The following is a 66,351-nucleotide window of genomic DNA, read 5'->3' as shown; positions in this document are numbered from 1 at the left end:
CCGTGTGCAGCCATGTGCCCTCTGGGACCCCACGCATGACAGGTCAGAGCTGAGGACAAGGGGCACTCCAGAGAGGACAGGCCAGCAGGCGGCCTCCAGGGGGCTGGCCTTGCCTCTTACCAGCATCAGCCAGAGCCCCAGGAGCCCATGGGAGGACACCAGCAGCCCCATCCCCACAGGGTCTGCCATCTTGGCACCCGGCGTTAGGGGCCTCGAAGGGTTCAGAACTGACTAACACGGAGCTAAGCAGCAGGTGGGACTATGGTTGGGGCAGCGTGGAGTGGAGACTACAGACGGGCAGTTAGGTCTCTGGAGAGACGGGGTCCTGATACCCAGGGCACCCCAGGTGGGGCTGTGCAAACCCCCGATCTGTACTTCTAGCTATTGACCTTGAACAGAGTCGCATGCCCCCTGCCAGTCTCAGAGCCTGGCAATGGGGGGATGTATCTACCTCAAATGGGGGCACAATTCCCCCAACAACACCTCAACCCCTCCCCTCCCCTCCCCTCCCCTCCCCTCCCCTCCCCTCCCCTCTCCTCTCCTCTGGGGACATTTCCCTCCTAGTGCACCTCCCCTGCCTGTCACCCCAGGAATCCCCACCCACCCTGCCTTCCTAAAGCCCCCCTTAGCCTCGCCAGTGGGAGGCTGTTTGGTCCTTTGGGGTGAGTCTTCTCTTGCCCCCTTCCCTACCTACCCAGGCCCAGCCTGAGCCTGGTCAGTGGAATTGGACATTCCTACCAGAAGGGGGCAGCATTGGGCTGGACACCTGCTCCCCTCTAGTCAGAAGCGGGGGGGGGGGGGGGGGGGGGGGGGGTCCTGAGAGGTTAGTGTGGAAGCCTGGCTCCAAGGAGGCCACCTGCATCTGCGTGTCTTGAGGCAGATGGCCAGCAAGGCCCGTGGGCCTGTCCCAGGTCTCAGAGCCTTCCCACGTGGGCCCCTCTCCCCGAAGCCCTGACCAGGTCCCACAGGCAGAGGTGAGAATCATTCGCTAGTCTGCCCAGTGGCCCCGTGCTGGAGCGTGGGGTCACAGCCCAGGGCTTGCCAGCCCCGGGAGCATTCAGGAACAGTGCCGGCTGTCTCCTCTAAGCCAGCCTTCAGGATGCAGCTTCCACGGCCAGGCCCCCGGTTACCGCTCCTGCTGCCCACACCCAGGGCTGAAGGTCACCGCTTCCCTCTGAGGCCCGTCTCTGGACCCTTGGGGCCCCTGGGCCACAGGAGACAACCTCTTCCACCCTTCTGTTCCCAGCTGGGACCACAGCGCTCAGTGGGGGGGCACCCAGCCTGCCACTGGCAGCCGGTGGCGAGATGCCGTCCATCTGGCATCTCTGAAGGAAGGGGCTGCTCAGGCCCCTGCACTTCTCGCACACCATGTAGCACCTCCGGGGGAGGTGTTTTCACCCCCATTTTACAGATGGGAAAACTGAGGCTCAGAAAGAAGGGATTTGCCCAGGTCACATGGCTCATGGGAGGGCAAGCCAAGATTCAGACCAGGGCTTGGCCTCAGGAGCCCATTGACTAGCCCACCGGCCCTCCCGGATCTGACCCGCTGGCGTGGGCAGTGGGCAGTGCTTTTGCAAGTCCTCCGGGGACTCTGGTGCACACTGAATTTGGGACCACTGCTCTAGGAAGTCTATCCCAGGGGTCAGCAAGCCACAGCCCCCGGCCCACGCCTGTGCTTGTAAATAAAGCTTTATTGGCACCTGGCAATCGGAGGGCTGCTCTCGTGCTCCAAGGGCAGGCTTGAGTCCTCCCCACAGAGATGGAGCCTGTGTGGCCCGCAGAGCGAACCGTCCACTCCTCTGGGGGAAGTGCCTGCCGCCCTGCCCTGGAGCGTGAGGGAGGCCCTGGCTGCATAGCCGCTGCGCTCCTTCCTGCCACCGTCAGAGGGGAGCCGCTCGGGGAGCCAGCACCCTACGTTCAGAATGGGGAGGAGGGAGCGAGAGGCAGCCTGGAGATGACCCTGCAGTGCCCCATCCCTCCCCCCTGCCGCCCCATTCATGGCCCTGCGCCCCCAGAGGGCCCCCTCCAGCAGCCCCAGGTCACCCGGGAATCAGCCACTGGACCCATCCGTTGCCTCCTCAGCATCTGGGCTCAGCCCCAGGACTGCTCGCTCTTTCTGGAACCCCCTTCCATGTCACCTCCCTGCACGTCCATGGGTGGGACTGGGCACAGGTCATACGGAACAGCAGCTGCCACACGGCAGGTGCAGCACCAACACCTGTGCCTCGGGGCCCCGAGGGCTGATGGAGGGGGCCAAGCCCCACCCGTCCCCATGGCCACAGGTGGGTGTAGCCGGCATCTTCAGCCACTTGCTGGTGGACATGTGCCAGGAAGTACAGGCTGCTCGTGGAGGCACAGGCTCAGCACCCAGGGCAGCGGTGGCCTGCGGCCAAGGGCACTCGGATCCTGGCCCAGTGCTCATGGTGACATAGAGGCCTGCACTCCTGCGGGGTGCTGGGCCCCCAGGGCTGAGAGCAGAGCCCCAGTTACTGCTTCTCAGAGGAGACCCCACCAAGCAGGGGCGTCAGCACCTGCAGGCCCACCCGCTCACTCCGCCCTCCTGGCCCTGTGGTCGCAGGCCTGTCCTGGACTCGGTGAGACCTGAGAGCCCTCCTGGCACCGGGAGCCTGGGCTCCCAGCCCAGCCCTGCCAGCTGCCTCCCACCTGCCCCACCTGCTCACATGCGTGTTTGTGTGCCCCAGCTCACTCGAGGTGCCAGCCCCGCCGGACCCCACCTGTGGCTCCCTGTGGCTGGAGGAGATACCATCGGCCAGAGGGGCAGGCTTGGTCACGCCCTGGACCCTGCAGAGCTGCGGTAAGGGCGAGCCTCCGGACAGGCCCTGGGCTGGCTGGTTGGGTGGCCGGGGAGGCCCTTCGGGGACCCCCTCCACGGCCTGCCGCTCCGGCGAGGTCCTGCGCGTGTAGAGACCCTTTTCTAAGTGGAAAGCATCCATGTTTTAGTATTAAAGTGTTTGGAGGGTTTGGGACCCAGCCGCCTCTCTGTGCTCTGTTGTGACTGATACTGGCTTCGAGGGACAGGCAGCCGGCGTGCACCCCAGCCCCCGCCTCCCTGGGCTTGTATCAGCCACGTGTGGTGGGGGCAGGACGTGGGGTGGTGTCTGGGTGGGGCAGCGCCGCCTGGTGAGGGTGTGAGACCAGAGCCAGGAGCAGAGAGGGGCCTCCCAACACCCCCCAGGGAGGGCCGTCGGGCACTGAAAGGACAAAACGCCTGAACTGCAGACACAAATCGGGTCTGGAAGTGCGAGCGTTCGCACTGACTCATTCCCTGGAGGAATATTCCGTGGGGGGCGTGGGTGCCAGGGCGAGGACGGGCAGAGCGGGCGCGGGCAGCCCTTTCGGCAGAGCTGCCCCTCCACAGGTGCCTGCAGAGGGAAGGAGGGACCTGGGCGGAGGCTGCCCCTCCCCAGCCCACGGGGGCCTCAGGGCTCCAGGGGCCCACCCACACCTGCTGGGCCTTCCAGGGAAAGGACAGGGCAGAGCTGCCCACCTCCCTGAAAACGGCCTCCTGAGCCTCTGAGGTCTGGCCGGGGCGGGCTGAGCTGTCGCCGGGGCCCGGCAGCGTCCACAGGCTGACCTAGGCAGCCAGGTGCCAGGGCTTCTAGCACAACCAGCGCCGCTCCCTGCCCTGCCTCTCTGGGGGTGGGAGCAGTTGGGCGTGGTCTCACCCGTCTCTCCTGGAATTCTCTGCCAGGGTCTCTATCCTGGGGCCACAGGCAGCCCCAGGAGTCATTTGAAATCTGGGTGGCTCCTGCCTGAGTGGCTGAGGGCAGGGCTCAGGTAGCCAGAACCAGCGGTGAACACAACCCAGAGGCCTGCTCCGGGCTCCCGTCAGACACCTCCTCCAGGGAGCCTCCCAGATAACACTCGGCGGGTCACTCACCTGCCATTGCCTGCTCTGTGGGCGTCAAACTCCTGCTTGTGCACCTGTCTGTGTGGCTCATCTCCCACCAGCCCGTGGCAGAGCGGGTTCAGACCCAGCTCCGAGTCGGTCAGCTCCCTTATTTACCAATGGAAGCAGCGCCGTCCAACAGAACCTTCTGGACTCACAGGCCTCGGCCAGCGCTGCCCAACAGAACTTACTTTCTAACGCCTCACACGGCATCATCCGACAGAACCTTCTGGAATGAGGGAAATGGTCTAAATGGTGGGCTCTCTAGCCATTAAAGAACTTCGCACTTTATTTCCTGTGGATTTCAGTGCACACAGAGCAGCGCGGTGGCTGTGGCCGTGGCCGCCAGGAGGGACAGCACAGCCCTGGCTTCAGACACAGGGCTCTCCCAGACAGACAGGGACGGGCGTCAGCTGCTCACTGGTTGGGGGCCGACCCCCGACTCCGTACCTGAGAGCACGCCTCATCCTCGTCACCATCACCACCACCACCACCATCACTAATACCAGCGATCCTAATGGCACTTACCAAACCTCTCACTGGATCCTCAGCCTCCAGCTCCTCACCAAGCGTCTCCAGGGGACTTGGGGAGTAAGGCAGGGTCATCCTCTGCTCAGTGGGGCGACTCGGAAAGTCTCGGGGCTGCCATCTGCTTGGCCACCCAGGGCCAGGGCCAGGCCAGGCAGGGACAGCTTGCTTTCTCCCAGGTCACAGCCCCGAGCTTCCTGGGGACCGCTCAGGGACGCTGGTGTGACCAGACGTGACCAGGAACTCCTCTCCTCGGGCTGCAGGGCCAGGGCCTGGAGGAGGGTCCGCGGGAGCCCGGGCAGCGGCCAGGGTGAGGGACCGGCACCTTCTCTCACTCAGCTCTCAGGGACACAACAGAAGCCGGGGGATTTTCCTCTCGAGGAACTCTGGCTCGGAACACATGTCAAACCAGTTCCTGAAAGTGTCTTCGTTCCCAAGGAGACCGGTTCGTGCAGATAGGAGGGGGACCCTAGGCATCGCCCCAAGTGCTCCACGCACGCCAGGTGGCCAGAGCCCCGGCTTCCCGTCTAGGCTGGTGCCTCAGTTTCTCAGCTGCCGTGGAAACACCCGAACTGGATCAGCTCTTGCTCACAGCTCTCCGACCTCGTGCTCTGACCGAGAAGAGCAGAGCCGCTCCGCCCGGGAAGGAGAGGGTGGGCAAGGATGCTCCCCTCTGGGCACAAGCGCCAGCGATGACTGAGGAGCTCGACCGAGAGTCCCAGGAAGGCTCTGCCGTCCTCAGACCAGGGCCCGGGCCCCAGGGAAGCCGAGTCCTCCGTAGCCCCTGCCAGCTCTCACCAGGACCCAGGACAGGAGACAGGGGCTGGGGGAGGACGAAGCTCACAGGCTGCCCCCAGGGCCGTGTCCGCAGGGCTGGGGGGAGGAGGAGCAGCCTCCGCTGCCTCCGGGACTCCTCACCCGGGAGGCGGCGGTTTCCATGCTCGTGCTCCGGAGGAAGCCCAGCGACTGACCCAGGGACCCCTGCCGGTGGTTTGGTCCAGGAGCTGTGCCAGTGGTCTGCTCCCCAAGGAGGCTCTGGGGGGCTGGTGGTTTGGTCCAGGTCACCCACAAACCCATGACAAGTGAGCCCTGTCTGGTGGCACCATGCTGTCACCCCTGCAGGGTCAGGGTGGGGGTGGGGGTGGGGGAACGTGGCTGGGTCAGGCCAAGCGAGCCCCTGGGTGTCGAGGGGAGGCAGCAGCGTCTGTCCCCTCCTCTGGCTGCGGCCTCTCCCACCCTCCCTGGATGTGGGGGTAGGGGCTGGACTCCCTTCCCTGCAGGTCGGAGCGAGAGGCTGAGCCGGAGGTTGAGTGGACGTGGAGGCCCAGGCACTCAGCTGTCCCTCCTGTGCTTGCAGGTCAGCAGGAGCCTGGCAGGCACTTCTCAGACCTCCAGCAGAAGTCCCTGAGCTTCCTCCAGGCCCTGAAGGTGTGTCCCACCCCCGCTGTGTCCCTTCAGGCCTTTTCTGTTTGAGGTGATGGGGCGTAGCCTTTGCCCCCAGGAAGCTGAGCAGAAGAGGCTCTGAAGCGAGGAACTGCAGGGTTTACAGCTGCAGCCTTCGGGGGGAGGCTGGGAGGAAGGAAGGAGAGGCTGACAGTCAGACTGGCCCAGAACACCCAGGGCACAGGGAACTGGGGGGAGGGTCCCTGCCAAGACTGGGGTCCTTTGGGGGCCCCTCCTGTTCTCGGAGGTGGCAGCCCTTGCCCTCTTGTTAAAGTGTGGGGGGAGGGCGGGGGAGCAGGCTGGGGCCAGGGACCTGAGGCTGGGCCCTCCCTGCAGCTGGACCAGCAGAAGCAGGAGCAGGCCCTGGCCCTTCTGCGGCAGCGGGCGGAGCTGGAGGTCTGGGAGACCCAGAAGGCCCTCGATGAGCTGCTCTCTAAACACAGGCTGGCGGTGAGCCTGGCTATGCCCCATGCCTGCCCCTCTGAGCCTGCATGTTCAGCCCCAGCAGACGGGCAGCGCTGGTGGTCGAGGTGGTACAGAGAGCACCCCTGGGGCCAGCAGGGTGAGGACCAGGAGGGTGATGTCATGATCTGGTCGGACGGGACGAGCCTTCTCCGAGGTGACTCTTCTCTGTGTCTGGGGACTGTTGGTGGATATTCTTATGCAGCCATTTAGGGAGGCGTTCCCAGGAGAGCAACCAGGTGTGTCTCTGTGCATGTGTCTGTGTGCACGTGTCTGTATATATGTGCGTGTGTGTGTGCGTGCATGCATTCATGCACATGCCCTCAGACCCACAAGCACAGACACACCTAGCCCATTTCCCTTTCTCTCTCCCCCTCTTCCTGCTGGGCGACTGCCGTTCCCCAGGAGCCTTCCAAAGCCACCCTGGCTGTCCACACCCCCACCACTGTGGGAGGCCCGTCCCTGGCCTGACTGTGTCTGCTGGACACCTGCCACCCTTCCCCCATCCAGCCCCCTCCAGGCACCTGGCCAGGCCCACTGGCTGGGAGGTTGCCCTTAATCCTCCACACGCACATCTGTCCTCACAGAGGCGGATGGAGAAGCGCAAGACCCAGGCCAGGCCAGGAGCAGCACCAGAGCTGGAGGGGCTGCGGCTGTGGGCGGGCCCGGATCTGAAGCCCCCCTGGAGCGCTGTGACGGCCAGATCCAGGTGCGTCCAAGGCCAGGACGGTGGCGCCCGCCCAACGTGGAAGGTGAGGTGGGGGGTCTCGGACAGGCGAGGTACTGGTGCTGCTGGAGGGAGTCCCCAGCGCCTCCTCACCTGGCAGGTCCCAGCCGCCCCTGGGCAGAGACGCTGCTGCGCCCTCATGGGGCCCCAAGGATGGACGGGAGAGGCCGGCCGGCCAGTCAGCCTATGCGGGTGAGAGTCCTCAGAACCAGCCCTCTCCACGTGCTCAGCCATGCTCCCTGCGTGGACCCGAGGGAACTGAGTCAGGCACACCCTGGAGAGGCCCAGAGGGATGGAGGGATTGCCTGAGGCCACACAAGAAGGGTGGAGCCGGGACTTGACACTAAGTTCATCTGATGCCAGAACCACGATTGGGCCCGGGCACCACTGCTCCTGCTCGTGGGCGCAAGCTGGGCACCCATGGGCCTGGGTGACTGGGGGAAGACAGCAGGCGGGCTCGGTGGGCACCGTTATCCACTGCTCTCCATCCCTCACTGGAGAGCTGACTTCCTCTCTGGCATCATTTTCCTGCTGCTTGAAGGATCTCCTTTAACATTTTAGGGCGCTGTTCGCTGGTGACCATGTCTTTTAGCTTTTGTGTACTCTGCCCGAGACCCAGAATCGTGAGGCTCTGAGCCTGGCAGGTGGGGACGGACATGCTCCTCGGCGTCTGGTCCTCCGGTGCTTCATTCCCGGGCACCAGGGTTCCCCGCGGGCACCACCAATGGCTCCGGGACGAGGGGACAGGCCACAGTCTCCAGGCCTCTCTTCTTCCTGATGCTCAGCCCACCAGCTCTGGCTGCCTCCGTCTCTCCAGACTCGCAGCTCCTCTTCTCTACCAGGTGTCTGCTGGCTCTGCCTCAGTTTCCCCTCCCCGAGCTGCAGCAAGAACCTCTTGGGCAGGTGGCTGTGACAACCAGAGGTCTCACCTGCCTGGCTTTTGTCTCTCAGGGATGAGTGTGCAGTGTTGCCTGATGTGTCTGGAAAACTGTTCTTTCGTGTGTGTGTGGGGGGGAACATGTAAACGTGTGTGTGGGAACATGTGTGTCTGTATGTATACATCCGCATGCATACTTTTTTGTTTTTTCTCAGTGGGACATTAAATCCACATTCCAATCCCCTTGACGCTCTCCTGGCAGAGGCCAGGGCCTCGTATGACCTTCTTAGAAGCACAGGGTCCGTTTCCCATCACACCCAGCACCGAAGGCGGAGAGTGGCATCCGTGGCCACACCTGCCTCAGCTGGGAGTGTGGGCTCTGCTGTTACCCACCTGCTGGTGCTGGACCTCAAAAGGGCCATTCTTTCTCTCTGGGCCTCTGTCTCCCCGTCTGTGGAAGTGGAGCAGCTGGGCCCAGGCACCCCGAACCCCTCTACCTGGGTCTGGGTTTCTGCACGGTCAGTGGGCTCACACACCAGAACTTCATGCCAGTCAAAGTGACAGCGATTCCTTTTGGCATGGCCTCGTGGCTGGCGTGCAGCTGTGTGGATGGGGCATCACGTTGCCGACATCCCACCTTTGGGCCCTCCCGTAGAAGCAGCCCTGGAGCCCCTCGGGGCCCAGCCCTGCCGCTTTCTCTCTGCCCTCAGCGCCCCTGCAGGAACCGGAGCCAGGACACGCCCCATCCCAGTTGCCCCTGGCCAGGCTCTACCCTTGGGACCACCCTGTTCACCAGGTACAGGGAGACACCCCAGGGGGAGAGCATAGGAGAGGGGTGCAGGGGAGGCACTGGCAGCCAGTGGTAGACCCCAATCCTCCCTCAGCTGCCTCTCTGGAGCCTGCACCCAGGGTTCTCCAGGGGGGCCTTGCTTGGGGGAGGCTCTCCCTGCCATGGCATCCCCCACCCTTCCAGCTGACATCCGCCCAGGCCCCTTCCTTCCACTCAGGGTGGGGGTGAGAGCAGGCATTGCAGAGTGGGTGGCCGGGCTCTCAGACCCCCTGGAGCACAAACAGGGGCCTGGACTGGGTCAGGGCTGGGCACAGGCCACGGTGATGAGACCCCAGCTGCCCTCGGGGTTCAGTTGGGGCTCCGTCCAGGTGGGCTTCCTGGAGCTGCTGGCCTGCTCCCTTGGGCTGGGCTCCATTCCCGTTGGGAGAGGCCGGTCTGGGAGCAGCCCGGAAGCTAGGCAGGCGGCGATGAGGCCTCCGGCTCAGTCTGCCCCGCCACAGGGGAGCCAGTCCCGGAGCTCTTGCTGCTTCCTGCCCAGGTGCTGGGGCGGAGCCCGCGGGAGGAAGAGCTGCTGCGCCTGCGTGAGGAGGCCGTGCAGGCGAAGACGAGCTGGGAGCCAGCCTGGATGGAGTGGCAAAGGTGAGCATGCGCTTAGCCACCCGGCTCCAGTGTCAAAACCACCCCCAGTTCACTCTCTGAGGTGACCTCTGCCTACTTTCCCGTCTGCCTTCCCGGCTGTTGCTGAGGGAGGTGTGCACGTGGCTACTTAAGCAGCATCAGCCGTCAGCAGCACAGACTGTGGCCCGAGTGTTCACTTAAAAGTCAGGACACTTGTCCATGTCCCTTGGTAACGCTACCACGTCCAGGGCGCCCAGCGCAGAGAACTAGCCAGTTCGTTCACCAGCCCCACAACGGGCCTCCGACAGGCAGTGCTCACCCAGGACATCACTTCCTTAAAGGGAACCCCGCAGTGAGAACGCACTTCTTCAGCTTCTCGATGTTGCCACATTGGCCCCAAAGAGGTTTCCCAGCTGAGAACCTCACTGCCGTGTACGAGGGTCCGGCTGTGGGCGTCCGTGCCACACCCACCCCTTCCCCACAGGCCCTGGGCTGGGCTGGGGCTCCGGGTGCTTCATCTCAGACACAAAAGGGGTCGTGAGGGGGTGGGGAACAGTGAGTTTGGCTGGGGCCATCCCCAGGCTCCCCAGCAGCCCACCCACGGCTGCTCCTGCTTGTGACCTGCTGTGGGGAGTTGGCGGGGGGAGGGCGGGCAGGTGCACCTGGCTGGCCGGGGCTGGCCGTGCCTGGTTTTCACATCCATGTGCCAGGCTTGAGGGTGTCCTTCTTGCCATCACCCAGGTGTCCAGGCAGCCAGGGCAGCGAGGCCGCGCTGGTCTTGGCCGAGAAGCAGCCTCAGGGCCTCAGCAGCCTTGAGCAGGGGCAGGTAAGGCCGTCTGACCTGGGCGTGGGCAGTTGGTGAACACAAAGTGGTCATGTGACCACAGCTGGAGCATTCCTGAATTCCCGAGCCTTCACCACACCCCAGGCTGCCTGCCTTCTCATCTCTGCTCTCGATGGCCTGTCTGGACGGGGGAGGTGGAGGGCAGGTGCAAGGCAATTCGTGGGGGGGCGGGGGCGGAGAGGGGGAGAGACAGGAAGAGACCCAGGCAGAAAAATGCAAGACACACCATCTGTAGGGCACGGCTCGACCCGGGAACCATGGAGAGGGCTTAGAAGGGTCCAGGTATCACATGGCAATGAGGGGCCCACGGAACAGGCCTTGCCAAGGGCTGACTGCAGTCTCCCACCTGAGAGGCCTGGCTGGAGGGCCCGGGGCCGCCCCCACACCGGGATTCTTGTGCTGCAGGTGGAGATGGGGGTCAGGGGGGTCAGGGGTCATGACCCCTGGGGCACCACCTCCCAGGGTGGGGGTGCAGGACCCAAGCCTGGGCAGGGCTTCTCTGCTGAGGTGTGTGCTCTCGGAGACAGCGGGGTCCGAGGCCAATGGGGACCATGTAACCAAGGGACGAATTGAGACGTGGGTGCCATGCCCAGACCTAGAGGAAGAGCTGCACGGGGAGAACAGGGGTGCAGCCAGCCTTGGGGGGCACAGGGACAAGCACCCCCTTCCCTCCTGCTTCCTGCTGGAGCCTGATGTTGGCAAAGCCCAAGGGAGCCAGTGCACAGGAGGAGCAGGAGGGCGTGGGAGAGGCGAAGGGCGCCCCCACCAGTGCCCGAGTCCGTTTGTCGGGGGTTCCCTTTCCACGTGCGCCTTTGTGCCGGGTCGGGGTACGGCTGACTTCTCCTCCTCTGCCTGTTCAGAGGGAAACCCGACGCCCGGGCAGCAGTCGCCTGCTCTCGTGCCAGGAGAGGACCCTGCTCCTGCGGCACCACCGGCACGTCCTCTCGGTGCAGAGGGCCGTGGCCCGCCTGCGGCAGGAGCTCCTGGCCACGGCCCAGCTGCTGCAGGTGGGCACTCACCCTGGGCTGGAGGCTCCGTTGTGGGCAGGAGGTGCTTGTCGCCAGGGGCTTTGCAGGATGTGCAAGTCCCTTGTAAAAACATCCAGGGAGGACAGGAACCCTGGGGGTACAGATGGAGGGCAGGTGGGGCGGCTGCTTACTGGGGGGCCCAAGGAGGTCTCCTGGGCAAGGTGGCCCTGGCCAGGCCCTGGAAGAGGAGCCAAACCCCTGTGGTCGTGGGAGAGGACCTGAGGCCGGAGGAAGCGCGTGGCCTGGGGCTCCTTGGAGAGGAGGCCGCGGACGTGGGTGGGCGGTGGCTGTTCTCTGTAAGCTGGGAATGTTGCAGGAGGATGGAATGAGCTGGGCTCCATGACGCACCTGGTGTGGGTTAGCAGGTGCACGGTGGGCTGGCCACCAGGCAGGTGTGCTGCCTGCCCCCGGCCAGCCTGTAGGAGGGGCACCCAGGGCGGCTGACACAGACGAGGGTGTGGGCCCAGCCAGTCCTGCTCTGGCCTGGTGTCTGCACATTAGCACCGGGGCTCAAGCTCCTGTGAGGGTGGGCGCACGGGGTCAGAGGGGGGACACACGGGGTCAGAGGGGGGCGCACGGGGTCAGAGGGGGTGCACAGGGTCAGAGGGGGGACACATGGGGTCAGAGGGAGGCACATGGGGTCAGAGGGGGGCACACGGGGTCAGAGGGGGCGCACGGGGTCAGAGGGGGGACACATGGGGTCAGAGGGGGGCACATGGGGTCAGAGGGGGGCACACGGGGTCAGAGGGGGGGCACACGGGGTCAGAGGGGGGCACACGGGGTCAGAGGGGGGGCACACGGGGTCAGAGGGGGGCACACGGGGTCAGAGGGGGGCACACGGGGTCAGAGGGGGGGCACACGGGGTCAGAGGGGGCACACGGGGTCAGAGGGGGGCACACGGGGTCAGAGGGGGGGCACACGGGGTCAGAGGGGGGCACACGGGGTCAGAGGGGGGACACACGGGGTCAGAGGGGGGCACACGGGGTCAGAGGAGGGGCACACGGGGTCAGAGGGGGGCACACGGGGTCAGAGGGGGGCACACGGGGTCAGAGGGGGGGCACACGGGGTCAGAGGGGGGCACACGGGGTCAGAGGGGGGCACACGGGGTCAGAGGGGGCACACGGGGTCAGAGGGGGGCACACGGGGTCAGAGGGGGGGCACACGGGGTCAGCCAGGTGCCTACTCAGGTGAGCACGCCGTCCACTTTCCGAAGAGGAGAGGGACCAGGGGTGTGCTCGCCGGCTCACTCTCTGTGGTTTCTCCCAGGGTTCCAGCCCCGAAGCCAAGGCCACCTGGGAGTGGGGCTCTGAGACAAGCCAGCAGCCAGTGGGGCCTGCGCAGGCCTCATCATGCTCCCCGACACCACTCAGGCCCCGCAGCCCCTCCGCCCACGGCCCCTGGAGGAGCCCCGAGAGCCCGAGAGTCCCGCCGTGAGTCGTCATGGGCAGCCCTGGCCCTGTGCTCGCCCTCTCCTCCCTCCGGGAGCTCTTTCCAAATAAAACTCACTGGGACTGACCTAAACGCACGTCACCATCACGCGCCAGTCCTGGGTCCTGACTGCCCTCGTGGGCCACGGGCTTGCTTGTAGGGCTGGGCGGGCAGAGGATGGCCCAGGGACCCCAGCCCTGTCCGCACCCAATGTGAGTGTGATCCTAGGAGATGCTCAGGGGGACCTGGGGGAGGAGCAGCTGTAGCAGGTGCGTGGAAGACAGGGAGCGTAAGTAACCCCAGGCTGCCCGCAGAGAATGGCAGAATGTTCTGGAGCTGGCCTGCCGGCAGGCATTGCCCTTAAACCAGGAGTCGGGATGCCAGCCACCTCCTTGCGGCTGCGACGGGGGCCACTTGGTGCTGGCATCAGCGTGCCAAGCCTGCATGGCGTCCAGGCCTCCGACCCACGGTGCCTCCCAGAGCTCAGTGGGCCCAGCTTGGGCACACAGGGCCACGCCACATGCCAGCGGTCACTCTCCACGCAGGGGTCTTGATGGAGCACGTGCTCTGTGCCAGGGAACAGATGGGCGTCTCCCCCACCACGCCCAGCACTGTGCCCCGTGCCCTGTCACCCCCCAGCAGTGACCCCACTGGGGACAATGCTCTGTGCATGGGGGCTGCTGAGTGGGGAGGGGCCAGGGCCTATCTTTCCTTGCCTGTGCACTGGCCACTTGGCCACCGACCCCAGCTGCCCCGGACGTGCTGCGAGTTCCGCGTGTGGAGAGTTGTGGCCGGCTGGGCACCGCGGAGAGTGGGGCCTGGGCAGGCAGTCACACCCTCTGCACTGCTTTGCAGCCCTGTCCCTAAGCAGGATGGGACAGCCCCCAGAGAAACTGCAGCTTCGGACGTCCACCTGTGGCCCCCAAGGCCAGCCTGGGGAGAGGAGACGTCCACAGCCGATGGCTGGGTGGACGCCCAGGAAGGGCTGGTGGAGAGCGGCAGCCAAATGGGCCAAGGTAACCACGGGGCAGGGGGCGGGGGAGAGGGATCGCGGCAGTCAGAGGACAGACAGTCACTCTGGCCGGTGCCGGCTGGTCTCTGCTCAGGACACTGTGCCTGGGTGTCGCCCATCAGAGTCACGGTAGCCCTGGGTTCTTCTGGGTGACCCACGATGCCTCGGCCTTCACCGAGGGCCGTGACCGCAGGGCAGTGATCCTGCTGGCAGAGGTTCCAAGGCCTGGGCTTGAGCCAGATAGCTCCCTCCCTAAGGCTGGGGGCCTAGGACCTCCGTGCCTTGGTGTCCCACACCCGCCAGGCCAGGGTGGAAGGAAGGTTAGGAAGGCGATGATGGACAGACGTGAGTCCCTCCTGTGGGTCCCGTGTCCCCACTCTGTCCCCGCTCTGCTGACCTGGGCATGGCCAAGGCCTGCCCTTGCCCCGCCTTCTTCTCAAACGGTTCCTGGCACTCATATCAGCAGCTCTCCCACAACCACTTTCAGGAGCAGCAGCCATGGGTGCTGAACTCACGGGAGCCCAGATAAGCAAGGGCTGCACTATTTGGCATTCTAGGAGGTTTCACGTGGCCTCAGAGTCCCTGGACACGTGTCTCTGTCCTGTGCTCCCGCCGTCAGCACTGATGGTCTCTTTGCCTCACAGGAGACCCCCAGCCCAACCCCAGCCCCTCGTCCACAGCGGAGACCTGGGCTCTGAGGGAAAGCCATGCACGGAGCTCCCGGGGACAAGGGGGGCCCTGCAGCCCCCGGGAAGCCAGCGTGAGTGGGGCCCGGCCTTGCTTTGTCGACCCTGCCATGTGGCTTTTGGGGGGATGACCTCGTCCATCAGGTGAAGGAGTCGACAGGACAGACTTTGTCCGGTGGCCTGTCTGTTGGGTCCATTGGAGCCCACTGGGAGGAGGGTGCCTGGAGCGTGGGGTCTCCAGGGCCCTCAGTGGGCAGGTGGTCCTTGTTCCTTCCCGTGGCCACCAGAGCACAGGTGCTCCCCCCACAGCTGAGGGACGGGGACCAGTGTGGGCGGAGGCGCCACACCCTGAATGTGGCGTTTCTCCGACGTGTTTCCAGCAGGTGGCTGAAGGCAGCGCAAGCCGAGTCGGGGCAGAGCTGGAGCTGGGCTTTGCCAGCAGCCCTGGCAGGGAGGCCCCCGAAATGGAAGGCCAGTGGTCAGAGGAGCAGAGGTGTGGGGTCTGCGGGGGCTACCTGGGCCCAGGGGACCCTCGGGCAGGGGTGGGACCCGAGGTGTGGAGGTGGTTAAGCCATTGCTCCCCGGGCTCTCGCTGGGGGACCCTCACTCACTCCTGGTGCCCCACGCAACTGGCCTGGGCCCTGGGCACCCCCAGCCCACCCCATACACTCCCGATTCTGAAATAAGGATGCTACTCAGTGAATCAGCCCCAGAGCCAGTGGTGGGGGCAGCAGGAGGGGCCCCTCCAGGGAGCACGTCCCCCCCAGCTCCCTGTTGCAGTGGGGACTGAGGCCAGAACCCCCTAAAGACAGGGATCCTTGTGCTCTGGGGGCAACCTCCCCCCCTCCCATTGGGGTAGTCGAAGGCCCCCTGCAGAGACCCTGAGCCCCGAGGAGGCTGGGAGGTGCTTGGAGACTTGTCTACCATGTGTTTTCAGAACAGAGACCTGTTGGCAGGAGGACCCCCACCCCCACTCCTGGCAGGAAGCCACCCAGCTGACCACCTGTCCAGGTGATGCCCCCCGCCCGGGTCCCCTGCCTTTGCACCAGGACCATCGAGTTCCCACTTAAGGTCACCCAAGGCTACTTCTAAGTCACAGCCAGCCTCTCCTGCCACCGGGCTTGGGGGCCACCCCCTCCCCCTCCCATCGCGGTCCCGATCGGCAGGTAAAAGACGGGAGGTGGACCCCCTGTTGGAACATCCACTCTCAAAAGGCAGGACAGGCAGAGGCAGCCAGTCTGTCTCTAACGACAGCTGCGGCTTCGAGCCCCTGAGGACAGTCCGTGCCGAGGTGACTCACTTCCTGTGGGGTGGGTAAAGCTGAGCTCACCGCTAGGGTCATAGGCCCGCCCACGGGTGCCGCCGGACACTTCTTCTGCCTCTATCGGGGCTTTCCGGTTCTGACCCACTGGCTCTGAGGTCTCCTGCACTGGCTCCCACCCAGTGGGGTGTGTGCTGCTGCCGCTCCTGGTGCTGGGGGCGTGGCAGGGGAGGCAGAGTGGAGACTGTGGGTGACATCCCCACCCTCTCTTCTCTCCGTAGCTCCTGCTGAGGAGGCAAGGCCCCCCACCCAGAGCCAGGGCAGCCCCCCGCCCCAGCTCCCCGCCCCCTCGGCCCTGGACTCCCCGCCAGCGTCTGTTCCTGGGACCTGCTCGGGGTCATCAGTGGGATCCCGCACCCCCTCCTCCGTGAGCAGCCTGTCCTGTCCCTCCCTCCAGGAGTTCCAGAAAGTGTCCGCCATTCTGGTCCAGCTCTCAGATAGTTCTGCCTCCTTGTCAGACTGGGAGGCCGGGGACACCCCGGACGCAGTCCTGGGCTCATCCGGGGAGTCCTCTGTTGGAGCCTCCAGGGGGCTGCACGGGGGTGGAGGACAGGCAGCCTGTGGGGCCCGTCCCCTGCGGGGCTCCCCCACTGCGTCAGGGCCAGGCCTCCTGCGGGCGGGCCAGCCACAGCTTCGCCCCGACCTCCCCTCGCCCGGGTCCGGATCAGAGCTGTCGGAGGCGTCCAGCGAGGTCTGGGATGAGGAGAGCCCACTGGAGCCTGGCACGGGTGCCCAGCCAGCTGCAGGGCGGCCCTTCCCTGCTGGAGGCTCCTCCAACCTGGAAGTTGGAGGGGCACCCAGCATGGCACTTCTCTCCCCAGGCCCTGGTGGGGGCCAGGAAGCTTCTGGAACTGGTGGGAGCCTGACCAGTGAATTAGATGCAGGGAAGGCCAGCTGGCCATGCCCTGAGGCTGCCTGCACTGCATGCCTTCCCCGTGCCCCTTCCTGCAGCCACGCAGCCCTGTCCCTTCCCTTTCCCTCGGGGTCCTCGGGGTCCAAAGGGGCCGGTGTCAGCCAAGAAGGAGAGACGGGGCCTCTGCAGGCCTCCACCGACTGCCCAGAGGGGCCTCGGGAGGCTGACCTGAGCCCACAGATTGACAGGAATCCCCCACGGGCTCCTCCAGCAACCCCCAGGGTGCTGGCAGCCCTGAGGGCTGAGAGCCGGGCACCTGGGCACGTGGGCAGTGGAGCCCCCGCTGTCCCGGGGGAGGCCAGCCCCGCTCTGGAGGGCAGTGTCCTGCCTGAGATCCTGTCCCCGGTGGACGAGGTGCTGTCCTACGGCAGTGCCGACCTCCCGTCCTCCACACACAGGGCAGCTCCTCTGCCTCCCGCCCTCCCAGCAGGCAGTGGGGCCACCCCCAGCCCCCCCTCCGAGGACTTCCCTTCCCCACCCGAAGACGCCTCCACCAGCACCTGGGAGTTACCCTCCTTGTCTGAGGCCCCGTCCCTGGGGCCCCAGGAGGCCAGCCTCTGCCTGGCGGCAGGTGCACAGGGCAGGAGCCTCGGGGACCAACTGGGCGAATCACATTCTACTGGGAGGAACCAGGTTGTGGGGGACCAGTGGTCTGAACCTGTCGGCTGGCTCAGGTCCCCCTGGTGTGAGGGGGCGGGCAATGCCCTGGTCGGGCCCCCATGGCAGTCTGTGCAGCCCCCAACACTGTCCGGAGAGGCCTGTGAGGCTGGAGAGGGCCTGCCAGCACTGTTGACGGCTGGCCACACAGGGCTGGCTGGCCCCTGGCAGGGAGAGTCAGCTCCTGCTTTGGACGGGGGCCCCTGCGTGGGCCCCGGTGGGGGCAGGGCAGAGGTGGTGGATCTGGTCTCCACCCAGCTCAGCAGAAGGATCCTGTGCGACACGCTGGCTGTGCTCTCGGAGCTGGCCCCACCGGGCAGCCCAGGGACAGGAGAGCTGGCAGGTGCCGGCCGTGTCCCAGGCCTCATGGGGCAGCCGCTGGGCAGTCCTGGAAAGACAGGCCTCAGGAAAGAGTAGGTGGCCTACAGAGACATCCATGAATCATTGTGTGATTGTGTGTGATCATGTGTGCCTGTGCTTGCGTGTGCGTGTGCGTGTGCGTGTGCTAGAGCCTCAGGAAGCCTGGACTCCCTAGCATAAGCAGGCATGTAGATGGTCATCGGATGTGGGCCTGAGACTGGACGTTGGCTGCTTGGCCAGCTGAAACGGGGCTCTGTGTGCGTGTTTGGGCGCCAGGCCCAGCATTTCCATTGGCTCTCAAAGACGACCCAGACCAGAGAGATGGAGAGACGGGAGCTAGAAGGCTGTGGGGCGTCAGGCCGGCCACGGAAGGTCCTGGACTCTGGGGAGAACCGTCCTAAGGAGCTGAGAGGGGAAGAGGTCCAGGGCACAAACACATCGCCTGGCTGAGGTGACCACGTGCCAGGACTGCGTCATCAGCGAAGGCCGAGAGAAGAGAGGCTTTGGGGGAAGCACTGGGCTGAGGCCTCCAGCTTTGCCAGGAAATGAGTGGAGAGTTTGTGCCAGTGAGACTTCTGAGGCCAGGGCTCCTGTGGCTGAGGGGCTGCCGACGCTGTTGACGGCGGGGCAGGGCTGCCTGGCACCTGCAGGGCCCAGCTCCTGCCCGGGCCTTCACCGCGTCCAGCAGTCACTGTGGCTGGATGACTGGCGTGCGCAGCTCCTGTGCACGTTGCACAGATTAGAGGAACTGGCCACTCGAGAGTCCAAGGTCCCTTCACTGCGGCCTGGCACCCCCTGGGGAGTGGGGGTCAAGGCTTCCCTGAATGTTCCCAGGCTCCTCCTAGAAGGAAGGAGGGCCCATTTCCTGGTGTGTCCATTACCAAGGTGCTCTCCATGGCCCCAGTGGACCCTTGTCAAAGGTGTCGGCGGCTCTGTGCAGGAAATTGACCAGAGGGTCCCGTGGGGAAGAAGTCAGAGGAGATGCGCTGGGAGGAGGATCCAGACCTGCCGCGCGGAGGCCTCGGGGACGGGGCTCAGCAGTGGACACAGGAACAGCCCCAGAGCCGCTGCCTTCACGGACCTGCAGGACAGGCCACCGCAGCAGCGACCCCTCCCCATAGGAGCCACCACACAAGACCCTGCCACCCGCCCCCCACTCACCCAGAGCAGTGCTCTTGCCACAGCCCGTCCTGAGGAAGCCACGGGACCCTCGCGCCAATTCAGACGACGACGTCAGACACTTATGTCCTGTCTGCCGGTCCCAGAATCTTGCATCTGGGCCACAGGGGCCTGAGCCCCATCTTCCCCAGTACAGCCAGAACGCTGGCCAGTATTCCCTCCAGCGAGGGCACCTCTAAGCTAGTGCTCCAGGGAATTCATCTGTACCATCCATCATTTATCATCTATTATCTATCCTCTGTCATTCATCCACCTACCAGTCATCTATGTGTTATCCATCATCTATCCATCATCCATCCATCCATAGCTGGCCTGGCAAAACCCGAGGTGCTGCCTGTGCCCCCCACCTGCAGGTCTGGTGAGGGGCCCGAGACCCCTGAGAACACTGCAGGGCCTTCCCCAGGCCCCTGGGTGGCCGCTCAGGCCCAGGCTGACCTTGGTCCTGTGCCACCCCACAAACGAAGGCACCAGCTAAGACCATCCATGTTGACATGGCACCGGCTGTCCCAGGCCCACCGTGGAGCCACCACAAAGGAGACATTTGGGTCCAGGGGAGATGTGTTCCTTCTCTACGTACACAATTTCAAACCAAATTTTGAGCTACAGTTTTTGTATTGATTCCCTTCTAGTTTTCTGAACAAATTAGTTTGTAATTTTTTATTTTTTTTCTATGTGTGGCTGACCCTTTTGGATTTATGAGGCCGTGTGAGAGGAATTATGTATTTTACACACATGCATTTGGCACAGCAATAAATCTCCCACGTGGAAGGTCTGTCTCCAGTCCCCAGTCTCCCGTCCGGTGGCCGCTGTCATGGCCGTGGCCCTGCTCACTGCTGGAACCAGGGCCCCTGCGGTGACCTCCTTGTGTGGCTGGCAGCCCCGCCGTGTCTCGGCCTGTGGCCTGTGCCCTTGAAGGGGGGCTGCTCGAGGGGACTCGTGAGAACACTGGCCCCCCTCCGAGGACAGCGGGGTCCGGGGAGGCGGCTTTAACATGACTGGCTGGAGGACTGTGTTCCCGGAGGTGGGAGAAGGTTTAATCCCGGCCACGTGACACACGGGCAGAGGGCGTGGCAGCCAGATGTATTGACCCTTCACTATCAGGATTCCTCCTGTCCAGGCCTCAGCATGCTCGCCTGGCTATGCTCCCCAGGAACCTCTTGGGCCAATAAATCTTGATACCTGCCTCCAGAGAAGTCATTATCTTTCATAGAAAATGATTATTTCTCCGTTAAACCCCACATTTAATTTTCCCGTCATCTGTCTCTCTCAGCTTCTCCCCGTAATGGTCCCTCCTCCACAAAATACCTTCGGGGCTCTAAGTCCCAGGTCATGTGACCAGCTTATGAGGCGCTTTCATTTCTCACCTGCACAGCCCTCACAGCCTCTCGCATAAACCCAGTGAAGGCCACAGCCGCTTCCAGAGGGGTGTGCCACACACACTAGGCATCCACTTACCTGGTGACTTCCTGTGTCCAGGGGTCTGGCTCCCTGAGCATGCTGGCCTCCCGGAGGGAGCCGGGTCCCCGTGGGCCAGGTCCTGCAGCAGCGAGGGACAGGCTGTCTGGCAGGTGCCCAAGCAAAACCAGGCCCAGCTAGTCTGTCCTGGTCCACACTGGCTCCCAGGCAGCTCTGAGGTCCCAAACAATGCCCGCCAGTCCCACATCTGTCCACGTGGTCCTCGGCCCAACCTGCCCACACTGTACCATCGAACACCAAACTCCTTGGCATAAGTACTTTGCCCCCATCAAAGGCCCTTCCTCGTGCCCCGTGAGCACAGCTGGGAAAAGGCCAGTGGTGTTTGCAAAACTTGGATCGCAGGCTTGGGGGCAGGACAAGATCTCGATCTCTCTCAGTCTCTCTCTCATACACACACACACACACACACACCTGGCAACCTGGCCCTGCCCCGGGGCTCCCTGTGTGTGGGGACCCCAACCAGCCCAACTTACCAGTACCCTCTGAGCTCCAGACTCATAGCCAACCTGTGGCCTGGCACCTCCCTCAGATCTTGAGAAGGTGTCACAAATCCAAAACAAACTCTTGATTTCCACTCTGACCCCCAAAATTGCTCTCCCACCCTCCCCTCCCCCACCGTCTTTCATCTCAGCCAAGACCAATCGGCCAAAAGTCCTGCAGGCGGTGTAACCCTTTGTCTCTCAATCCTGACTTGATTCACCACATGTCCTATCTTCCAAACTTCCCCAAAGTCTGACCCTCCTCGCCAGCACCGAACCCCACCTCTTGGAGGGCTGTGACGGCCCTCACAGGTCTCCTGATGCCCCTCTTGTTCTCACCTGGCAGCCAGAACTACCTTCCAGCTCAACACCCTCCATGAGCACCATCACACTCAGAGTCAAGGCCCTAATCCAACCTCTGCCTAGGGAGCTTCAGGGTGGTCCTGCCTCAGCTGCTTCCCCAGTTCTCTCTCCTCCCCCTGGCTCCCTCTGCTCCAGCCACACTGGCCTCCTTGCTGCTCTTCTAATGTTCCTACTACCTCAGGGCCTTTGCACATACAGTTCCTCTGCCTGGGCTGCTGGCCTCTTTTCCTACCTCCTCTGAGAGGCCTCCCCCACAGCCCCCCTCCCCCAGCCTGCTTTACTGCTTTTTAGAGCACTTACCTCCATCTCACCTGGAACGCACACCAAGTGGCTCCACTTTGTCTCCAGGGCTCAGCAGGGAGCAGAAGCCCAGTAAATGTGAGTGAAGAAAGGCATTCTAAGAGTTAAATTCTCTATTTAAATGTCAAGGTCAGGGTGGCAGACCCTCTAAAGCCCAGATAGGACCACCAGATAAAACACAGGACGCCCAGTTCCATGTAACTTAAAGTGATGCGCTGTTTATCTAAAATCCACATAACTGGCCTGGCTAGTGTGGCTCAGTGGTTGAGTGTCAACCTATTGTGGATGAAAAAAGGCCACATGCTAGCCTGACTAGCTCAGGGGAGGCCTGCGTGGCAGTTTTGCAAACTCAAACACCTGAAGTAACCACAGAGGATGGTCTGAAATTAAAACTTTAACTAGAAGCAGTTTATAGTGGTAGTCATGTCCTAGGCCAGTATCTTCCCTGACAAAGGTCAATTTTGACCTTAACTGAGCCTATTGTTTTTTTTGCATCTAAGATAACAGGCCTGTGAAATGTCAGGGTAACTGGTAACTTCCCTTTTTCCGGACCCCTCAGGGCAAAACCAAAAGTGCCTGGGTGCCTGGATAGAGTCCATAATTCGGTCATTGTTATTGTTACCAGGTTAATTGTTGACTGTAAACTATCCTGCACCCACCAGGGTAAAAGAAATATGTGCCTATCCTTTCACTCTTTATCCAGTCCCAGAGATTTCCCCCACTTTGCTTTCTCCCACCTCCCCAATCTGTCACCAATGGATTTCATGTAACCCACTTCCTTTGATTGTAATGTATAAAACAGGGTGAAAAACTGCCATTCGCCGGAGCATTATCCCAGTACGTTGAGATTCCGCTGCCCCGCAATTGTCAACAGTTTGGCTCAAATAAACTCACAAAAACTCTTTACAGGTTTGAAGGTTTTTATGTTAACACTATGAACCAGGACGTCACAGTTCTATCCATCAAGGCACAGGCCAGGGGTGCGGCCTCAATCCCCAGTAGGGGGCATGCAGGAGGCAGCCGATCGTTGATGTTTCCATCTCTCTGTCTGAAATCAATAAAAACATATTTAAAAAAATAAAATATTTTTTAAAAATAAATATTTTTTAAAAATTTCACAAAACTGGGAGTCCTGAATTTTCGTTTGCTGAATCTCGCGAATCTCTACCCCAGCGGAGGAGGCCAGGGCGGCGGGGGGCGTGGCCTTGAGGGGCGCCTGGGAGGCGGGGCTTAAGGCGCGGCCTGGTGTTCGGAGGCGGGCCTTGCTCACGTGACGGCGGTTGCCAGGGTGAAAGGTCAGGCGCGCCGAGGCACTTCAAACATGGCGGCGGCCGGGGCGGCGGCCGGGGCACGCAGCCCGGGAGCCCCGGTGGGGACGGCGGCCCGAGCCCGGCGTCCGCCTTCGGCGCGGCCCGCGCGGCTGCCCCCGCTGCTCGTCCTGCTGGCGGCGGCGGCGGCGGGGCCGGGCTCGGGCGGCGCGGCGCTGTACCGCGCGGGCGAGGACGCCGTGTGGGTGCTGGACAGCGGCAGCGTGCGCGCGGCCACGGCCAACAGCTCGGCCGCGTGGCTGCTGCAGTTCTACTCGTCGTGGTGCGGCCACTGCATCGGCTACGCGCCCACCTGGCGGGCTCTGGCCGGGGACGTGCGAGGTGAGGCGGCCCGGCCGGCCCGGCCCCTGCGGCCGGGGTCCTCGCCCCGGGCTCGGGGGGCCGCCCAAGCCCTTCCCCGCGGGCCTGTGCGCGCGGCCCCCCGGGGGCCCGTAGGACCCTTCCTGCGAGGAAGACCGGACCTCCTCCCCAGCCCTCACCCCGCGGGTGGGGACCGGCGGCCTCCCGTGTCTCCCAGCTCCTAGCGCCTGGTTTGGGGTCCGAGCGCTTCCTCGACCCCCAGGCCTTGGTCCTCGTGTTTCCGGACTCAGACCCCCTCAGGCGCCGCCTCGCGGCCGAGGATCCCCGTTCTGGGGGCGTCCGCAGGTCGGCCCCCAGCGCTTTCCCTTTAAATGCTGCTGCATCCTCCTGGTTTGGGGGGCTGCCCACATGGATACTCAGAGTGAGCCCCCCACTTGGGCACCCAAACACTGTGGTGTAGACGCGGGAAAAGACCTTCCCAGCCTTTCTCGGGGAGGCTCCGTGTTCACAGAGCCGCAGCCTCGGGCACCTGCCGTCCAGGAACCCGCGCCGTCCCGCGTCTGTGGTTGAAGGTTCCGCTCTGTGGTCTTGATGCCCCGAGTTCCTCTGCCCCGATGGCGCGTGGTGGTGGCCGGCGGGGTGCAGCCTCCGTCCCGCAGCCGAGCTGGCCCCGCGTTGAAAGGAGTGAAAAGTGCTCGGAGGCGGGGCCGGGCCCCAGCAGGTGCCGCGCTCACCTGCGGTTCTGTTCCCCCTTAGGTTCCAGGGGCAAGACGGGCCAATGGCTGTTGTGATGTTCTCAGGTCTAAACCGATTCACCCAGAAACTTGAAAGTAGCCTCGATAGAGTCTTTGTGCATAATGTGAACGATTGTCTTCCAGGTGCTTTCTCATCTTAACTCAGGGTGCTGGGACCTTTTGATTCTAAAGGGTTTGTTCTCTGATCTAATGTTTTAAGTCCCTCGTGTTCTGCACTGGTCACAGCTGAGGCAGAGAGCTCCTTACAGGGTTTGTTTGTTTTTTGAAGTCTTTCCTTTGAGAACAAACAAGCATTTCAATAATGCAGAGAGTTTTTAGTTAAGTTCTCACTTGTTATTTGGTTACAGAAACAGATATATCAATTAAAATGCAGGTAGCTCTGGTAAGACATTTATCACCTATTTTTTGCATGTTTTTATTTTTGTTCAGTTTAGTTCCTGGAATACAAAAATTGTAAACTATGATTAAAATATTGCAAACTACTCCTTCGTTGAACCAGCAGGTAAGGAGTCTTGAAAATTGTCCCTGGAACTTGGAGGGTTACTTCTGAAAGTGAAACATCACATCCATACCGAGTGGCGTGATTAACTTAACCACTAGCCAAATAAGGCTATCTGAAAAGGGCTGGACACTGTCCAAGTCCAGGCCGGAAAAACGAGGCCTGAGACGGGAGGCAGGTACGGCTAAAAGTTACAGACAGCTGTGGCCCACAGGCCTTGGGAAGCAGGGGCAGGGCGAGAAGGGAGGGTCTGTGGGGACCTAGGCAGAGGTCCCAAGAGCCAAGCTGCCAGCTGACGGAGGGTCCCCCTGGGACTTGATAGGGATGCACATTGTCAGCACAAGCCCGAGTCAGAGGGTCACGTTCCCAGGGACGTGCGGCAAGGAAGGGCCTGTGGCCAAGGAGACGCGGAACGTGGCGGTGGCTCCCCCTCGTGAGGACACCACCCTCCAGTTCCTCAGCAGAGGAGTCGTTAACTCTAACCCTGTGTCCCCGTGCGACTGACCAGCCGCAGGCCCCTTTGCGCCTCATTTCCGCATTGGGGATGTGTTGGGAAGAAGGGTCCTCACCCTCTGCCCCCGCGCTGTGCTCCCCGGCGCCCCTCCGTCCAGTCTGTTAACACACGAAGTTCCACACAGTAACTGTGAAGATCTGATTGGCTTTATGAAGTGCCTCCGGGACCGGGAGCACCCCGTTTGGGAACCAGAAGGTCTCCCCGAGGGGCATACAGAATGAAGGACACCTTCCCTAGGGGAAGGCAGGGGCCTCTCGGGCAGTGACCCCCTGGTGTGGATCAGGAGGGGCAGACGATTAAAGCTGCGCCCTGCGAGGCTGCACTGCGCTGTTGGGTGTAAGGTTTGGTGCGTGGGCTTCCCGCACAGTGAGCCGCCTGGGGCCTGTGGTTCTCCCTCTTTTTTTAGTCTCTGCTGTTGAAAGTATTACGGGTGTCTGTGGTTTTCTCTTCAGCACGTCTAAGTGGTCCTGCTCACTGCTGGTCCCGATCAGCCAGCCTCCCAGGGCACCCACACCTTGGACTCGAGTGTCCAGCAGCTTTCCCCACCCGCCGCCCTCCTAGTGTCTGCACCAACGGGGCTCCTAAAAAGTGGGTGGTTGTAGTACAGGCTCTGCTCCCTGGTTGAGTGCCCTGGAGTGGCAGGTGGGCGCTGAGCTAGATGAGCGTCTGCTCCCGGCTGTCCTCCCACCATCGCCTCCTCACTGGCCCCTCATTTGCTTAGAGGAGCACAAGGCCCCAGAGAGGCAGGAGGGCTCCTCCCAGCTGGGCAGGGCCTCTGGGCCCAGCTAGGACCTTCATTTTCCTAGAGTGCATTGAACTTGAGCTCTTCGCTGACGTTTTCAAGATTTTGAAAATAACTGAGAAGGTGGCTTGAGCTCTCCCTCCCGGGAGCACACCCACACCTTTCTTCCCTCAGACGTGCACCTCCTAAAGTCTAAGGGACCCCATGGGACTTGTAGCCAGGGGAGCAGTGGGCAGTGGCAGCGCATTCCCCCTGACCCCCGGACCCTGTCCCCAAGGCCCCTTTTGTCTGACTTCCCAGTTTCTCTCCTAAGCACGTCCTTGCACTGCCCCTTGCTTTCATTAATGTACTCAGAAAAAAAGAAGGTGACTTGACAAACAAAAGGTCTGCTGTTGGGAGTAGCCAGTGTCACTAGGCAGTTGTGTAGATCTGTCTCAGGCTGTCACTTCTAAGGACTCGCTACACAAAGTCCCGCTGTTCCTGAAAACCCTTTAGCCTGGAGCTGTGGTTTAGCCCCGCTTGTCTGCTCCTCCCTGAAAAGTGAGACACCTGTGCCTGGGGCAGCCCACACCCAGGAGCCTCTGAAATGTCTGTGTGTCCTTGGTATCTGTTCTTGCCTCAGGGAAGCCGGGCAGGTTTCCCCGCAATGGGCCCTGGAATTGTGGAGGAGAGAGACTGGAGGCCACTGCACACACCTTGTCTTCCCTGTCCCATTGTGAGACTGAGTCGCCCACTAGTGGTCACACAGCTGGGTGACAGGCTACACTGCTCCAGAGCCAACTGGCTCACTCTCTGGGTCTGCAGAGGACAGGGCGGAGGGGGCCCTGAGCCCTGCCCCTCTCTGAGCTCTCCATCACCTGGACTTGGCTTCTGTGTGGCGAGGCTGCAGCCTTCTTGGTGATGAGCTGGGGCGCCAGTGTCTGTTCACGGGAAGAAGGAACGGGCCTGGGAGGATGGGGTGCTGGTCGCAGTGGGAATCACCTGCAGGAGTGGTGGGTGGGGAGCCCAGGAGGGCTGTGGGAACTCCCCGGGACGTGAATGGTCTCAGAGGCTGCAGGGGAGGCTAGAAGCAGGCAGTGGGGGCCTCTTCCCGTTGTGGGCCCAGGTGCCTCTGCGAGACGCAGCCTCATTACAACTGCACCTGGAGGAAGCCAGGTCGTAAGTGCTGCTGGTCCCCCCTCGGCTCTGAAGACGTGGGATTGTTCTGGAAAGCTCTTCCCATCTCACACGTTGTGATGCTTCAGGCCTGGAGTGCCTGCTGGCTGGGACCCCATACAGCCTGAGTTGAACCTCGCTGGGCCCTGGGCTCGGTGAGGCTCAGAGACATGCCTGCACTCTGCACACACAGCTTCTGGGTAACCGGGCCTGCGCTGCTCCTTGGTATGGGGCTGAATTCCCACCTGTCCGTGTGTGGCTTGAACTTGGAGTTTATCCGAAAAGACCTTTGCTCAGCCAGGAAGGGCCCTGCACCAGGTGGGAGAATTGCCTTCCCATGGCTGGACCGTGGGGTTGGGAACCCCCACGCCACCCTGACTGCATGAGGGTGGAGAAGCCAGAACTGGGTGCTGTGCCTTGGAAACAAGTCCTGTGCGTTCCTTTAAACCTCGGAGGCTCCCACGCTGTCCTGGGGTCATCCAGACCCACTGAGGCGAGGCCGGAATACACTTCCACAGACTTTTCCTTAGAATTTGACAAGTAATAATAAAAGGTTTGATCCTGGTAGGGTAAGCCGTGTGGTTATTGGGCACGTAAACGTGAGATAAGGTTTCGTCTACTGTATCTGGAGGTGTAATTGCTTCACACGCATTTTTTTAAGCCGGTGGTTCTAAAGAAAAGGCTGTGGCCACTGCTGGTGGTGCCCCTGGTGGCAGCCTCGGAGCCTCTGCCGGCACGCGTGTCGCTGGGGAAGCTGAAACCAGACGCTGTGCTTTCGGGTCACAGTGGTGTCTCCGTTGTGTGGTGGGACCCAGACAGGCAGGTGGGCAGGAGGAGGGGAGGAGCCCAGTTGAATGGGGCAGATACGCTGAAGCAGCCCTTTGAAATGGCTTGCTTTTTATTTGGGAACAGAGAGTGTCTCTTTTGTGTTCCCTGAATGCTGCCCATCTGCCCGGAGACTTGCAGGGACAGTAACTGAAATCCTCCCTGTCTGTGTTGGGTGGCCTCCCACAGACGGCCTTCTTTCAAAGACGGACAAAGGCCTGTGAGGGTCGGCGTGCCCCTCCACCGGACGGCAGCCGGCTCCAGGGGACGTGTGTATGTGGAGTGGCAGTTACAGACGGACTTGTGGATTCTCAGGGGTCCTAGAAGCCAGGCGGGCCACAGCCCCCCACCGTCCTGTCCCTGCTGGTGAGCTCCAGTGGATCGATGTCTGCTCTGCGGGCATTCACGACCGCGTCCCAAGTGCTCCCTGCACTCAGGTCTTTGCTTTCAGACACCATGCCCTGAAGCGGTGTGGGACGGGCTCTGTATGGACCCGCGTTTACCCAGGATTGCACATGTCAGGTGTGCGACTGGAGAGCCGTGGCGGCGGAATAAGCACTTGGTTACATTCCTGTGGAAAACGAGGTTTTCGTTTTTAAGCCTCCAGCCCAGTGCCTGCATCAGAGGGGGGTCTGCCTCCTGCACGCTGGGAGGCCCAGGAGCTGGAGGCTGGAAACCAGGCTGGTGCCTGTGGTCTGCGTGGCCCCCACCTTCCCTGCAGAGGGGCCTCTGCTGCCCCCACCACGGGAAGGCAGCTGGGTCCCCACTTCTGGGGGCAGGATGGGCGCAGGGTGCAGAGGCAGAGGATCAGGAGTCTCTGGGTTGCATTTTGGGAGGGATGCCTGGGACAGCCGATGGAGATGGCAAGTAGGTGGGGCACAGGGGGAGAGGGCAGGAGTTCCTATGCGAGGGTCAGCCACCCTCCAAAGCCCTGACTCCCCGGACTTGATGAGGGAGAAGGTCTCTGCGATGATCCCGCCCAGGTGCTCCAGGACCTCCGAGGCCAGAGGTGGGTACAGTGTTCATGTTAGGGAACAAATGTGGGGTGCACGCGTAGGATGTTCTGTGCCCAGAGCAGGTGGGGGGGGGGGAGGCGCTGCCTAGGCCTATGGGGGCCACTGCTGGAGCCTCCCGTTCTGGACCAGGCTCTTCTGCACCCCAGCTTCTGCATTGGGGGGACGAAGTTGTTGAACGCAGGGCTGACAGCCCGTCTACCAGGCACGTGCTGTCAGACTCAGGAGGGTTCCTGCAGCGCCGTCACCACCCGGCCGGCCATTGAAATAGAGTTCGTCTGGCGGCGTTCCCCCCAGCCTTGGGACACTCACGCATGTGGAGTCTCTGCTCTGGGAACGCTGAGAGGGTAGAAACTGGAGAACGGAGAGAGTGGGCAAATGCACACAGGCCTGGGGTATGGTCCCCACACGCACCGTGCGGGAGCAGGTTTCACATTCCTTTCTTAAGCGACACACCAAGAAATACCTGAGAATCACACTGTGCGGGTGCAGAGTGTGAACACCCGTGAGCACGAGTGTCCGCCGTCTTTCTGCTGCTGGGCCGCCTGACATTTCTTGCGGCTGTGTTGTGTGTGCAGTGTTGGGTGCTTTCCTTTCCTTACATGCTCTCTGGGCAGCAGTGAAAGCGTGTCATGGAAATTCCCAACACAGTGAGGCCCTGTGTTGTGAGCCGGGACCTCACGGACGCTTTGTGACACGAGTGGGGGGGCAGGCCTGGGCAGGCGGCATCCGAGAGGAGAGGAGGCGTGGCGTTGCTCAGCGTGGACATCTCTGCTGTCTGCGTGAGCATTACCTCCTCCTCTGGCCTGTGACCCGAGCCCCCAAGGGGTGGCCTGCGGTTCGGGAGGGCCTGGCACTCCTCTCCCACCCAGGCAACGTGGCCTCGAGACAGGAATTGGTTTCTGAGGCTTGAATGTTCCATCATTGGTTGTGGAAAACACAGCTTAGATGTTCTTGTGACTTGACCCGTTGCGTTTTATTGATGTTGGTTAATTTTTATAATTACAGAAGGAAAAGGTGTGCCTGTTTAAGCAAAAGGGGTCTATTGGGTGAGAATAGCAGTCACTACTTGGTTTATATGCAGCCTTCATACTTGTGTGGGATCTAGGGGGGCTCGGTGTTTTCTCTCCTCAGGCGTGTTTTCATGTAACCTCTGCAGTTTTAGGTCATGTCAGAGCTCAGGGAACTCACCTGCTTTTAACCACATTCCTAGTAGACGGGGGCACAGGGCAGCGTCTGCCTCTCGGTGACAGGCAGTTGTGAGACCTGCACAGAAGTCACAATTGCGGGAGAAGGCGGCGGGACTCACCAGGCGCCCACTGCGTGCCCTGCACTGGTCTCTGCAGAGGCCGCCCTGGCTCTGGTCCTGCTTCCTCAGCCGTCCACAGGCAGGGAGCCAGGGAGGTTCAGGAAGGGTCATGGGCGGTGCAGTCAGTCTTAACATCCGAGAGGCAGGGAAAGACCTCGTGCAGGGAGCACCTCACGAGTAGCCTTTGGAGGATGCGGGGACGTTCCTTTGAAACCGGCCTCAGGGCGCTGGGAGCATAGTGTCCACTGCACCGAAGCTTCCGCCTGCAAGGGAGGCGGGAGGACTGAGGCGCCCATCTGGCTGCCGCCTTGGGAAGTCCTGCGTGCAGGTGGTCAGTTCGAAGGGAGGCAGCCAGGGTCATTGCGTGCTGGTGGGAGCTCGGACGCCGTCGGGGATAGGGGGCCAACTGGCGGGAGGCTGCAGGCAGAGGACCCACATCCTTCCACGGGCAGGACAAGTGGAGACAGGAGACAGCACACGTCCGCAGTCCCAACCAACATCCTCGTTTGGACCCAATTCAAACAACAGTTTAAGCAAAGACGAGACGGTTAGGAGCTGTGCATCGCTGGGTGCTTGCTGCTGGGGGATCGTGTGACGACTCGCCATGATGACGCAGTGGCAGATGGGGGTGCAGAGCCCTGTCCTTTAGAAGTGCAGCTGCCGGGTACAGTTCTGGAAGTGGGGGCCTTTGGATGGACAAGGTTCCAGCAGCTGATCATCGTTGGCACTGACAGAGGGGCACACGTGGCTGCATTGTTCTCTCTATTTCATTCGGATGTTGGGAGTTTTCCTTAATAAAAACTTCAGCCTGGCCGGATGGCACAGTGGTTTGGAGCGTTGTCCTGTACAACAAAAGGTGGCCGGGTCAGTCCCCGTCGGCACGACAGGAGGCAGTCAGTCCATGCTTCTCTCTCACTGAAGGTCTCGCCTCTGCTTTTCAGACTGGGCTGCCACCATCCGCGTCGCTGCCCTGGACTGTGCGGAGAAAAGTAACCACGAGGTGTGCCAGGCCTACGACATCCACTTCTATCCCAGCTTCCGGGTGAGCGCCCTCCTGCCTCACGGCTCTGCTGGAGCTTCTGTCTGAGCTGGGTTCACCATGGGCAGCCCCTCCGTCTCCAGCATGGGGGGCGCTTCTGCAGATGTGGTGCCAGTGTCTGCTTGCAGAGGGTCCCTGTTTGGTCCCCCCTTAGGGTTGGGCACATTGCTGTGGGGTCTGTGTGGTGAGGGTGGGGTGGTCGGGACTGCTGCTAGAGTCTGGTCTGGGGCCTCTGCACTTCCCCACCCATGTGTGGCCCACGTGAGCTGACCCCCTTGTGCACCATGCATGCTCATCTCTCTGGGGGCCCAGCCTGGCTACCCTGAGCATGCCACGTGGGCCCCAGACAGGTGTGTTCCCATCTCCCACAAGGGCAGAGGGTTAACAACTGGAAGGCAGAGAACCATGTACACGGGGTGCGTGTGCATGCATGCACAGTCACATGCCTGCACACGAGGGAGAGCGCATCACGGTGGGAGGCACACTGAGGGAGCTTGTGCCAGAGCGCATCCTTCCCACCTTTTCACGAGCCTCACACTGGCCGTGCCCGACCCAGCCCTGCGGCCCATCCCCTGGCTCTCGTCTGAGTCTGACCCTCCCAACGTTCTCCCATTTGGGTTTGTTTGCTGCGTACTTGGCGCAGTGCTGCCTGGAAGCTTCGAGTCTCTGACTTGAGAGGACATTGCTCCACCGTCCCACCATCACTGCCACCTGGCTGTTCTGCTCCAGCTGCCGTGACGACACTTGCACGTGCCCCCTGTGTGGGCGAGAGCCTTCTGGCACAGGCCTGGGAGTGTCGCTGGGCGGGGCCACAAGCCTGCTGGACACCCCACTGTGACCCGACTGTGCATGGGTTTGCCCACTTCCTTTCGGGTCGTGTGTCTGTTTCCCACTCGTTTCCAGAGCCCCTTGTCCTTCGAGAGGCTCAGCTGTGAGGGTGGTGGTACCGCTCCGCCCGTAACTGTCGTCAGCGTGTCTTTTCAATAGAAAACGCTTCCTTCTGCTCGGAGATACCGTTTGTGCCTGTCATCCTCCCCGGAAGCCCTTTGTGACGTTAGGGTGAGACCCTTAGGGTCGGGGAAGGCGCTGTCTGTGGCTCTGCCCTGTTGGGTCAGAGCGTGTAAGTAAAGGTGCTGATGGGTGCGAGTCACCTGTACACCTGGCAGGAGGCCTCAGATCCACAGACACAGCCTCTGGCTCCTCCTCTGGGGCCTCGGAGCTTTGAGCAGACTTTCTGGGGGGAGGTGACTTTGGGGTACCTGAATGCTCATTGGTTGGCTAAAGATCTTACATTGACAAGACACCAGGTAAGGCTGTTTCTCATTTGTCTTGTGTTTTTCCTCTTAGTATTTTAGAGCATTTACAAAGGACTTTACAACTGGCGAAAACTTTAAAGGTGAGGACATAAGCCATGTGTCTTTACTGTAGGTTTGCCTCAGGCACCCATCACAGGCAAATGGTTCAGGAGCCTGTCCCAGCCCCAGCTCAGCTGCCACCAGCCTCCTGCCCACCCCGTAAGCACTCGGGCAGGTGAAGTCTCAGCAGGAGGTGTTGTTTGTTTGGCTTTTGTTACTCCTCCCCCAGGAGATTTTCAGAGAGTGGAAGGGAAGGGAGGGAGGGAGGGAGGGAGGGACAGACAGAGACATGGATGTGAGAGAGCCACATCGATTGGTTGCCTCCTGCACATGCCCCGACCAGGGCCGGGGATCAAACCTGCAACCGAGGTACATGCCTTTGACTAGGAAGCGAGCCTGACCCTTCGATCCATAGACGGACACTCTGACCACTGACCAACACCAGCCAGGATTCAGCAGGAAGTTTTTATTTTGTGCTCTGCCTTCTTTGGCAAACACAGTAGTGACAAAGTTTTTTGTTTGTTATATATATACACACACACTTAGTGGCCAGATTATTATGATCTCTGAACGCATAATAATGTGGCCACTCAGTGTAAATCCTATATAATAACAGGCTAATATGCAAATTGTCCCCTCAATCAGGAGTTCGACCAGCAGGCAGGCCGGCCAACTGCCCGTGTCCCCTCCCCCTGGCCAGGCTGGCCAGACCCCACCCATGCACGAATTCATGCACCAGGCCTCTATACACACACTGAGTGACCAGATTATTATGCGTTCAGAGATCATAATAATCTGGCCACTCAGTGTGTGTGTGTGTGTGTGTGTGTGTGTATCTTTTTTTTTTTTTTTTTAATCATTTCAGAGAGGAAGGGAGAGGTAGAGAGAGATAGAAACATCAGTGATAAAAGAGAATCATTGGTCGGCTGCCTCCTATATGCCCCACACTGGGGATCGAGCCTGCAACCCAGGCATGTGCCCTTTGACAAGAATCGAACCCAGGACCCTTCCGTCCGCAGGCCAACGCTCTATCCACTGAGCCAAACTGGCTAGGGCGTGACAAAGTTTTTATTTTTTTTAAAGTAAACTTTGTAATTGAAAAAAATATTGGAGCAGTGCACACCTGGTGATTTTTTATGAATGGGCCCACCAGGTAGCTGGCACCCAGATCAGGCCCCAGACGGTGACCAGTCAGCCCACGGTGACTGCGTTCTAATCAGAGGCCATCCTGCCTGGTGTGAACCAGGTGTAGGCGGAGTCGGCGTGCCCAGCCTGTGTCTGCACACCTGTGTGCGATACGTCCCTGTCACCTCACCGTGCAGCCTCCTGTCGCGGGACTCACCACTGTCCGTACCAAGCTCTTGGTGGCAAGGCACCCCGCTGGGGACCTGGGGTGGGGGGGCATGTGCGAAGTCCCCAAGGTGATGGTGGCTGCTTCCCCAGGGCCTGACCGAGAGCTGCAGACGGTGAGACAAGCCATGATCGACTTCCTGCAGAACCACACGGACGCAAACAGGCCTCCCGCCTGCCCGGCTTTGGACCCTATTCGGTGCGTGATTCTGTAAGAGAAAATGGCACGTTAGGCGTCTAATTGATTCTGCAAAACTCAGATGCGCACTAAGTGGGATGGGCACTATATCTGGTGGCCAGCTCACTGTTCCCAAAAGCACTAAAAGCCTTTTTTCCTCTTAAAAGGCCCAGTGACGTTCTTTCTCTCATTGGCAACCATGAGGGCTTCTATGTGGCTATTCTGTTTGAGAGCAACAGCTCGTATGTTGGACGTGAGGTACCGTGTCTTTATCCTGTCGGGTCCTGGTGTGATGTGTTCAGCACGGGGCCTGGGCCTAGATTCTGGGGGTGAGAATTGGCTGGTTTGTGGAGAAGACAGTGGGGGAGCGTCTCTGAGGGCAGGAGAAGAGGAGGGCACAGGCCGGCCTTGTCCCCGCGTGGGCGTGGGGTTCAGGGGGCGGGGACCGGGGCTGGTGGTGGTGCTGCTGTGCTCCTGTCTCTGGAGTCCAGTTTGGTTGCTGTATTCTGGGCTCCCAGCTTTTAGCCAGATGGCTGCCGGGTGGAGGCAGCTGCTCCCCAGCTCTGCTCAGAGCCGAGTCCTCTCCCCCTGCCCCCGCCTGGGCCCAAGGCAGAGGCCAGAGCCCCGTTGCTGTTGGGATGTTGGGGCTGGCCCCGGGAGCGGGAGCACTTGATGGTCAGTTTCGTGGAGGACGTGCTGGCTGGGACAGGACCCCACAGGGCCACTGGCAGGTCCCCTCGGACCGTCTGTGGTTTCTGCCGGGGTGTCCGTCACACTCAGTTGCCTTAGATGTGACCGTCTGGTTGTGGAGAAGACAGGTGCAGAGTGTTCCCGGTGACACTGCTCTGGTTCCGTGAGCAGGATCCCTCTGTGCGGCGCTCCCTGTGGACCCGCCTGGGCCGAGGGTGACCTTCCCTCCTGATGCAGGTGATCCTGGACCTGAGTCCTTACGAGAACATCGCGGTGAAGAGAGCACTGGACAGCGACCCGGCCTTTCTGGAGAAGCTTGGCATCTCTTCCGTTCCTTCCTGTTACCTGGTTTACCCAAATGGGTCCCACGGGTTAATTAACATGTAAGCATAGTTTGGCTGAAGAACTATTTGATGGTGGCATCCCAGAACCATCTGGGTGGGAGCTCACGCCAAGCCAGACGTGGTCTGGTCCGCATCTGTGTCTGGCGGGAGGGTGGGGGGAACGCCCACCTTCCCCAGTGACAGTGGGCACGGGTGGGCTCTGGACTCCATCCCCTCAGTCCTCTCTCCTTCCTGAGACCCACAGAAGCCACGAGAGCACAGTTGGCCTCTGCACTGAGCCCGAGATAAACCGAATTGGAAAGGTTGTGGGAGGGTTAGGTCACGTCCGAAACCTGGGCTGCCTGCCGGGTCTCCACCTCTCCGCCCCCGCTGAATGGTTCTCGTGCCGCCCGCTGGCCTGGGGACCTGGGGCTTTTGTGGAGCTGGGCGTCCACCTGCAGCCGAGCTCCATAGGACTGAGCACCGGCCTGCAGCAGAGGCCGGGCCAGGCTCAGCCACTGCCCTCTCCCGGCTCCCTGAGCACTACCGTTCGCCTCACAAACCAAGGATTGTTTATGTTGGAGTGTCATCTGTACGATGTAACTTAGAGTGCAGTTGATACTGTGCCCTGCGCACTTTGCATGACCTTGAGCTACTAGAAGGTCTCAGTCGGCCTTCACACACCCTGTAGCTCGAAGGGCCCGTGTGCAGCAGGCTCGGGAGGACCGAGGCCAAGACCTCCACACATCATAGAGCTGGTGCTGGGATGCTCAGCCGCTCTACAGCCCACGGGTGTCCCTGAGCAGCTGGGGCTCAGGGTAGTATGGGTTTGTCTCATGTCCTGGGGAGAGGGGAGAGGGGCCAGCTCCGAGGCCACACCCAGGGCACCTGCAGTGAAGGGTGGGAGAGGGGAGTACAGTTTCCCTCCCTCACGAAGGGGCCTGGGCAGCTCAGGGCCAGGTTTGGGCTCCAGCTCAGCCCACACCCACCCACCCCTTTCTCGCAGCGCGAAGCCTCTCCGGTCATTTTTTTCCTCTTATTTGAAGTCGTTGCCAGATGTGAGGAAAAAGTCGCTTGCGTTGCCTGGAAAGCCAAGCAAAGAAGAAACTTCTGAAGTCATGGTGTGGAGAGAGTTTGACAGGCAAGTGCTCCCTTTGGACAGGAGGGGCATGGGGTGAGCACCGGGAAGCCCGGGTGGACAGGAAGCTGCGGGCTCAGCTCGCTGGCGGCTCAGGCCTCCCTGGCGGGGGGGGGGGGGGGGGGCCGGGGGGGCGGCTCACTGGAGAGAAGGCATTCACACCTGCTTTGTGATATCTAACCTCAGGTCAAAACTGTACACGGCGGACCTGGAGTCGGGGCTGCACTACCTCCTGAGGGTGGAGCTGGCCGCCCATAGGACACTGGCCGGAGCCGAGCTGAAAACACTCAAGGACTTCGTTACTATCGTTGCCAAGGTGTGCGGGGTCTGCTCTGGGCTGGGGGCTCGGTCCATGACCCTGCGGAATGAGGCCGACCTGAGCTGGATGTGCGGTCTGCTGACCAGTGGTGCCCAGCCCGCTTTCGGCACTAGGCCTGAGGGGGCACTAAGCAGGGGTTCTGGGGGAGGGGGGCATGGGCAGGAGGGCAATCTCCAGGTGGGAACTGTGGGACTGACTCGGTGCGTGGCTGGGCCAGCAGCCCCATGACATGGGGATGGGGACAACAGGAGCAGGCAGACAGCACCTCAGGGAGGGTGCGGCGTGGCCACTGTCCTCGTCCTCTGGGGTCTGCTGGGGGGGCCGGACCAGTGCTGTGGGCGCCACCCTCCACCTTTAGTAGGAGGTGGCGCGGTGTTCATGGAAGTTTAGTTCCTGCCTTGGCGGACTGTTTTCTGGCCCAGATGATTCTGGGAGGAGGGAGGCGGGAGGCCCCCCTCAGGTTCCTGGGGCAGGTCTGAGCCCGCAGCCCTGTCTGGGCCTGGCTGTGGCTCCTCTGCTCTCTGACTCCGGGGGTAGCCTAGCCAGGGTCCTAGGGCCCCACTTATAGCACTGCGACACGATGCTTGTTTTATCTTAACAAATAAGGAGGATGAACTTAAGAGATTTTTTGCCTCACGTAAGGTCCCTAAACAGATTCCCATTCCACACTTTGGATGGTCAGAGTTTGCTCACTGAGTTTTGAGAAAATGGAGGAGGTAGAACTTACGTTTAAAGGAATAACTGGGAGGCGCTTAGTGCGTTTCCCACGAATACAGGAAAGCTGCTTGCACGGGCTTTGATCCTGTTGTGGGTTCAGAATTCTGGAACCTCCGGGATGTCCTTGCTCATGGGCCGTCGGCACCGGCTCAGCGAGCAGCGGGCCCACCTCCATGGCCAAGGTGGCCGTGCATCCTTAGCCGCCTTCCTCAGCCGACTCGGACTTGAGATTTCTGCTCGTAGTTGGTAGTGGTCCTGGGCGACCTGTCGAGAGTTTCCGAACGACATCGTCTCGTAAGACGTAGCTCGGGTGTGAGGGGCCCTCTCGGCAGCGCTGCTCTGCACGTCTCGCAGGCGCTGTGCTCGGGTGCGGGGTCGCTGGGTGAGGGCCACCGCTGACCAGCAGGTCACACTTGCGCCTGGAAACCTGAGGGGCTGCCTGCCTTTCCAGGGGCCTAAGTGTGGTGCTTCCCCCTCAGCTGTTCCCCGGCCGCCCTCCCGTCAGGAAGCTGCTGGAGATGCTGCAGGAGTGGCTGGCCAGCCTCCCCCTGGACCGGGTCCCCTACAACGCCGTCCTGGATCTGGTCAACAACAAGATGCGGGTGCGCACCTCCCGGCTCCTGCCCACGCATGGCGTCCCCGTGGCCCCTCCTCAGGCCCCTCTGCGGTGGTTTCTGTCCCCGTCCCCATGACGCCTGCACGTCTACTCCTCTGTCCCTGGTGCTGTCCGCTCCCTGCCGAGTCCTCGGGGCACGGACATTGGTGACGGCCGCCCACGCAGGCAGGGGTGGCTTCTCAAGGGGTGGCACCGGGGCTTGTTCGGAAAATGTTGAGGAGACTGGATTGTGCACCTAAAAGTGATGTGTTTAGTAAGAGTGTGGCTGAGCTGCCCTTCAGGCTGGTGCCCGTAGTGAGGGTCGCTGAGAGCCTCATCCTCGCCAGGAATAGCTGTGCCGGGCCGTGGTGTGCACACGCCTGGCGTGAGCATGTCGGAATGCTCACAGTTTGGATACGTGTCCCCGTGTGTAACGACCCCCAGTCAGAGGACACTCACCAGCTATTTCTACTTCTCTTTCTAAGAGTTCAGTTATCTGTTATTCTTTCTTTTCTCAGATTTCTGGAATATTCCTCACTAATCAGATAAAGTGGGTTGGATGTCAAGGAAGCCGCCCAGAGTTGAGGGGTTACACGTGTTCTCTCTGGAAGTTGTTCCACACTCTGACTGTTCAGGCCGGGACCCACCCAGACGCGTTGGATGACACAGGTAACGTCCCTGCACGGCCATGGTGCTGTCTGCCCCCTGACGCACACGGGATGCCGGCCGGGGCCATCGGAAGCTCAGTAGCGGGGGGGTTGGCTGTAAGGCCGTGTGTTGTCGGGGGCTCTGGGGTCCCCTGCTAAGCAGGCGGAGGGAGCGTCTTTCCAGGTCACAGACCCCACGCACCCGATGCCGAATTCTCCTCTCCCTGGGCCCAGCACGTGCAGGGGCCCTGCAGCCGCCCAGTCCCGGCCCGGGGTAGGACCTGCCGTGGGAACCTCTGCTTGTGCTTTAAATGTGTGAGACTCAGTGGGAAAAGGTGTGTTTTATCTCTCATTGTGTAACAAGTTACCCTAAAACCCAGCAGCTTGAAATAGTGCACTCTTGTCTCTCACAGTATCAGTGGGTCAGGAATCTGATGTGGCCAAGCCAGGTCCTCTGCAGGGCAGCGTGTCCGCCTGAGGGCCGGGGTCTCACCTGAAGGTCTGACTGGGAGAGGATCCCGTCCTCACGTGGTGGAGGCAGCCGTGTCCCTGCTAGCTGTTCCTCCCCGTGTCCTCCCCACAGCAGTTCCCACAGCACTGGCTCCGTCAGAGTGAATCCCTCGCTGTGCGTGGTCTGGTCATTAGAAGTCAGCCACGGCCCCACCTGCTCACGGGAGCTGGCGTCCCGGGGCCATCTCAGGGGCCGCCTGCCACAAGAGGAAAAACTACCAAAGTTTGAGTGGGTTTACTAACTTCAGTCACCAGGAAGTAGCTAACGCAGCGTCTTCATGTTCTGCATTCTCTGTAGACACTGCGAAATGTGCTGGATATTTTACCCTTTGGACTTGGTTGTGCGGACACTGCCTGGCCCCAGCAGGCCGCTGGCCACACGGAACAACTGCATTTCCCTTTATTAAAATACGGTTTTTATTTCAGAGAGGAAGAGAGAGGGGGGGAGAGAGAGATAGAAACATCAATGAGAGAGAACATCAATTGACTACCTCCTGCACGCCCCCTACTGGGGAGCAAGCCTGCAACCGGGCATGTGCCCTGACCGGGAAGCGCACCGTGACTCCAGGTTCATAGGTCGATGCTCAATCACGGAGCCACGCCATCCGGGCTCGGTTGTCATTTTCTTAGTTGGTGAGGTCCACTGATGCTCATGTTACATCCTGACTCACACAGTCCAGTGTTCTTCCCAGTAAAAGTGTAAACTCTTTCGTAGTTGCCTTCTGCTGCCTAACAAACTAACCCAGATGTGGTGGCTCTTGTGTGGGACCAGTGGGTGCTCGTGGGTCTGGACTCAGAAGGTCCAAGCCCTGCAGCCGGCCGCTCCTCACCACCCAGGAAGGCGCTCTCGGCCTCGGCGGCACAGGCATCGCTTCCCCACACCCTGTTGGTCAGATAGGGCTCACCCGCCAGGTGCTGAGGGCAGGGCCACCCTTGGGCATTTGTACAGCCACACTCTCCTCCAGGCAGCGCTGAGTTCTGGGGTCTCGTGGGGCAGAGGTGGGCTGTGAGACTGGAGATTCTGTTAAGAGTCATGCAGGACAAGAGCAGCATGGCTTCCGAGGGAAATGCGGAGCTCCCGGACGGAAGTGACGGCAGCTGGAGCCTCGAGTTCCCAGGTCCTGCCCTGGCAGCAGAGCCTCTGAAGGCAGCCTGGTAGCCGCCCGGGCCGTGTCCCCAGGAGACTGCGAAGCGGTGCAGCACTGCCTGGTGTCGGAGGGCGGCACACGGCGGAGCACACAGATCCCGCGGGGTCTCGCCTGGCGGCGGTGGCCATGTACAATGCAGCTCTGCCGGGAGCACGTCTCGTGCTGCAGAACTGGGTCAGACGGAGACGCCGGATTATGTCTTGGGAGGTTTCCCTCTCCTTATTGGACATTTAAGCCCATCGACTAAAAGCCTGCGTGGCCCCTAATCCCCTCAGGTAGAGCTTTGTGGTTCTTGTGCACTTTAAAGATTAGGGAGGTCGCAGTGAGCAGTGCTTGGCTGGGGAGAGAAAAGGAGGATTACAGTGAAGCAGAGCAGATGTCGGCCTAGGACTGCCGGCTGCCGGCGAGGGGCCACGGGCAGAGCCCAGCCGACCGCATGCACATGGCAGTCTCACTATGGGCACTGCCTCGCTGCCCTGGACACAGCCTGGGAGCAGTCGGCTCAGCTCACACCTCTGAGTGGAATGGCCGCCACAGTTAGTGACTGACCGACATGGAAAAGGCCGCTGGGGCTTCAGGGCTAGTGGGCGTGGCCATGAGGCGGAGCCACGACAGCTTCAGCCAGAGGCCACGAGGGCCTGCTGTTGGTCCTGATGGATTCCGTCTCAAAAGTGTGTCTTTTGTTTTCCTGTTAGTTTGCTGCGTGTCTTTTAACGCTGACGTTTAATGTTTTAACCTCAAGGTCTCCCTGTGTGCTTAACTCCCCTCCTCGCTGTCTGACGGGCCTGCTGGGCCCAGCCCAGGCTGCCCTGTGGTTTTCTCAGGGCCCGTTAGTGCCACGCTGGCTCTGCCCCCGTCCTGTGGCTGCTTCTCGAAACGTCAGGGTGTGTTCACTCGGGCCCCGTGCGGGGCTGTAACGGGGGGGGGGGGGGGAATGCTGGAGCGCTCCCACCAGAGGAGCAGCCTCTCCTAGGAGGGCAGGTCCTGGTGCCTGCCGTTCCCCAGGCCGCCCTGGCCACTGCCCATCCAGCCCAGGCCACCCAGGGAAGGTCAGTGCGGAGCTGGCACCACCCCCAGAGGCACGAGCTACGGCCACTGCACGGGGCTTGAGTTGTGCAGGGACTTGGGAGCGACACAGCACTTAGTCAGGAGCGCCCGGCACCAGCCTTCGGGGCTGCTTGTGAGGTGGGAGGACGTGCACAGGGTCCCACCAGAACGAGGCAGAGCCCTGCTCTGGGGGTGAGGCTGGAACCTGGTCGGAGGTCAGAGGCGCGGCTCGCCCCCTGGAGGTCCTTCCCCTGGTGCTCGTTCTGGGGCTGCACAGGCGCACGCGGTGGAGGCCGTGGGGCCAGCAGCCCTGTTGCCGTAGGTCAAGCATGTCAAACTCAGGCTAACACGGGCCAAATAAACAAGGTTTAAGTTTATGTGGCCACAAAAAAGCAACAGCTTCTATTTTCATAGAAACATACATTTATTTCGATAGAGACATGCTGAATACAAAGGCTGAAATAGATGAGTCATCGTTAACAAAATAATAGAACATTTTAATAAAAATTAATATATTTTCTTGAACATTAACTTACCAGACACTGAATAACTGCACAAATTAATAAGTGTAGCGCAAATAAACCTGTTTTTCTTGTTCTCCGAAAGCGAAATATTTCCTGTTGCGCACACCAAACAAGTCAGTCCAAGATGAAGGATGTGGCCATCGGCTGCTAAAATATTCGCTGCTGGTATTAGTGGAGAGAAATGGTGCGCCTGCGCGTAAGGCACGTAAGGGAAATGATGCAACATGATTATAGTCATCAGTCATTGGCGAACGTTGTAGTTCGATATTAATAATTATGTATAACAGGATAGTGTAAAAATTAAGTTACGAAATTTTTATTAAAAATGTTTCCTACATATCGTTATATCGGCTGGGCTGCAAAAATGTGCGTTGTGGGCCGCGAGTTTGACATGCTTGCCGTCGGTGTTTGGGAAGGTGCTGCTCCTTCCCATCCAGTGTCAGGCCCGAGCCCGTTCCTGGTTCCCGACACCACCCCAGCCCTGGGTTCCAGTGGGAACCGTCAGACACGTTCTGTGCTCGTTCTCGAGGAGCCGCGATGCTTGCTCCCTGCAGGTTTCGAAGACGACCCCCAGGCGGTGCTGCAGACCATCCGGAGGTACCTGCTCACCTTCTTCGGCTGTAAGGAGTGTGGGGAGCATTTTGAGGAAATGGCTAAAGAGTCCATGGATTCCGTGAAAACCCCAGACCAAGCAATCCTCTGGCTTTGGAAGAAACATAACCTCGTGAACAGCCGCCTGGCAGGTAAGCAGAAGCCGTGGTGGCCTGCCCATGCCCGTCAGCGTGTCCTGTGGGGGGGGCGGGGGAGCACTGCTCTCGGGGATGGCCTGACCTCAGTGCCGCTCCACCTCCCCGGGCTCACAGCCAGTGCCAGCCCTGCTCCGACATCAGTTTCAGGACCTTCCAGGGTGCCTGCTTTCCAGATTGTTCTCTCCCTCGAGCCGCGTGGGAGCTGACAGGCAGCATGCACCCCCTGAGGAGCCCACGGGGCCCAGTAAGATGGAGGGGGAGGCTTGGGTCATGATTAATTTCCAGGAAGGAATTTTAGTGTCATTAAAATCTGCTCTCAGACGATAAATCAAACTCCTCAAAATGGCTTTGTTTAAAACCTAAGTAGGGCGCATACATTTTCTCAGAATTAAGTAATTCAAACTGCTCCTAAATCAGTGGCAGATTAAAATTAGGCTTAAAAATAATTCCGCTCAGAAGTAAATCTTGATAGAGATGAATAGAAAACCCCTAAACTGCTGGTTTTTATTTAATCCACTGTCTTACAAAAACATACGACAACGCAAGCACTAAAGAAAATTGGTTGCTCTTTGCACCAGAGCTGCCTGCCGGCTCTGGTCCCGTGGCGTGGCCCTGGCCCCTCCTCTTTGCCGGCTTTGCCCTCCTGTTGGTGCAGGTGGAGGCCCCTCCGTGGAGGCCCTGCTGCAGGAGTCAGGCCTCCCCGTGCCTCTCCCTACCACCTGTGCTCCCAGCAAGTCCGAGGTTGCCCTGGCAGCACTGAGCTCCAGGAGCCCGTGCCCCTCCCCCGTCATCACCCTGCCGCAGAGATGGGCTTTCTACAGCCCGTGGGAGTGTCTCCTAGTCCCGTAGTCCCCGGCCCACCTCTAGCAAAGCAGTGGGACAGACAGGAGCAGGCAGGGGAGTGGCAGTGCAGTCTGGCCATGGCAGCCGCCCGAGGGTGCTTTAGGGACGCGGCCGCAGCTGTGCAGGAAAGGTGAGGTGGGTGCAGGCGTCATCCAGTCCCCACGGGGAGGTCTCGGAGTGTGGGTAGGCCAAGAGGGTGGGGGAGGCAGGCGCCTGACCGTGGGCGGGAGGCCTGTGGCGTGGCAGCCCTGGGGGGTGGGCGAGTTGAGGGAAGGCCTCCCCAGCTGCCTCCCTCCCGCTCCCAGGCCACCTGAGCGAGGACCCCAGGTTTCCCAAGGTCGCGTGGCCCACTCCGGACCTCTGCCCCGCCTGCCACGAGGAGCTGAGGGGCCTGGACAGCTGGGACGAAGAGCAGGTGCTCCTGTTCCTGAAGCGGCACTACGGCAGCGACAACCTCGTGCACACGTACGCCGCGGCCCTGGGTGGCGCGGGCGAGGCCGAGGAGCGGGAGGGAGGCCGAGCCAACCCAGAGAGGGCTGGAGACCACGGGGCCCAGAGCCTGCGCCAGCCCGGGGCACTGCCCCCCACACCTCGCCCCTCAGAGGGGTCACACCTGGGACCGGCCGGGCCCGAGGGCCGCAGGGAGGCGGAGGCGGCCGCGCCCTTCCTGGGGATGGGCTTCTCCAGCCTGGACATGAGCCTCTGCGTCCTGCTCTACGTGGCCTCCGCCACGTTCCTGATGGTGATGTTCTTCTTCTTCCGAGTGCGGTCCCGGCGGTGGAAAGTCCGGCACCGCCACCCGTCTGTGTAGAGCTGAGCGGCCCGCCCGCGCCTGCGGCTTTAACATTTCTGATCAGGGATGACAGGCGGGGGGCCTGCTCCCTGCCGATGGCAGCTGTGGTCCCAGAGCTGGGGCCTGTGTGCGTTCCCAGCCTACGAGGTCCGTGGACGCCTCTGACAGATCCATAGCAAAGCGACTTCTAGGTTTTTACTCTTCTAGGTCTGAAAACGGGAGTGGGGGGCAGTCTAGGCCAAAAAGAATGTTTGCACCCACTTTCAAGTTTACTGGGCTCCACGGCCATTGTGCACGGCCTCCTCTGGGGATTTGGAGAAAAACCCAGCCCTTCCCCACGGAGGATAAGGGGTGACTGAATGCAGCCAGGGATCCCCCCGACCCCTCCCCCTCCCGCCATGGGGAGTGGACTTGGTGAGGGACGGGAGGGTGGTGCTCGTCTTACTCTGCAGGGGCAGTGCCTTGGCCTGTTGGTTGTTAACTCTGGTGAGGAGAGAGTTCAGTGCGTGAGGGCCACCCAGGCTGCCTGTCCCCCTGGCAGTCGGGAGACTGTGAGCCCGAGAGCAGAGCTTCCGCCTGGGCCCCTGCCATCCAGCACCCGCAGCCCTCCTGAGCCACTGCCCAGAGCCGGAATGGGTGGTGCACAGGGTCTCGCTGGCACCTCTAAGGCCAAACTTCATTTGCCTGAAGCTGTTTTACACAGGTCCTGGCACAGGGCCTATCCCCGGGCTTTGGTGGTTAATTATTTACCATTTAATGATTTTAGCACATTATTTATAAAACCCAAAACATTCAGAGGTAAAGTGAATGCGTAAACAAACAAACTCCTGGGGGCATTTCCTTTGACACCCTTAAGCAGACAGACGCTCAGCAGTATGCACCTCCGTGTCCTTGCCCGTGTGTGTGTGTGTGTGTGTGTGTGTGCACACTCCCGTGTCCGTGTGTGTGCCCCTGTATGTGTGTGTGTGCACACGCGCGGGCTCCCGTGTGTGTGCCCATGTGAGTGCTCCCATGTGTATGTGCCCCCGTGTGTGCGTGCTTGTCACGGGATGGTGGTAAGTAGTTCTTCCCACTCTGCCTGTGGTGTCCTCACGCGCCCTCATTGCAGCTGCTAAGCACCTATGGACCACTCGCACCAGGTCCTGCCCCAGCCCAGCTCAGGGGAGCCCAAGGGTGGTGCCTGCAACGCTGCCACCAGCCTGGTGCCCACCTGCGGGCAGGCGTGGCCGGGAACAGGGAGCCTGCCCTGGGCTGAGCCTCTGTGCCACCCCTGCCAGAGGTTTCCAGTTGGTGACACGTTTCACCCCTAGAATCCTCTGGCTTAAACCTGAGGCTCATGTGCCTGGTGATTGAAGGCACCATATTGTTTCCTTTCAACTTGAAAACGGGCTGGTTTACAGAGTCCACGGGAAATACTGGGCCTCTCATTAAACTGCCTTAGGTTCATGTAAAATGTCGTTTTCTCCCCCAAAGTAAGTTTCTGTGAGCAGTGGGTACTGTCCTACATCAACCCATTTGACAGGCAATGTTGGCTTCTAAGGTTCATAGTAATATTGCGGTTTGAGGTCACGTTTGTGACGTCAGAGGGGCAAGGTTCCAGCAGATCGCCAGTACCACGCAGCCACGGTGTGAGCTACCTTGCACACCTCACGTGGTGGCCCGTTCAGAACTGGATGCTACCTGCAGGTCTGTTTTCTAAAGTTGTGAGTATTGAGACAATGAATACAATGGTTCGGTAATTTAAATGTATTTATTTTTAATGGGAGAATTTGGTTAAAAAGAAGCTAATTGACATGAAAATGTCTGAAATTTCTTACGTGCAAAGAAAGTGAACATTTTGTATTTAAGAACTGTAATGTGCACATTTTGAAATAAAAAAAACTGATGTTTGGAAAATTGTATTCTGAAACGAGCAGCAACCGTGAGGGTGCTGGGAGGGGTGCAGAGCCTCTAGTGTATGGACCACACATCTTAGCTCCAGAACGTCTAGGAGCAGAGGGTTTGGAAGACAGCCCCAGGGTCAGGTGGAAAGGGAGAGACAGGGATAATTAAATTACAGATGGTTCCTGAGACAAGACGGCAGCCTGCCTTCCACAGAGCCGGGAGAAGTGGGGGTGATGGGCAGCCGACTGCATGCGCCGGGGAACCCCCAGGCCCTGCCCACCACCACGCAGCTCTGGGTGTGGCCTTCCTAGGCCACCCTCTGCCACAGAGCCGCATGCCTGGCCTCTGCCCTGACACCAGTTTGCTGCCTCGCTTCGGATTCTGACTCCAGATTTCCCCTGCCCCCTCCTCTGTTTGGTGGGAAGAGGTCTCTAGTAGCACGTGTGTGGCTGGAGAGAGACCTGCCTGCTGCAGTGTCTGGCTTCGTTTCCCCGCCAGGCTGTGCAGTCACCCCTCCTGGCTTTCCCCAGGCCCCTCCCTCAGGACACGTGCAACCCTGGGGTGCAGCTGGGGCAGAGCACAGGGGACCAGTGGGTATGGCAGCCGGGGCCGGGGCCATGGTGCTGGTGTGGGTGCAGGCTCATCATCAGTGAACCCCGTTCAGGCCCTTGATTCCTGAGCAGTTTCTGTTGGGGACACCCCAGATGCCCCTCCTCCAGGCTGCAGTGGAGGTGGGGCTGAGGCCTGAGATCTGGGGAAGCTGTCGATGCAGAGCCGGCCTATGGGGCCTAAGCAGGGCCAGCAGGCCAGAGACGCCCTCCCAGCCAGGGCCTGGATGGCCTTCCAGGAGGCTGATGCAGGAGCAGCCGGTGGGGCACCCACTTGCCACCAATGCCCAAGCCTGTGGGTGGGGCAGGGGGGCAAGGAGGCGGGCAGGGAACAGAGGGGTGGGGGTGGGAAGGATGGCGGGTGGGGAGGGACAGTCGGCAGGAGGTTGGTGACTCGCGCCTCCTTCAGCACTGCGGACAGCGCTGGGCCCTGAGGCTCTGGGGGTGGCCATGTCGTGCCCACAGGGACGTGGGCAGCTCCGACGTGGACCAAGATCCAGGCCTCCGAGTGCTCGGAACCCACCTGAGGGTCGCGGAGGAAGAGGGCAGAGCGCCACCTGAGCCCCTCCAGCCGAGCTCCAAGCCCCGCCTGCCCCCCTGGTGGCAGCGATGCTGCTGGAGACGGAGCTTGAGCGCTACCGAAATAGGCCCGGGGCCGCCAGGGCTGCCGCCTGCACCTTCGGTGGGACCTGGGGTAAGAGAAGCCCAAGCTTAAGGCCTCACGGGAGGAATAGAGGGCAAGAGGCGTTGAGGCCAGCGGAGGCCACCTGGGCGGCAGACGGCGGAGGGCAGAGGGAAAGGGAGTCCCAGAAACCAGACCTCAGGCGACAGTAGAGATGGGAGCACAGGGGAGGGGAGGAGAGGGTCAAGGGCCTGGAGCTCTGCCATCGTTCATGGGTGGTTTAGGGGGCTTGGTCCAGGCACCCCAGAGCAGAAGGGGCCTTCCTGAAGGCGCTGCTGGCCCAAGTGGTGGTGCAGGCGGGAGGCGCCAAGTTCCTCTAGAGACCCACCCCCGAGCTCCCACAGTGCCCAGCTGGCCCTCCCCAACCAGCCCGACAGCCCAGCACTGGACCCCTAACGGGGTCTCCCCCCAAACCCTGCTCCCCAAGGGCCATTCCATCACCACAGACGCTGGGAATAACGGAGGCATTGTCGGTGGGCCAGCCAGATGCCTAGCGAGTGGGGCCATCGCCTCCTCCACGTGCTGCCTGCCTGCCCTCCACAGTCACAGCCCCTCTCAGGCAGCCTCCGCAGCAGCCGATACTCCACACTCAGCACCCCCTGGGATCCAGGGCTTGACACCCCTGCCCTGAGCTCAGGGTGACACTGCAGAGTGACATGAAGGGCTGTGTGCTGGCTGCAGGGGCCTCTGATCAAAACCGAGACTTCATAGACTGGGGACTACAGATGGAAGACGGGGCAGGGGGTGCAGGCCTTCTGTGGGACCCCAGTGCAGGGCCTGGAGGGGGCACCAACCTGCCAGTCCCTAGCACTTCCTGGGCCCAGCCACTCCCTGTCCCACCCTGCAAGGGGCTCACCCTGCTGAGTCCTGATTGTGGTGCCTGCAGGGGGCTGTGCCCCTGGGCAGGAGCGGCTGTCCTGGGTAGATCAGATCTACGTGTGGGACGAGTGGGTCCCTGCAGGCTCACCTGTTGGACTGGGGCGCGATGTTGGAAAATCGGGTGCATGGGCCAGGTCCCGTGCAGGCCGGGCGCTGAGGTGGAGAGCAGTGAAGGTGGGCACCTGCTCCCCAGCTCCGGCCCTTCTGGCCTGGAGTCTTGGCTGCCTGTCCAGGCCGAGGACGTGGGGTTCTCTTCTAGAGAATCGCCCTCCTCCCTGCGCCCACTCGGAGCGGAAGCTCCAACGGTGGAGCCAGAGCCAGGGGTCTGTCGTCGCCTCAGCTCCCGGCGGTTCTCCAGCCCTTGGGCGACGCTCAGCCCCTGAGTCTGGGTGGCGTTCGTGCAGATCCGAGGGCCTCACCAGGCCTTCCAGGTCCGGCTCTGAGTTCGAGCATCAGCGGCCGCAGGACCCAGCCCCTCCCTGGCCCTCCTCCCAGGACCCTGGCCTACGCGCCGGAGTCCAGGCCTCAGCCCCGCCCGCCCGTAGCGCAGGGCGAGGAAGCGGCGGGGAGCTGGCGGCCCTAACCCGGCTCCTCTCGGCCCGTCCCCGCCCGCCCTCCGGCCGGCACTCACTCGGGTGGCGTCTGGGAAACGCGGGTCCCTGCGAAAAGGGATGCAGAGCGGGCGGCCGAGTCTCAGCGACTCCCGGCCCCGCCCCGCGGCCCCGCCCCCAGGCGCTCCGCCCTCCCCGCGGCCGAGGCTGGGGCCCCCGGGCGGCCCGCGGGCGCAGCGCCCAGCAGCTCCGGGAGCAGCTCGGACGTCGGCCCGGGGCCACTGAGGCCGTGGCCTGGCTGGGCCCCGAGGAAGTTCGGGGCCGGGTTGCGGCGGCACCGGGCGGCGGGACCCATGGAGGCGCGCGGGGAGCTGGGCCCCAGCCGGGAGTCGGCGGGTGGCGACCTGCTGCTGGCGCTGCTGGCGCGGAGGGAGGACCTGCGCCGAGGTGGGTGCTCGGGGGTCGAGCGCCCGCGATGGATAGGGCGGACGCTCCCCCGGGAGACCCAGAGGTCCTCGCGCCTTTCCGGCCAGGCCACGGGGCCCACGGGACCGGGCGGGAGTGGGTTCGAGGGCCCCAGCACGTCCTCCCCTGAGCGCCCAGCAGCAAGTTTGCGCCGGGCCTGGGTGCTGGGCTGTTGGGCGTGTGGTCCTGGGCGGGAGAGTGCGGAAAGCCACCTGGGGTCCCGGTGACTAGGGGCAGGAGGGTTCCCGAGAGGTCAGCCCCCTCCCGACCCCCCACGCTCTCCTGGGCAGAGATGCAGGCCAGGGCGCAGCGGGACCCCAGCCGCCGATCGCCCCCAGTTGGAATCTGGCATCTGCACCCACAGGCACCTGCTCCGTTGGTCGCTCTGGCGGGTCCTCTGGATCCTCCTCCAGCTGAGCCCCCAACTTCCTGGGGCACAGCCTCGCCCCCCCTGCCCCCACCCAGCGCTTGGCTCCGAGGAGTTGAGACCTTTCTCCCGGCTTCTGCGGGCAGGACCCGAATGGAGGCGAAGGCGGCCTGGTTGGTGGGGACCGGCCGCACGGGGCAGTGGGAAAGGGGGTGACATCCAGGCTGTGGGGTCTCATCCCTCCCTACTTATTTATTTATTTCCCGGCGGATCTTGGGAGGGGTTGGCCGCAGGGCTGTGAGGAAGGGGCGGGAGGGCGGAGGGAGAGGGAGGGGGGAGGCGGGCGCGCAGGAGCCGCTCGGAGAGCTGGACGGGAGAGGCGGCGGGCGTGAGGTGGTGCCGGGCCCGCGGGAGCCGAGGGCAGGAGACCCGCCGACCGGAGCCGCCATGCAGCGTAAGGCCCGGGTCGCGGGTCCGCGGGGCGCGAGGGGCGGCGGGAGAAGCTTTTGCCGGACGCGGATCGCGGGGAAGGACCGGCCGGCGCTGTCCGGGCCGCGGGTGCTGAAACGCGCGGGGAGGGTCTGCCCAGCCGCCAGGGCTGCGCCGCGTCCTCGCTCTGCCTGCGCCGCCCACAGCGAGGCCCGGGCCCGGCGGGTCCCCAGGCTCCACACCTGGGGCGCGGTTTTGCCCGACGCGGGACCGCGTCCTTCGCGGGTTTCCGCGGCTGCGGGAGGGAGGTTGATTCGGCTCTGGCGCCCAGTGAGGTTCCGTCCTCCCTCTCTGCCCCCCTCCTGGAGCCGGAGGGGTCGGGGCAGCCAGGTGAGCCGGTGAGGGATGCAGTGTTTGTGTGGGTTCAGCTGCTGTGCGCGGCTCTCTCCTCTCCCGGAGATCTTTCCTGAAGGAGCAGGGAATCCTCACCCATGAGCACCCTGAAAAGTCCCTCGTGGACCCAGGGCTCCCCTGCCTGGTTTCTGGGGGCCTCCAGTCCCAGGGAGCAGGACCCCAGGGAACCTACTGTTGAAGTGGCTATGGTTGTGAGGGAGGGCAAGCCGCCTACTGTGTGCTGGGGCATCCAAGCTTGAGCATGGGGATATCGGATCCATTTGTCCCGTCCGCTCACAAGTACCGCAGCTGCCCAGAGATGAGAGGGCAACGGCTTTTACCTTGGTGGCTGCAGGCAGGGCCACGGGGCTGAGGGCACAGGAGTCTCTCTCTCTCTGTCAGGATGCTTAATTGTGCAGAATAATGAGGGCAACTGGGTGGTAGGTGCCCCACGACTCACACGTGCCTGGCCCCCAGGTGAGGGGACCCTTTTCCAGCCCTGCCTCCGAGTGCTCCTGGGGCAGGTTTCCCTTCGAGCGCAGTGCGCACCTCCCTCGCTCGGGGACCATTTTGTAACGAACACTCTCTGGCCTGAGGGACTAGCCTGCCCACCTGCTTGCTCATGGGCACAGGCTAAACCTATTATTTCGGTTTCATTAAGTTCTCCCTGCAGGCTGGGCTGCGGGCTCCCTGCCCTTGGGGGCGGCTGGTAAGAGAGTGTGCCTGGAACGGGGTCTTGCGTCCTTGGGCCAGGGTGGGAGCATGACCCCGACTCGCCCCTGCCTTGCAGAGATCCCGCTGTGCGCTGGCTGTGACCAGCATATCCTGGACCGCTTCATCCTCAAGGCCCTGGACCGCCACTGGCACAGCAAGTGTCTCAAGTGCAGCGACTGCCACACGCCGCTGGCTGAGCGCTGCTTCAGCCGCGGGGAGAGCGTGTACTGCAAGGACGACTTCTTCAAGTGAGCCCGCTGCCCGCTGCCCGCTGCTGCTGGGGAAGGGGACGGGGACGGGGGCTGCGGTGCCAGGACCAGGGTCTGGACTCCCAGCAACAACCACCCCAGGACACCCTGAGCCCTGTCACCCAGGCTGGGCACCCAGGCCTCTCTGAGGGCGGCTGGGCAGGGCTAGCACATCAACACGTTTTGTTTTTACATAATTTTGTAAACGTGGAGGCAGTCGTTAAAAAGGTAATCCCGGGTTTGTAGGACTCTGTGGGCTTCCTTCCTTAGTTTTGGTCTTGTTTTTGTTCTTAATACTGAGTGTGAGGGCTGCTTTTCGGCAAGGCCTCCAAGGGACGCATCTTCCCGACGCCATCCCGGGGCGCCGTACTCCCCAGGACCCGGGTGCCGTGCTCCCTGAGGTTCTGCTGGGGCTGCGGGAGGGCCCACCAGCCGCCCTCGGGGAACTGGAACCGCCCTGCGCGGCCCGCTGTGTCTCTCGCTCCCGCTCTGGGCGAAGGGTCCGCCCGCGCAGCGCTGAGCCGCGCCCTGTGCGTCCCGCAGGCGCTTCGGGACCAAGTGCGCCGCGTGCCAGCTGGGCATCCCGCCCACGCAGGTGGTGCGCCGCGCCCAGGACTTCGTGTACCACCTGCACTGCTTCGCCTGCGTGGTGTGCAAACGGCAGCTGGCCACGGGCGACGAGTTCTACCTCATGGAGGACAGCCGGCTGGTGTGCAAGGCGGACTACGAGGCGGCCAAGCAGCGAGGTCAGTGGGAGGGGCGGGGCCGGGGCCGGGTCCTGGCGCCCCTTACTCGTCTGCAAACGGGGTGAAGGCCAGTCGGTGGGGCGCGCAGGGACCCCGGCCTCCCGCACCCGCCGCAGCGAGCTCTCTCTCGGCGCCAATCCGAGTGCCTTCCCTTCGGCCGGGTAGCGAGGGCACCTGCCCAGGGCCGCGCGGGGCAGGTCGCAGACCCTCTGGGGAAGCGGGTCTGGACTCCCAGCAGCCGCCTCGCCGGGAGCGCAGCGGGGCTGGTCTGACTGCGAATCGCCACCCCTCGTCGGATTTATCCTCCTAAATCCTCGACCTGGAAATGGGCCCTACCCGCGCGCTTAGAACAAAGAGGAGTGGGGAGCGGTGTTGCCCGTGGGCGGCCGAGGCTGGAGGGGCCCGCGACCGGGCTTCGGGTCCCTCTTAGAGGCGGGAGCCGCCCCTCCGCCCTGGCGACGCCCCACCCCGTTTTCCCCTTCTCCCGCGAAACCCCGGGCCCCGCAGCCACGCGGGGTGCGCCTGCGAGGCCCCGACGTCCTCACGCGCGGAGGGGGTGGGGGCGCTCGGCGGAGCAGGCCCGGCCTCACGGCTCCCCACGGTGCAGAGGCCGAGGCCACGGCCAAGCGGCCGCGAACGACCATCACGGCCAAGCAGCTGGAGACGCTCAAGAGCGCCTACAACACGTCGCCCAAGCCGGCGCGCCACGTGCGGGAGCAGCTGTCGTCGGAGACGGGCCTGGACATGCGCGTCGTGCAGGTCAGCGCCCCGACGCCGCGCCCGAGGTCACTCACCGCTCCCTCCCCACCCGCCCGGGGCCGCTCACCGCTCCCTCCCCGCGCGCCCGGGGCCGCTCACCACTCCCTCCCCGCGCGCCCGGGGCCACTCACCGCGCCCTCCCCGCGCGCCCGGGGCCACTCACCGCGCCCTCCCCGCCCTCCCGGGGCCGCTCACGCGCCCTCCCCGCCCGCCCGGGGCCGCTCACCGCTCCCTCCCCACCCGCCCGGGGCCGCTCACCGCGCCCTCCTTGCCCGCCGCTCACCGCGCCCTCCCCGCCCTCCCGGGGCCGCTCACCGCGCCCTCCCCGCCCGCCGCTCACGCGCCCTCCCGCAGGTGTGGTTCCAGAACCGCCGGGCCAAGGAAAAGAGGCTCAAGAAAGACGCGGGCCGGCAGCGCTGGGGCCAGTATTTCCGCAGCATGAAGCGCGCCCGCGGCGCCCCCAAGTCGGACAAGGACAGCGTCCAGGAGGAGGGGCCGGACAGCGACGCCGAGGTCTCCTTCACGGGTACGCGCGCCGGGGCCCACCCGCCCGGCCACCCGCCCGGCCACCCCGCCTCGCTCCGGAACTCGCGCAGCCGGGAGAGCGCAGCCCGGGTCGGAAGAACCCGGGTTGATGGTTACAGGGAGACTAGAAACCTGAGTCTCCAAGCCAGTGGCCTCTTAGCCTAACTCCAAACATTTATTTGTAGACCTTCGCCCCCCCCCCAAGGCCTGTGGGTTGGCCGCTCAGGACCACTGCCCTCCCCTGGGGGACCCCTGACCCCGGTCCCTAGCAGGCGGTCCTATGGGGGAGGGCCCAGCGCTCTTCTCCAGCCCTGGCCTGAGTTTTAGGAAAGTGGGCAGCACAGTGGGGGGTCAGTGATTAAAAACCCTGCTGCTCGGGGTGGGGAGGGCCCCCCTCCCTCCTGGGACCCAGGATCTCATTCTCCCTCGATGTCCATCCAGACGCTTTCTTTTTGGCTGATCGTAAGCTTAGGCCTCCCGTCCAGCCTCTCTGGGCCTCAAATAACTTGTTGGCAAAGTGGGGGGGGGGGGACTCTGTGCCTCCCCTCCCAGGACAGCGTGGGGTCGTCCTGGAACCTGAGTCCAACTGCACTGTTTCCAGCACCGTCCCACCAGGGAACCCCATTCCTCAGACACCAGGCGGGACTGACAGAACAAAACAAAAAAAAAGCAGGGTGGCCGGGTGGCCGGGTGCAGGAGTGCAGGGGGGCATAAGAGCAGAAGAGACGGGTGGGGCGGGTCACCCAGCAGGCAGAGGGGCTGGGAGGGCCCGAATGCAGGAGGCGGGCACCCACCACCGCCCTCTGCTTCCGTTGCAGAAGAGCCAGCCATGGCCGAGATGGGCCCCACCAACGGCCTCTACGGCAGCCTGGGGGAGCCCACCCCAGCCTTGGGCCGGCCCTCAGGAGCCCCCGGCAGCTTCCCGCTGGAGCACAGAGGCCTGGCTGGCCCAGGCCCGGAGCAGTTCCGGGAGCTGCGCCCCGGCAGCCCCTATGGTGTCCCCCCGTCCCCTGCGGCCCTGCAGAGCCTCCCGGGCCCCCAGCCCCTCCTCTCCAGCCTGGTGTACCCCGATGCTGGCCTGGGCCTCGTACCCACGGGGGCCCCAGGGGGACCCCCGCCCATGCGAGTGCTGCCTGGGAACGGACCCAGCTCCGACCTGTCCACGGGGAGCAGCGGGGGCTACCCCGACTTCCCCGCCAGCCCCGCCTCCTGGCTGGACGAGGTGGACCACGCCCAGTTCTGACCGAGGCCCCCAGCTCCACTGAGCACTGGACTTGAAGGGGGGGGCTGGCGCTGCGCCCTCCTTTCCCAGAGCCTGGACCTCAAGTCGCGGGTGCCGCCGCGGGTGCCGCCGGGGACAGGATGAAGATGAGGAGCCACTGGAGGGGCGCCCCGCCCGCACCCCCACTCTCGGGCAGGACTGTCTGCCTCTCCTCCTCGGACCAGGGCTGGCACACTGCGGGCGCCCAGAAGCCTGTTCTGTACGCAGACTTCCCCCTTTATTGACCACTAACTGAGGGCGTGTGCTGATTCTGGACCTGAGACGGCTCCCACCAGGCCCTCCGGCCTCTCCCCGGCCCTGCCCAGCACGGCCGGCTGGGAGACGCGTTCATTCCCCAAACTGAAAAACTCTGCTGATCCTGCTTTCAATCCAGGCCCACCTCTGAGCCTCCCCTTTCCAGCTGAAGGCGGCAGTGGGGGTGGGCACCTCTGTGTCCTTTCGGCTCCCTCTGGGGAGCTCCCTGCACCAAACCCCCTTCCCCAGGAGCCCATCACCCTCTACCCTAGGGCACAGGGCTCAGGTTCCTCCGTCTCGCTGGACCCCACTCCCCTCTGGAGTTGACAACTCCCGGGGGGCCTGGTCGGCCCAGCCCTTCGCCCACTAGGAGCTCCCTCCCAGCCCGGGTTAGGTTCTCCTCCCCTCCCCCAGCCCAGCCGCCGGCCTCAGCGTCCGGCCACGCCCAGACCACCCATTTCCGTTGCCAAACAGCCCTGACCCCCTCCCCCAGCTCCTCTAACTGCCCGAGCTGGACGTCGGCTGGAGAAGCTGAGGGCGGGGGCTGCTCTGCCCCGGCCGCCTCCTCCCTCAGACCTCCTGCCACCTTCAGACACAAGGGCTGCCTCTGGGGAGGCCGTCATTCCTGTGAACTGCGTCCTGCTCCCGTTGGGTCTGTGGAAGTCCGGTCTTTTATTTATTCTCCGACCATCGGCTTTTTCCAAACGTCATTAAATTTGTCAGTTGCTGTCGTTGGAAAGTCCGCATCCTTAGTGAGGCTGGGGGAGGGTGGAGGGGTCCTTTGAAAGTGGGGCGCGGGGGGGGGGCACGTTGGAGTGCTGCTGGCTCCCTGCAGGGAGGCCCCTGGTGATTTGGGGCCCTTGGCTCCTGGTCTTGGCTGACTTTCCGAGCACTGTTAGGAGGTGTGGAACCGACTGTGCCATCCACGCGACGGGGCTGGAGCCTTGGCCTGGGTCCCTGGGAGAGGCAGGGGCTGGGGTATGAGACAGAATATGACAGCACAGCTCACGGCTTGGAGCCGGCACCATTGAGGGGTCAGCTGGTCAGGAGATGTGGGCACATGCTCATGGGGGTCTCTCCAACTTGGATTCCAATCCCCGCCATCTGCTTGCACACTTGCTGTGTGACCCTGGGCAAGTGGCCTGCCCCCTCTGAGTCCCTTTCCTCCTGTGGAGACAGTGGTGACAGCCCGGGAAGTGGGGGACATGAGAGGAGAGCCCGTGATGTGGGGCTCCTCGCCCTGCAGTGAGTGCTCCCCAGAGACCCCCGGAGAGCTGGGCACTGAGGTTGTTGGTAGAACAGGCCCCTGGTCCAGGGAGGGGAGCAGAGGACGGGGTAGCCTGGGCCCCCATTCTGGGAGGAACAGGTGCTCCCTAGTCGGCCCCTGAACCAGACAGCCCAGCGGGCTTCAGTCAAGTGGCCCCCCAGCCCCACCTACCCCCAGGCCAGCTGCTCCCCAGGACCTGGAGCACAGTGCGGGGGGGATGTCACCAGAGCCCCCAAGTCCAGGAAGACCCTTGGAATCTGGAACTGGGGCGCTCCGGGCAGCCTTGGGATGGGGTGCCTGAGGGGACCAGGGGGGGCGGGGGGAGATGGGGGGTGGGAGACGGGGTGCTGGTGGCCATTCTGGGGCACAGCATGGACATTGAGGGCAAAGGTGCCCATTGCGAGGCGAGGTGTCCAGGGCTGGCCTGGGCGTGGGCTCAGGTTCAGGGACCCAGGGGAGCAGCGGGCGGGGCGGGTCCTGAGGGGGTGACCGTGTTCTCTAAGGGGAAATCGGAGGCACCTGGGTAGGACTCAGGGTGTAGGGGGTTCAGGCGGCGGCGGGCAGCCCTGGGGGGATTATAATTCAGAGTGTCCTGCCTCCATCCACGAGGACCTGCAGATGCTGGCAGGTTAATAAAGTTCTGAGTGTCCTGCGGGCCCTGCCATTCCCCGTTCCTGCTGAGCTCACTGCACGGTGACCGACCTTCTGGGCGTTTGCACCTGGTCCCGGCACTCCCGGCGTGCAGGGCCTGCAGATGGGGCTCGCCGGCCACACCCCACCACCTGATCGCCCCCCTGCAAACTGCCAGCCTTAGTTTCCCCGTCTCAGGAAGCGGTGGCTCCCTGGGCAGACACGGAGGCTCAGCCCCGGGTCCCACACAGCCCAGGCACCTGGACCTGACAGGCCGAGTGCGGGGCGGGAGGCGCTGTGGTCCCTGAAGGTCCAGGCCCGGCGTTCCCGGCCCCTCCTGGAGGGGTCACCTGGAAAACACCCCTTCCCCCCTCCCAACGATGAGCCCCATAAGCTGGCGGAGCGTCTAGGCACCTGTGGTGTCCGAGAGTGCGAGGTTCCCGGGACCCTGCTTCCCAAGGAACCGGGCGGAGGGGAGCGCCCAGCTCGAAGCCCAGGGCATGGAGGGCTGGGCCAGGGGCTCGAGGTGGGCGGGTGCCTTTTGCTCCCACTGTTCGGGCGGGAGGGGGAGCAGAGGGGCGCTGTGGGGAGCACCTGGCGGACACAGGACACCCCCCCCCCCGCCCCCCGCTTGTTAACCTCTTTCCCTAATGCAAACAACGACTTCCACTTCCTTCCTTTTAACTCTACAAGGATCCTTTTTCTTTTAAATATAAAATTTGCACTCGGGTGAAGGCTCAAAGGACCCTCCCAAATCAGAGACACCCCTCTCTTCCTGATGCCAAGGGACACCCCCTCTCTCCCTGGACCCAGGGGTCACTCCTCCCTCAGCATCACCTCCCTCCTCACCATCTGACAGAACTGAAGGGTTTGCTGGGGACTGGCCCCCGAGAAGGGGCAGGAGGTGGGGTCTGGCCGAGCAGCAGGACCTAAGTCCCTGGGGTTCCAGAGGACTCGGCCTGGAGACTAAAGCCCAGGGGCTGTAACGATCGGTTCTTTAAGCCCATAATTGTTCGAATTACTCTGAGCAACATAAAGCATTAATTTTAAGAAATTTAATAGAAAAAAAGGCTCTTTAAACCCCCCTCTCCCCCCGAGATAAATGGCACCGCATCCCGGCCTTTTCCATACCTGGTGACATTGAAGAATCTGAAACTTATTTACATTTTCATTCTTCGTGGGAGATGTTGACAAGCTTTTGGCCGAGGTGAGGTGCTCGGGGTGGGAGCGCCCCCTCCTCCCTAATTAATGGGGAAGCAGCGACTTCATACGCAGAATTGTCATCACTCTGCCTGGCAACGGCGGGGACGGCGCCCATTCCTCCCGGAGCGAGGTTCATTTTTTACCATAAAAATATTCCCTCCTGACCAGCGAGCCCCTCCCGGCGTTCAAGGCCAGACAGGAGGCTGAGAAGCAGCCGTCAGCACCCCCACTGCCCCACCCCTCCCCGCGCAAGGATGGAGCCCAAGGCCAAGCCTGGGAGAGTCAGGGACGGGGTGGGTGTGGGAGTGGGAGTGGGCGTGAGCCTGTGTGAGTGTGTACAGCAGGCCTGGAGGTCGCCCTGCAGGGGACGGCCCCGTGCACACACAGCCTTCACCCCTCCGTGTCTCTGAGAGACCGTCCAGGTAAGTGGGCTCATGGGGTTGCTGAGTGTGACGAAGCGGATGGTCCCGGCTGGGCTGCTGGGTTCTAGAGCCTGAGATGAGGGCTGGGTGCACCCTGGGCTCCCTGCTGAGTCCTGCCATCTGTCCCTGAGGCCCTGGCTCCCTGCAGCCTGGGCCCCGGGCCAGTCGCTCACCCGCTCCAGCCTGCAAAGCGCGGGGAGCACACCTTCCTTCCAAGGTCCCCGTGAGGCTCCAGGAGGGAAAGCGGGGAGCAGGCACAGACGGGGGCGGGGGTGTGGGGGGAAGGACTTGGCGAACTCGGGGCAGCATCTGGATCACCTTCCTCGGACCTGCGTATCCTCAAGACTTGGAGCCCAGTGCTCTGTGCGGGCACGTGTGTGCATAAGGACATGCTCACACATGTGCATGCTCACCACTCCCACACGTCACGCATGCACACACAGCTCCCGCTCACATGCACTCCCCAAGGGCAAGCGTACGCGTGAACTGTGCTGGCTGGGGAGGGTCCCCATTGGGGCACCTCCTGTCATAAGCCCCTCGGCCTCCCGCCATGGGGAGGGTTAGCTCGGATGTGCCCTGAGCGGGCTGAGCCCAGGGCATCCTTCCTAACGTGTAGGGAACCCGCTCGGTGCTGAGGCCCCGGGCGCCGCTGTCCTCGTGCTTCCGCGTCTCCTCTGACCCGGGCGCCTGGTGGGGAGCCCAGCCCGAGTCCAAGCTGCTCGTGTCCCTCTGCCCTGCTCTGGCCAGTGCCTGCCCCGCGGTGGGTGGGTCAGCAGAGGCCGGGCGGGGACCAGCAGCAGGAGGTGGGGCCCAAGGTGCAGGCCTGCGGGGGGCCGTCCCGAGGGCCAGGAGGGCGCGTCATCCCCCACTCCGAGGCCCCAGCTGTGGGGCGGCCTCGGCCAGCACCTCTGGTCTCCTCATCCTGGTCAACAAGCCCGGGGGCTCCACGCACTCCAGTCGTCAGGGAAACCGAGTCAGAGCCACAGCCGAGGCCCCGTCACCCCCCCCCCCCCCCCCGTGGCTACAACAATAACAAAACCACAGGCAGGAGCAGGGCTGCTGGAGGTGTGGGACCCGGACCCTGTGCGGGCTGTGGATGCCGACGGAGTTACCACGTGGCAATCCCACTCCCAGACGTGCACCAGAGGAGGTCAAGCGGGACTCACGCCACGTTCCCCGAAGCACCGCGGGCGAGAGCCAAAGGCGGAAACAGCCCCTACGCCCACGATAAATGACTGAATTAAAAACGTGGCCGTCCACACCCAGGTTGTCGCTCAGCACGGACCCGGGGGCACACACAGCACGGAGGGACCTGGAGAACACGGGGGGAGGGAGACGCCAGCCACAAACGCCACGAAACATGACTCCCTTTATGTAAACGGTCCGGAGGTCGATGCACGGACAGAGCGGGGTGGGGAGGGGGGGGGCTGCCGTGGGTCCAGGGGTTCTTTCTGAGGCGATGGGCGTATTTCAGGACTGGCTGTGCTGTGGGCAGCGGCGGCGGGAAGAGCACCATGTGGGGTCCCACCAAACCTGGGTTCAGCAACCTCAGTGTTGAGGTCTCGCTGGGGACGAATCCAGAGCAAGACCCACGTGCTGGGTAAGCCACGGAGGCCGAGTGACGCTAGAGGAATGGGCTGAGGAAAGGAGTTGTGGAGGGAAGGGAGGGCCCTTGGAGCTTGGGAGTGAGGAAGGTTACATGGTAACCTGCGGAGGAAGCGGGGTGGGGGTGGGGAAGTGGGGGGCGCAGGGCGTGCTCCCGGGAGGGAGCACCGGGGCCTCCGTCCTCAGGGTTTGAGGGCAGAGATTGGGGGAGGTGCCAGGGACGGTCCCAGTGGGATCAGCAGCGTCCAGGTGGGTCCTTTCCGGGTCTGGCCTCAGCTGTGCCTGGTGGTGCTGCTTCTCTGGGCCTGGAGCTGAGACACACCGAGGCCTGATGTCATCTCCAGGGAGGAGCGGTCAGGGGTCCGAACGGCATGACCAGGGACATGCTGGGGCGGCGAGGTCCCCCGGGCGGCAAGGTCCCCCTTACAACGGACTGTCCTTGGCCAGGACCTGGGACTGCACCGGGGACCTGTGCCTGCCCGTCCATCACCCCGCTCTGCTCATCCCAACCGCCAGCAGCAGACAGAGGGCCGTGTACCTTGTGCACTTGAAGCGGTTAATTTCATGTTCTGTGAGTTTCACCTGAATTTTTTTTTCTTTTTTTAAAATATATTTTATTGACTTTTTACAGAGAGGAAGGGAGAGGGACAGAGAACCAGAAACATCGATGAGGGAGAAACATCGATCAGCTGCCTCCTGCACACCCCCTACCGGGGATGTGCCCGCAACCAATGTACATGCCCTTGACCGGAATCGAACCCGGGACCCCTCAGTTTGCAGACCGACGCTCTAGCCACTGAGCCAAACCGGTTTCGGCTCACCTGAATTTTTAAAGGGAGATGCCACTCACCCCTGCCCATGCAGGTCCAACAGGAAGTCATGTGACACGCAGCAGCTTCGTGGGGCTCCCCGGGAGCCGCTCTGCCTGCCTCCGCTCGCCTCCGCCCCCCCCTCCCTCCGTGTGGAGCCCACGATCCCCAGGGCCAGCTGGTCACTGATAAAGTGACTCTGTCCTGTCCCCCAGTCACAGCCCTATGAGAGGCCCCCTGCCATTGTCCCCGGACAAGCCCACTCTCACCACCGGCCTTGTTTGACCTCCAGGAAGGTCAGAGGTCGAGGCCTGTGATGTTCCAGGCTCACTGGTGACACACCCTCTTCACATGCCCCCTGCTCCCCCCCCCCCCATTTTCTTTCTTTGCTTGGGGAACAATGCCCCGCTGGGACAGCCACGGACGGGGTCTGTCCGCCCTGGAGGACCGGGTGCAGGCCAGGGGGACGTCCCACACAGCTCACGTGGCACTTACTCTTCCTGAAACCGGGAGCCAGTGTGGCCCGGCCCCTGAGGAGGGACCAGCCACCAGCCCCAGGTCCTGGCCCGCAGGGTGGGTGGCTGTGCTGGGAGAACCCCTGACCGGCTCCAGGGAGTGTCCGGGCTGCCATGGGGACCTGGGCCGAGAGCCTCTGAGCCGCTTCCAGAAGGTTCCTTTATGGCTGTACCTGCCGGAGGCCTCTCTGTAGTTCACACCGGAGACCTCCAAGCTCCCCAGCCCCTGACAAATGCTTTGTTCAGAGCCTGGCTAATCTTTAGAATGACAAGGTTTAAAATTTAATTAGCAAGTTCCTGTTATGCAAACTCTGCTCATTAAACTAAGTGTCCCATTAGTTAAAATGAAGCCCACGGGGCCGGGCTGGATGTTGGCTGGGGCAGAGGCAAGAGGAGGCGGGAAGGTTTATGGCGGCCTTGGCTGGCAGCTTGGGCCATAACTTAGGTGGGTGGAGCTTGCTCCCAGTCCCTCAGGTGACAGGGGCATCGGAGGAGGAGGAGGAAGAAGAGGAGGAGGAGGAGAAGAGGGGGAGGAGGGGGAAGGGGGAGGAGGGGGAGGAGGGGGGGGGGGAGGGGGAGGGGGAGGGGGAGGAGAGCCGCTGGCGGTGAGGCGACAGGGCTGACATAGCAGCAGGCGTGGGACACACCACAGCCCGAGAGGACGCCCGGGGCGGGTGGCGGTGGGTGGCCTCCCTGTGCAGGGCTGAGTCCAGCCCTGGGCCCTCCCCTCCGGCCCCATCTCCCAAATTCATGTGCTTGGCTTGTGTTTTTTTTTTTTTTTTTAATATATTTTATTGTTTTTTTTACAGAGAGGAAGAGAGAGGGATAGAGTTAGAAACATCGATGAGAGAGAAACATCGATCAGCTGCCTCCTGCACATCCCCCTACTGGGGATGTGCCCGCAACCAAGGTACATGCCCTTGACCGGAATCGAACCTGGGACCCTTGAGTCCGCAGGCTGACGCTCTATCCACTGAGCCACACCGGTTTCCGCTGCTTGGCTTGTTCATTGTGGAAAATTTGGAGAACATACCCACCCCCTATGCACTCAACCCCTGGATGGAAGCCATCGGGGCGTCCGTCAAGGGCCTCCGGCCACGGGCATGTCCATCTGCCACCCCCTGCTCTGTAGCCCCTCCTCCTCCACCTCAGTGTCCACTGTGACGGGTCCCTGGGTCTCAAACGTCCCTCCCGAACGCGTCCTCCTGCTGCCTTCAGAGCGCGGGCACCACCCCGTTTCTGTGGGCGCCTGGGGGTGTGGGCTCTGGGTCCAACCTTCAGGGGAGGGGCCGCTGGCCAGGCTGCCCAGACCCCAGGCTCTGCCTGCCCCTCCCTCCCTGCCCTGCATTCAGGGGTGTGGGCCCAGGACCCACAGGGAGGGCCAGCATCCTCCCTCTCCAGGGGCCTCTCCTGACCAAAGGGAACGGCCCGTGCACCTTCCTCTGCCTTTCTAGAATGTTCCACGCCACGGCCACTTCCATCCCCGTCCATCATGCCCTCGGTCTCTGTGAGGCTCTGGTGTGAGGGAGCCCACGATCACCTCGGGGCTCCACCTGTCGCTCTTTCCTCTGCCCCCGGGGTCCCTGGGGCTTGGTAATGGGGCGGTTCTCAACTTTGGCCTCGGGGCTGCTGTCCTCAGAGACCCTGTGTGTGTTTTCGAGGTGGCCTGTGACTAGCACCCGGAGAGCTGGAGAGAAAGGTCACAGCTGGCACCCACGAGCCCTCAGGTCCGAGGCCAGGATTCCCGAAGGCCAAGGCAGGCACACAGCCCGGCGCGTCCCCACCCCTGCATCTGGCTGCTGGCTCGTCCATCTGGCCCTTTGTGCGTGGCCAAAGGGGGCGGGGCGGGCCCTCCAACAGGGTCCAGGAGGGCCGAGCGCCTCCCCCAAGAGGCCTGGACAGACCCGCCTCCTGTCACCTCCTTTAACAAAACCTCTGAGGAATGTGTCAACGGAACCGCTCCTTCTGACTCCCCTGTTCGCCAGGCACCAGAGGGGTTCATAGGCCCAGGCTGAGGGGCGGGAACTCGCTGCCAGAGGGGCCCTCTGTCCCCTTCTTCCTGCTCCCTCCCTCAGCAGGTCCCCAGCACCCTGCCGGCACGGTAAAATCCTGACTATCCGAGTCCCTCGGTGCCTGTGCTTGGGGTCGGTGCCACCTCTGAGGTCCACCTCGTGGTCAGGGGCCTGCAGATAGGACGGGGAGACAGCGGTGACAGTGAGCAGGGGCTGAGCACGGAGACGCGCTGCCCACGGGGCTGAGAGAGCCCCCTGCCCGCGATGCTGTGAAAAGTCGAGCCCCTCCCCTGCCCCGCCCCCCCGCCCCCCACTGCTCCCGGCTCCTGGCCCTGGAGTGGGGGCTGGACGCCTCATGCTGGGCTTGGAGGTTCCGGATGCTGCCTCCGGGTTTGCTTCGGTGGAAAGAACTTGGCCTGTCAGGAACCGGCTGGCTTGTGATTCCAACGACAGTGATTCCTTTAAAAACCAACGGGAACTTTCGGGGGAATCTCTTGTGAACTTTGTGGACAGGACCTGGCGTCGCAGGCGGCATTTGCTGGCCCTTTAAGACAAACAGCGGCTGCTCTGGTGGGCATTCTCCTCCGTTCGGCCTGACCGCCGACATGATCGGTGAGGAAACAGAATATTAAGGTGATGAGTGACGTTTCAACGTTTAAGGAAACTTTAAGCTGTAAAAGTTCCCTGACATCGTTTTCAGAATTTTCTGAGCTCCATAATAGAACCACGTTTATAAACTAAACTTAAAGCTTAGCAAACAAGTTAGTTTTGAGTCAATCGAGTACTTGAGAAACCAGGATAATTATGCTGAATACTCTTTTCTCTGCAAAGAACAGGTCGAGAGCCCTGAGTATTGGCGTTCATCAAATTAAATTTTCGTTGCCCAATTTTAGACTTTGGCTCTGTGTCCTCTGGGAGTGGGATGACAGACCCCCCCCTGGCCTCACCCTCCTCTGCTGTTGAGGGGTGAATTGTGTCCCCCAAAAGATGTTCAAGGCCCTGGCCAGGCAGCTCACTGGTTAGAGTGTTGTCCAATGCACCAGGGTTGTGGGTTTGATTCCCGGTCAGGCCACATGCAAGAAGCAATCAATGAAATAAATACGTGGAACAACAGATCAGTCTCTCTCCTCTCTCTCTCTCTCTCATTTTCTCTCTCTCTCTCTCTCTCATTTTCTCTCTTTCTCTCTCTCTCTCCTCTGTCTCTCTCTCTCTCCTCTCTCTCTCTCTCTCTCTCCTCTGTCTCTCTCTTTCTCTCTTTCTCTCTCTCTCTCCTCTGTCTCTCTCTCATCAATAAATTTAAAATTTTTAATAAAAAAGAAAGGCTGTGTAAGTCCTGACCCCGTCCCCGTAAATGGGACCTTACTGGGGTGAGGTCGTTGCAGACGTGATCAGTGAAGATGAGGGTGGACTCGGTCAGGGTAGACCTGACCCTGTGGCTGGCGTCCTCCTGAGAAGAAGGAGATTCGGACCGGAGGCCAGGGAGACGCCACATGATGATGGAGGCAGATCTGGGCTACAGTCAAGGGCAAGGATTCCGGCGCCACCTGGCGTGTCCATGCCCCGCCCTGGCTCGATGCCCACCTCTGCCCACACCAGCCGGGCCTGCCCTTCCCCCAGGGCTGTCCTGGGAACAGTGCCCTTCGACGCCTGCCCAGCCTGCCCCTGGTTCTGCCAGCAGCTGAGGGTGGGACCAAGCTACCAGCCAGCCCCCTCCGTCCCCAAAGGTCCCAGCAACCCTGCCCCCCCCCCCAAACCCACCAATATTAGAAAGGATTCGTGTTCCCGATAAATAATGCAAAGTTAAGTGACATCCGCTCCAGCTTAAGTGTTCATAGTCCTACGTCCCTGCAAGCCTCCTGTGGCCCTGCCCGCTGCGGGCGCCCTAATGAGATTGTTCCTCCGGGGCGGCAGGAGGGGGCGGCTCGCCCACAGGGGAAAAGGTAAAAGGCCGGAGTTCAAATTATTTATCTCCCTAATAACTGAGCAGCCCGCATGCATTACGCGGCGGGGCCTGGCGCTGGGCGGGCGGTGATGTATGAGGGGGCGGGTGGGAGGCGTGGGATCTGGCACAGTGACCCCGCCACAAGGACACAGCAAGGACGCCCTCCTCGGAGATGTTCACGGAGCTGGGGACCCCACCCAGGGAGAGGGCTCCGCATGCCCCTCAGGCTCAGCGAGGTGACCCACGCACCTGCACACGACGCAGGCGGGGACAGGCACATCGGCTGCTGCCCCTCTGCACACTTTTCCACGGCCTGGACCCTGGGCACTCAGAAACACGGGTGCCCCAGGTCCCCAGCCCAGGACCATGACAGTAATGTCGGGGGGAGGCCCCGGGTTGCTCCCGGGCACCAGGGTCCAGATAGAAGGAGCTGGAATTCCAGGCAGGACTGGGAGCCCTAGTGGCTCGAGGCCCCTCTGGCTCATAGGTGGCCTCTGGGCAGGACCAGGATCTCGGCTGTTTCTAGGCTCCCCAGCCCCACCCACTACTTCCAAGGGGTCAAGGTGGGCCAGGTGACACTTCACTGGCTGCGTCTTGGCCCCGCACCTCACTTTCCCTGTACCAGACCCAGCACCTGGGTGACCGCCCTGCCACTGAGCCCCCGGGGCGGCTCAGACCCGGTAGGGGCGGCACCTGGCGGTCTCCTGCCTCCCTCACCCGCATGTGTGGCCACGTAATCTGCGTGCAGCCAGCCCCAACGTAGCTCCAAGTATTGATCAGCGTTAGACTGATAGGAGCCCAAGCTCACGGGGTCCCGCTCTTTGACCCCCAAATAGGGTATGAATCTCAATCGAATAGACTGATATCACACAGGGTGCCTCCCGGGCCGAGGCTGCGGAGAATCGATGAAGCGCGCTAATGACGCAGGATTTATAGAACACCTGCCGTTTTAATATCAGAATAGATGTTATATGGCAGGGGGGACGCGGGGGTCTCGGGAAATATTTCTCAGAGAGCCTTTTCAGCTGGAAATGATGTGCGAGGGGTTTTATGAAGTCAAATTTATAGGCCTCGTGGAGGCTTATAATTTAAAACTCCTTATGAGAAAGACATTAAGCAGAGTGCTGGGTGGCGAGGCAGGGCCAGACAGGGTGGTCCCGAGCGGGAGGGAGAGAAGCCCCTGGTGAGGGCGGAAGCATGGGGAGGAGGGCCCGGGGCCAGGGGGCCGCCCTGCAGGGCCCGAGGAGCTGGGCCTCTGGGGGGTGCAGCGGGCAGGAGAGGAGGAGCCGGCCAGGCCCAGCTGGCGAGCCCGGGGAGGGGCTACCAAGTGTTCCCCGTCCCAGGTCTCAGGACTCTCGAACCCCCGGGAATGAA

At 62.2% G+C, this 66,351-nt stretch overlaps 4 protein-coding genes and 1 long non-coding RNA gene across 16 annotated transcripts in view; 4 read left to right on the top strand and 1 right to left on the bottom strand.

The window, feature by feature from the left end:
- Positions 1-12,742, top strand: part of CCDC187 (coiled-coil domain containing 187) — a 30,091-nt gene extending 17,349 nt beyond the window's left edge. For 2 of the 11 annotated variants that reach the window (XM_028127142.2, XM_054727603.1), the window contains 10 exons: positions 2,703-2,815; positions 5,796-5,866; positions 6,218-6,331; positions 6,931-7,095; positions 7,178-7,262; positions 8,658-8,743; positions 9,276-9,376; positions 10,097-10,181; positions 11,060-11,206; positions 12,494-12,742. In XM_028127142.2, coding sequence (XP_027982943.2) covers positions 2,703-2,815; positions 5,796-5,866; positions 6,218-6,331; positions 6,931-7,095; positions 7,178-7,262; positions 8,658-8,743; positions 9,276-9,376; positions 10,097-10,181; positions 11,060-11,206; positions 12,494-12,661 — 1,135 coding nt within the window. In that variant the 3' untranslated portion in view covers positions 12,662-12,742. Of the gene's footprint in view, positions 1-2,702; positions 2,816-5,795; positions 5,867-6,217; positions 6,332-6,930; positions 7,096-7,170; positions 7,263-7,631; positions 7,715-8,657; positions 8,744-9,275; positions 9,377-10,096; positions 10,182-11,059; positions 11,207-12,493 lie in introns of those variants that run through there. The other 9 variants (XM_054727605.1, XM_054727606.1, XR_008558383.1 and 6 more) reach the window with 9 other exon arrangements.
- A 290-nt stretch (positions 12,743-13,032) lies between these two features.
- LOC129151596 (collagen alpha-1(I) chain-like) lies at positions 13,033-17,661 on the top strand. The gene is made up of 6 exons (XM_054726881.1): positions 13,033-13,124; positions 13,511-13,671; positions 14,312-14,427; positions 14,737-14,846; positions 15,291-15,364; positions 15,896-17,661. Exons 1-6 carry the CDS (start codon positions 13,033-13,035, stop codon positions 17,659-17,661), a joined length of 2,319 nt encoding a protein of 772 aa, XP_054582856.1.
- Positions 17,662-22,722: 5,061 nt separating this feature from the next.
- On the top strand, positions 22,723-45,696 carry QSOX2 (quiescin sulfhydryl oxidase 2). The gene is made up of 12 exons (XM_054727444.1): positions 22,723-23,050; positions 30,783-30,883; positions 32,228-32,276; positions 33,679-33,784; positions 33,931-34,021; positions 34,691-34,836; positions 35,783-35,917; positions 36,101-36,230; positions 37,430-37,552; positions 38,064-38,214; positions 41,976-42,164; positions 43,319-45,696. Exons 1-12 carry the CDS (start codon positions 22,723-22,725, stop codon positions 43,822-43,824), a joined length of 2,055 nt encoding a protein of 684 aa, XP_054583419.1. The 3' UTR covers positions 43,825-45,696.
- Positions 45,697-46,907: 1,211 nt separating this feature from the next.
- Positions 46,908-55,289, top strand: LHX3 (LIM homeobox 3). 2 transcript variants are annotated; one of them, XM_054727283.1, is made up of 6 exons: positions 46,908-46,992; positions 50,855-51,026; positions 51,570-51,772; positions 52,380-52,531; positions 52,886-53,057; positions 53,875-55,289. In XM_054727283.1, the coding sequence occupies exons 1-6, from the start codon at positions 46,908-46,910 to the stop codon at positions 54,297-54,299; spliced, it is 1,209 nt and encodes a 402-aa protein (XP_054583258.1). In that variant the 3' UTR covers positions 54,300-55,289. The 2 variants fall into 2 exon arrangements, with proteins under 2 accessions (XP_054583258.1, XP_008150659.1); XM_008152437.3 differs by lacking the exon at positions 46,908-46,992 and adding an exon at positions 48,764-48,857.
- Positions 49,828-51,815, bottom strand: LOC129151650 (uncharacterized). The gene is made up of 3 exons (XR_008558308.1): positions 51,655-51,815; positions 50,300-50,373; positions 49,828-50,137 (listed from the first exon to the last, which is right to left on the bottom strand). It is a non-coding gene; the product is annotated as an uncharacterized LOC129151650 (long non-coding RNA).
- Positions 55,290-66,351: the final 11,062 nt, after the last annotated feature.

Source organism: Eptesicus fuscus, chromosome 15 (genome assembly GCF_027574615.1).
Source record: "Eptesicus fuscus isolate TK198812 chromosome 15, DD_ASM_mEF_20220401, whole genome shotgun sequence".
In the NCBI taxonomy this organism is placed as follows: domain Eukaryota; kingdom Metazoa; phylum Chordata; class Mammalia; order Chiroptera; family Vespertilionidae; genus Eptesicus; species Eptesicus fuscus.
Note: the sequence above shows the minus strand (reverse complement) of the source record. Positions and strands in the feature narration are given on the sequence as shown.

Excerpts from the sequence above, each read along its gene's own strand:
- LOC129151596 (XM_054726881.1), top strand. The coding sequence starts at position 13,033 with ATGCCAGCCACCTCCTTGCGGCTGCGACGGGGGCCACTTGGTGCTGGC. Across the intron at positions 13,125-13,510 it reads GTCCAGGCCTCCGACCCACG|CCCTGTCCCTAAGCAGGATG; the intron begins GTGCCTCCCAGA and ends ACTGCTTTGCAG. Across the intron at positions 15,365-15,895 it reads CCAGCTGACCACCTGTCCAG|CTCCTGCTGAGGAGGCAAGG; the intron begins GTGATGCCCCCC and ends TTCTCTCCGTAG.
- LHX3 (XM_008152437.3), top strand. The coding sequence starts at position 48,764 with ATGGAGGCGCGCGGGGAGCTGGGCCCCAGCCGGGAGTCGGCGGGTGGC. Across the intron at positions 51,773-52,379 it reads CGAGGCGGCCAAGCAGCGAG|AGGCCGAGGCCACGGCCAAG; the intron begins GTCAGTGGGAGG and ends CCCACGGTGCAG. Across the intron at positions 53,058-53,874 it reads CGCCGAGGTCTCCTTCACGG|AAGAGCCAGCCATGGCCGAG; the intron begins GTACGCGCGCCG and ends CTTCCGTTGCAG.
- QSOX2 (XM_054727444.1), top strand. The coding sequence starts at position 22,723 with ATGGCGGCGGCCGGGGCGGCGGCCGGGGCACGCAGCCCGGGAGCCCCG. Across the intron at positions 23,051-30,782 it reads TCTGGCCGGGGACGTGCGAG|ACTGGGCTGCCACCATCCGC; the intron begins GTGAGGCGGCCC and ends TCTGCTTTTCAG. Across the intron at positions 34,837-35,782 it reads TCCCACGGGTTAATTAACAT|CGCGAAGCCTCTCCGGTCAT; the intron begins GTAAGCATAGTT and ends CCTTTCTCGCAG.